Genomic DNA, 69498 nt, shown 5'->3' on the forward strand with positions numbered 1-69498 from the left:
GTTTCAGCTTCAGCATCAGTCCTTCCAATGAATATTCAGCATTGATTTCCTTTAGGATGGACTGGTTGGATCTCTTTGCATTCCAAGGGACTCTCAAGAATCTTCTCCAACTCCACAGTTCAAAAGTGTCAGTTCTTCGGTGCTCAGCTTTCTTTTTAGTTCAACTCTCACATCTATGCATGACTACTGGAAAAAACCATAGCTTTGACTAGATGGACCTTTGTTGGCAAAGTAATATCTCTGCTTTTCAATATGCTGTCTAGGTTGGTTATAGCTTTTCTTCCAAGGAGCAAGTGTCTTAATTTCATGGCTGCAGTCACTATCTGCAGTGATTTTGGAGCTACCAGAATTAAGTTTGTCACTGTTTCTGCATATAAGTTATATGTACTCTGCATGTAAGTTAAATAAGCAAGGTGACAATATACAGCCTTGATGTACTCCTTTCCCGATTTGGAACTAGTCTGTTGTTCCACGTCCAGTTCTAACTTTTGCTTCTTGACCTGCATACAGATTTCTCAGGAGGCAGGTCAGGTGGTCTGGTATTCCCATCTCTTTTAGAATTTTCTACAGTTTGTTGTGATCCACACAGTCAAAGGCTTTGGTGTAATCAATAAAGCAGAAATAGGTGTTTTTCTGGAACTCTCTTGCTTTTTCGATGATCCAACAAATGTTGGCAATTTGATCTCTGGTTCCTCTGCCTTTTCTAAATCCAGCTTGAACATCCAGAAGTGCACTGTTCACTTACTGTTGAAGCCTGGCTTGGAGAATTTTGAGCATTACTTTGCTAGCATGTGAGATGAGAGGGCTCCTGAGTTCCAGCCCAGGATTCCGTCTCAGGCATCTGACCCTTTAGCCGGTAACTTTCAGGTCTCACATGCCCTGTCTGGATCTCATCTTACAGGCCTCAGGTAAGATCCTCCTGGGCTGTATGTTATCCTGGAAAGAGAAACAGTGGTGCCCAATGTGTGAGTTCGTGGAAGTCCCTCACCATGGCTGAACCAGGCGCCCGTGTAGAGCGAGACGGAGTCGTGACCGTCAGGGGAGCCCGACTTGGGACGAGAAGCACACACAGGTGAGGAAACTGGACCAAGGGAGCCATTTCCGGGACAAGCCCGGAGATGTGGAGAGAGGGCTGCCATCTGCCCATCCCACGGAGGGTCATACACCTGTGGCCATCGCCAGCCTTCGGCTTTGTGTCCTCGGCACCAGCCCTGGGCTCCCCTCCTGAGCGAGAAGGCCAAGGTCCCCCGAGCCTGGCTGTTTGGCGCCTCCTTCTGCCTCTAAGAGCAAGGAGGTCCCACAATGGGACCCTGAGAGAGACTCCCTGGAGGTGGCTTCACTTCCAGCTGCCCATCCAAAGCGCAGAGATTTAGGAAGTCCAGAGGCGTGGGACAGGATGGGGACTCAGTGCTGGTGGCAGACACTGTGGGATCCCCAGTGAGTCTATGGGCTTGAAGGCAGAGGGTCCCCCATCAGAGGGGTTGGTCCCTTGGGCTGCATCAGTGGGGCAGGGCTTAGGTCACAAAGGGGCCACAGAGGTGACCACTGGCAGGGAGGGCAGCTGGGGGCAGAAGCACCCGACCTTGGTCCCAACAGACACCCCGAGCAGGCACATGGCTGTGAACTAAGAGTGCTGGAAACGAGACGGCCACAGGCGGGAGCCAGGTCCTGGGGAGGGGGAGAGGCTGCCTGCGGCCGGCAGCCAACTCAGGGCTCGGCCACCGCATTGTGGAAAGGGCCTTGGTGCTCAGGTGGGTCTGGGTGTAGCCCTGGTGGGCAGGAGACAGCCCTGGGCAGCCGCCCCATGTGCCCAGGCACATGGAGCAGGAGAGAGCCACTCCTGCCCTTCGTGTGTCACATTGAAGCTGCCGTGGAGCAGAGGCAGGGCGGGAAAGGATAGGTTACCACCGGCCGGGAGGGTGGGCCAGAGAATCCAGGGTCCATGTACGTCAGCCTCCCCACAGGTCAGTCTCTGGGAGGCACAGGTTTGGTTGGTGATTCCTGGCAGAGGGCACGTGGCGACCCCAGATGGGCAGCTGAATTAAGACCCTGGGAGTGTTTGGTGCTGGGTGTCTATATCTAGGCCCCAGGAGTCTCTTGGTTTAGACACCACATCCTCTGTTCAGCCCGGACACTCTGTCCTTACTTCTCTGGGCAAACGTACCCCATGGATCCTGCTTTGGCTCAGGCAGCTAGCTCCTGGTCAGCCCCCAACACCCGAACCACTGCCTCAGCCTCGAGAGCTACATCCTGGGGGTCCTCGTCGGCTGGGGGGCTTCCTCTAAAACAAAGGCTCTTCACAAGTGGCGGGCCATCCCTCGTACATGTGGGTGAGACTGAGCCGGACAGCCCTGGGCTAAAGCAGATGCTCAGTCCTGGGACTTTTGCCTCCTGAGTGTAAAGGGCATCTCCACGGGGCTCGGAAAGATGGGGACACAGCATGTGCGGGGCCTTCCACTGGCTGGCGAGACTCACCCCCACTCAGCTGACAGGTCCCAGCACAAACAGGTCCTAGGCAGCCATCAGGAAGATCAGGTGTGTGTGTGTGTGTGTGTGTGTGTGTGTGTGTGTGTGTACATGGAGGTGTGTGTCCTTCCAAAAAGGAAGGATCCGAGGTGGGCAAATGAACTGAATTACACAGTCTCGCAGGCGGCTTATTTTTGGGCAGATGATGTTAACCGTTGTTCACGTTCCACCTGCAGCAGTGCTGGGAGGGGCCATTGTGGAGGCAGCTGGGCCCGCTAAACCTCGGCAGAACAGGAGGGACTCGGCCTGAACCCCCGGTTGAGGAGTCATGGCCAGGATCTGCCCTGGCCTGCTGCTCTGGATGACCATGGCGGCCCTCGCCTCCAGAGGTGTCCAAGCCTGGGGTTCGAAGGTGATGAGGGAATTCCAAGACATCCCAGCATCCTATGTGTATGTGCAGCAGGCACTGTGGTTCGCCATGAAGGAGTACAACGAGGCCAGCAGGGACACGTATGTCTACAAGGTGACGAACATTCTGAGGTCCCAGGAGCAGGTTGGTTGCTCTTGCTTCTCATCCTTTGTCCCCACGCCCACCTTTGTGGGAGGGCTGTTGTCAGCTGAGAGCAGCTGAGAGATACCTGGAGCCAAAATTTATAAACTTTAATCTAGGGGTTTGGGGAAGAAAGTTAAGTAAGTTTTCTCTTTTATAATTCTGGGGTAAAATATAATATATCCATTCAAATTATCGTCACATCAGAAAACACAGGTAAGAGTACAAAGGGGCTCTTAAAGGGGCCACATTTGGGATGGTGTGAGCAGATATCATCCACCTGAATGTTGACAAGGGTGCGTTATAACACAGTGAACAAGTAAACAAACTCCACACTCAGCTTCATTGTAAATAGGAATCAGGGCAGAAGGGAAGATTCCTCTTTACAGAAAAATGCTTACTTAGAAATGTGAAAGAATATGAAACTAGAAAATCACCTTTTGCAACCACCAAGGTAATAACAAACTCAGGCAAAGATCAGCAATGAATCTGCCACCCAAGACGGAGAGAAGTAAGGGGAAGGGGCCATAGCTACAGGGATTGCTTGTTAATTAATCACAACCAGAACATGCTGGACAAACTGACACTATGTGCCTCTGATGTTACATCACTACAAGGACATGGCATCACTCATATACCGTGTTCCTGCCCCAAATGTGTGAGGGTGATCGTGAGGGACAATTAGACAAGTCCATGTTATGGGGCGCTGCTTCCCAGGTGGTGTTCATGGTAAAGAACCCCTCTGCTGATGCAGGAGACATAAGAGATGTGGGTTTAATCCCTGGGTTGGGAAGATGCCAATCCACTCCAGTATTCTTGCCTGGAGAATCCCATGGACAGAGGAGCCTGGCGGGCTACAGTCCACGGGGTCGCAAAGAGTTGGACACAACTGAACTGGCTGAGCACACACACAAGCATATTACGGGGCATACTCTAAGACCACTTCAAAATATCAGTGCTGTAGATTTCAAGGAAAATAATACCGATGAACCTATTTGCAGGGCAGGAATAGAGACACAGATGTCGAGAATGTACTTGTGGAGAGAGAGAGGGAAGGAGAGGGTGGGACAAATTGGGAGAGTAGCACTGATATATACGCACTGCCATGTGTAACATAGATGGCTAGCGGGAAGGTGTGTGTAGCACAGGCAGCTCAGCTGGGTGCTCTGTGATGACCTAGAGGGGTGGGGTGGGGGCGTCAGAGGGAGGTCCTAGAGGGAGGGGATACATGTATACATATAGCCAGTTCATGCTGTTGTGCATGTTGGTGTGCAGCAGAACCTAACACAACATTGCAAAGCAATTATACTCCAATTAAAAAATTGATAAAAATTTAAATATCAGTGCTGTGAAAGATGGGGTAAAGCAGGAAATGGTTCTCTTGAAAGGAAACTTAGGAAGCATGATGATAAAGGCAAGATGTGTTTCTGTGTTGTCTGTTGGATTTAAAATAATACCAAGGATTTCCCTGATGGTCCAGTGGCTAAGACTCCATACTCCCACTGCAGGGAACCTGGGTTCATATCCTGGTCAGGGTACTAGATTTCACATGCCACAACCAAGACCTGGTGCAGCTAAATAAACAAACAATAAAATAATGCCATAAAGGATGCTCTTAAGGCAGCTGGAGGAATTGGAATATGGACTGCGTCTTAGAGGAACCAGCACTGCGTTTCCTGAGAAAGAGTATTGTCCTGCTGTCTATGCAGGAGCCCAAGGTGGGGTTGTTGGGGTGCAGGAAGCAGTTGTGGCGGGGGCAGAAGGTGATGTGTTGTGGACGATGCTGGCCTGACCCACACCTCTCCTCCACTCACCCCACCTTCCCCCAAACTGTACTGCCCACCTCAAGCCACCGCCAACCTGCCTCCCTTTCCTGTTTCCTTATGCAGGCAGAAGTTTCACTCAGTGTCCTGACCCCTAAGAGGTGGGACACCTGGCACCTTGCCCGTCTGCACAGGCTGTGGGCCCTGGGCTCCCTCTGGTTCTCTCTGTGGCCCCAGTTGTGTGCTCTGTGTTTTTAGGAAGCATCACCGGGGCCAGGATGTCCATTCCCAAATGGGTGGCTGAATTACAACCCCACATCCCTGGGGGCTCAGATTTAATAGCTGTTCTTAATGAGGTTCCTGACTTTCCTGGGACTAGTCCATTTTTTGTAACCTGTGCTCTCTATTTATATAAACAGAAATAGATGGCTCTGCTTTATAGGCTGATATTTAATCTCTTGGGCTTCTCTGGTAGTTCAGTCAGTAAAGAATCCACCTGCAATGCAAGAGGCCAGGGTTGGATCCCTAGGTCGGGAAGATCGCCTGGAGGAGGGCATGGCAACCCACTCCATTATTCTTGTCTGGAGAATCCCCATGGACAGAAGAGCCTGGTGGACTACAGTCCATAGGGTGGCAAAGAGTCAGACACAACTTAGTGACTAAACCACCATTTAATAATAAAATAAACTAAAGACCCACATATCTCAAGACTTACATATCATTTCATATTGTTCGCTGGTTCTTTTCATGAGTGTCCATTTCATTTCTTAGTTCACTGTCAGCTCTAGAATTCAGGTAAGGATACAAAAGAAAGAGTGGAAACAGGTTAAAAGAGAGGCTAGGAGAGAGGTGTTTTAAATTCGCTTGAAAATATATTGAAGAAAGGGGTAAGGAAGAATACACCATCCCCAAACAAAAGCGAACAGAAAAATACTGGGTGACAATTCAGATAAAACTTAATAAAATACCCACAGGCCCTAAAGATGGAAAACTGCTCTATTCTACTGAATGACTTAAGTTAAAACTACAAAGATATTTATCAGCAGTTGTCACTCACAGCCTGCAGCCTAATCTGGCCCATGGCCCTTCTTAGTACATCACATGAGATATGAATGAATATAAGAAACCAAAGGAGACTATTTTGTGATATATGAAAATTATATTACACTGAAACTTATGTCCATAAATACAATTTTATTAGGACACTGCCAGGCACACTTTTTGAATGCCGTCTGGGCTGTGTCTGTGCTGCAAAGCCTGGAATATCTCCTCTCTGGCCCTTAAAGAAAAAGCATGTAGTTACCAGCTCCAGTTCACAGAGGAGGAAACAGGCACAGAGAAGTTTAGAAACCTGCCCAGGGTCACACAGCTACTAAGAGAAGAGCCAAGATTTAAACCCAGGCTCTCTATTCTTAATCCACCGATGCTACTGCTTCTGAATGATGCCAGCTGGGCCAAAGATACAATGGTGCAGCCAGCCAGGAGGGCACGGTGTCACAGGAGGCCAGCGGAATCAGAGAGGCCTGGCCATGGCAGGAGTGAGGGGCTGAATCCACAGCTGGACCCCCATCTGCCTCCCTTTCCTGGGCAATCAGGGGCGAAGGTGGGGCCGGGGGTCGGTCAGTGGTTGTTGAGGATGATTTAGGGCAGTCTGTTTTTTTGGCAAATTTCACTTGGAAATTTACTAAATACAAAGCACTCATTCTCAACTGGGCATAGATTTTGCTCTTCAGGGCATTTTTGGTCATGGCCTGAGATGTTTCTGGTCATCACAACTGAAAGGGCTGCTACTGAGATTTGAGGAATAGAGTCCAGGAATGTGGGTCATCACGCCTCAGGCATAGCACGGCCCCCACAGCCAAGAAATTCAAATGCCAACAGCCCCAAATGCCAACAGCACTGGAAAACTTGATATCCAGTCCTGAAAAATGTGCTTGGGGTACATTTGGAAGTAGATGAGGTAAAAAAAATGAAAGTGACCACTGATTTCTTTACATCCCCCACAGACATCAATCCTGGTGGGCACCCCTGCAAGTGTCCTTTCAGACACTTAGTGCATAGCTGAAAATTTTAAAGTATGTTTTATACTCATGAAACCATACTTAGATTTCTGCTTACAGCCATTTTGTTCAGTGCCCAGGCGACTTTTCAAGAACTTCCAAAATGTTTATTCTATTTTCTGAATTATCTCTTTTTCTACGCTCAGGTACAGAATCTAACTAACCTGGTCATTCTCTTTAAATATTCTCTCCCTAACGTCTTATAAACTTTGTTTTCCTGTTCAGGTTGTTTCTATGTCCTGGCTATTGTTAATAATGCTGCAGTGGAACATTGGGGTACATGTGTCTTTTTGAATGATGGTTTTCTCAGGGTATATGCCCAGGAGTAGCATTGCTGGATCATATGGGAACTCTATGCTTAGTGTTTTAAAGGAATCTCCATACTACTCCATAGTGGTTGTACCAACTTACATTCTCACCAATAGTGTAGAGGGGTTCCTTTTTCGCCACACCCTTTCTAGCATCTATTGTTTGTAGATTTTTTGATGACGGCTGTCTTGACCTGTGTGAGGTGACACTTCATTGTAGTTTTGATTTGCATTTCTCTAATGCATAGTAAGGTCGAGAATCTTTTCATTCTGCAATCATGAGAGTGGACATTTACCATTGCTCATGTGGGTTTCTTCATGAGGCCTGCGTGAGTACAGGGCTGTGGTGGGCTCTGGGCAGGGTGGGGAGGGGTGAGGGGAGATGCCTGGAAAGTCAGGGATTTGGGAGGGTGTGTGACATGAAATAAGGTGTAGATAACTAAAACTGCCAAAGGGAAGCAATATATTCTAAGTGGATTTCACTGAAAATGCTGATTCTTTTCCAAGCTCCAGTGAACAAACCAGTAGTTTTCCCAGGAAAATGGCCTTTAGGAAATAGCTTTCTTGATTTATCTCGGTGAGAGCTGTCATTGCTTTAAAATTAAATATCATAATGAAAAAGATCGAGAAACAGAGAGACAGAGAGAACAAGGTAAGGACCACTTCTGCGTTGCCCCAAAACTCTGTCAGAACAAACTCTAGGAGGGAGGGAGGCGGGGAGACATCCTTTGCCCTAAGCAGTCAATGACATGTTTGTTTGTCAGAAATGACAACTGATACCACATATTCTTTGATGATCTCTAACTTTAAATGATTCACGGACAGGTCACGGATAGTTTGGATTACCTTCTTGAAGTCAAAATTGAGCGGACAATGTGCAAGAAAATTTCAGGGATAACTGATAACTGTTTAATACAAGAGGATCCCCAAATGCAGAAGGTAGGTGCTGAGACAGCCTTCAGCAACCTTGAATTATCTTGCTTGAAATCACTCATTAGCCTCCAGGTAGTCTTTCCCATCTCTGTCCTTACAAGGCTTATGCAACTCTTATAGATTCCCCATTTCAGATCTCCTATAGGTTTTGAGCTTATTGTTTTCTTTATTGAGTCTTAGAAAGGAAGAAAGGCTAACTATCTGATCTCCTTGGGGAAAAGTTTTAAAACCTGGTATTATTTTAAATAGTTATAGGCCTGGTTCACAGAAGGTAGGAAATATGAAAATTTTCCAAAGTACTAAATAGCTGAAAATCAACTACAGAAGAAAAACACAAAATCAGCTATAACTACCCTTATGGAAAGTTTACTGCTGTCAACTTATTGTTATATATCCTAGTTTTTCCTCTATTTTATATTTGTGTTTTTGTGTAGTAGGGAATTGCACTGTACACTGTTCCATCATTTAGATTTTTAGTTAATAATAAAATCTAAGAATTTCTGAAACTGTACTGTTATTAGAGGGCAGTATCACTGCAGACAGAGACTGCAGCCATGAAATTAAAAGATGCTTTCTTCTTGGGAGAAAAGCGATGACAAACTTAGTGTATTAAAAAGCAGAGACATCTCTCTGCTGACAAAAGTCCATAAAGTCAAAGCTATGGTTTTTCCAGTAGTCATGTACAGATTTGAGAGTTGGATCATAAAGAAGTCCGAAAAAACTGATGCTTTCAAACTGTGGTGCTGGAGAAGACTCTTGAGAGTCCCTTGGACTACAAGGAAATCCAACCAGTCCATCTTAAAGGAAATCAATTCTGACTATTCATTGGAAGGACTGATGCTGAAGCTGAAGCTCCAATACTTTGACTGCCTAAAGTGAAGAGCCGATTTATTGGAAAAGACCTTTACACTGGGAAAGATTGAAGGCAGGAAGAGAAGGGGACGACAGAGGATGAGATGGTTGGATGGCATCACCGACTCAATGGACATGAGTCCGAGCAAGCTCTGGGAGATAGTGAAGGACAGGGAAGCCTGGGATGCTGCAGTCCATGGGGTCACAAAGAGTCGGGCACAAATTAGAGACTGAACAACTAGAACAACTAATATGTTCCCCAACACTGCCAGGAACCAGCTCAACTCATCCTGATCCCCTGCAACCCGGATGCCCCACCAGTCTGGACTCAGTTCCTCCATGGCCAGTTTGGGTTCCTGGTTGCTTGGTCCTTTGTCCCCCTCAACCTGACCCCTTAGTCTTTGTATCTTACACAACTTCAGTTGTACTGAGTGCCACATTGATATAATGGAGGTTTTCTCACTTTATATTTTTATTCTGATTGAATAAATATTTTAGGCCAGAAGAGGGACAGGGTGATCTCACCCAGGTCAGAAGCTGGGAGCACTGCTCCTTCTGCAGGCCCTGTGTCTCCTTCCAGCTCCCCAGCTGCAAGCTTTTCCTGGTGGGACCTGGCCAGATTCTGTTCCCCTTTCTAAAGCCTGTAGGACCCTGACTATTCTTGTGGTTCTGCCTCCCCTGGGAAGGACCCACTGGGCCCTCCATGCAGCATGGGGTCTCCAGGGGCTGCAGGAAGTCTGCGTGGGGCAGTGGCGGGGGAAGTCCAGAGTTGGACAGGAGACTTTCTCAAGACTAATTCATCCTAGGCTCCAATGCTTGCTCTCCTGGAGCAAATGGAGCCTTGACTGTGATGACCTCATATCACAGGGACATGAATCGAAGTGGCACTCAGTTGTGAAGCTGTCTCCTCAGCCATCAGGTCAACTGTTCGGGGGCCTGCAGGAGCTTGACTGGCCCCTCCTTAAGCCAAATCTAGACACCTGGAAATAGGAGCTTCTGGTTTTCTTTTTTTTGGAATTTCTTGCTTATGAGTTATTATTCTTTTTATCTCTTCAGATGTTTTATTGTACCTTTATTGTGGCATCCAAACCCTGGAAATTTGAACTCAAGATGCTGAAGAAAGAATGCAGTCCTATCTAATGGTCAGCTAGCCACTCTGCAACTCTCATGTGCATTTCAAGAAGTGAAGATACTTGTAAAACACTTAAATAGCACATCTGACCTCTCAACTTCCCTTTTGTAGCCCGCTTGCTTTTTGTGCATTCTCCAGGCGCGAAAGCTATGGATGCGGTGCTGGTAGGTAGCATCTTCTTCTTGGTCAGTGCATTTACCAGCGGGGACAGTCTGCTCCCAATGAATGGAAGAGAATGTGAACCTGTTACCATATTTCACCAAGCTCTGCACAAATTACTTTCCACTGACAGCTCTTTGTGTGGAACTAACAGGAAGCCCCATTCCTCCACTGCTTCAGGTGGGGAGTTTCTACAAGGCCCTGAGGATGCACTGAGAATGTGTCCATGGATTTCCATGGAAAGCTCCCTCCCAGGGCTCCAGAAGGCACAGCATCATGGCTTCAGACACAGTTTTAACCCCTCCCAATCCAACCTGGGAGGTCATTGGGTGATTGGGAGACTTGTGTTTTACTTTCGGTTTTGAATTGAGGCAGGAAAATGTGAGAGTGATGGTGCGGGAAGAGAAAGCTGCATTTGGGCATGTGCATGTGTGTGTGTACTTGTGTGTGCGCTCGAACAGAGTGGAGGTATGATCTAATGCTTTGTGACTGATCACCCTACCCTTGGTGCTTCAAGTAATTTATCTATTTCTCTATGGTGTCTGCATGTCAGGGGTCTGGGGTGGTCTGGCTGGTGTCACCTCTCCTGAGGTCACTCCCAGGCTCTCACGGCACTGTCCTGGTCTGAAGGTGAGCCTGGCTCCGGGAAGCCCACTCCTCAGGCGGCTTGCCCTTGTGGCTACTGGCTGGTGTTAGCTGTGAGCAGGTGGTCTCTGCTGTCCTCTGTGAGGGTCTGTCTGCACAGCCGCTGTGTACTGGGTGAGGCGGATGGCTTCCCCCAGACAGAGTGTCCGAAAGTCCGGGTTGGAAGCCATGGTGCTCTCGGTGGTCCAGCGTCAAAGGTAATGCACCATCACCTCTCTGGGTTGTTGATTAACTTCAGTTCAGTGTGGGAGAGAGGGCTGCGAGGTGTGGAGACCCGGAGACGCCAATCAGGGGAGGCTCCCGCCGTGTGTGTCTGTGTGTGTGTGTGTGTGTGTGTGTGTGTGTGTGTGTCTGTCTGTGTATCTGTGCATAGGGCTGGGCTGAGATGGTGAAGTGAATTAACAAATGAAAAAGAAGCACTTTCCAGAACATAGTGGTGAACATGGCAGCAGCCCTGGAGGGCAGGTCAGGACCAGCCAGGTAAGTGTGAGCAAGCACACAGGAGCAGGTGGGTACCTACCTGACTGCCGGGTGAATCTCCTGAGACTTCTCCTCCTGCAGAACCTGCAGTGGGCACCTGTGTGGGGCAGACTGGCCGGCGGGGGATCTGAACCTCCTGAGAGGAGCCTGCAGCCATTGCAGGACTTGGGAGAGAAACACCTCAGTTCTTTCTTTTAGTAAATTATAGTATAACTGACGTACAACACTGTTAGTTCCAAGTGTAGAACTTACAGTGATGCAATATTTCTCTACGTTACAAAGTGATGCCCACCATAACTCTAGTTACCATCTGTTATCCTCCAAAGGTATTGACAACATTATTGACTGTGTTTCCATGCTGGACGGTTCAGCTTCGTGACTCATTCATACCTAGTTTATCCCTCTTCATCTCTCATACCCATTTCACTGCTTGTCAGCATATGTCATCAAGGATTTGGGGGGAAAAAAAGAAAGACTCATAAATGCATTTCCCAGCAGAACATGTTGCTTCCCAGGGCTGACTACAGCAAGAGGAACCCAGAGTCCAAATCCCAGGGTGACTCTAGGCCCCTGGGGGTCTGGGGACCAGGAGGGGAGGTATAGCCTGGGGAGCAGACTGAGGCCAAGAAGACCCCACAGCTGGTCCCTCCATCATTTGACAGCCCTGCCCCCACCTCTGTTTCTATGGTGAGGTCCAGGGAATCTGCAGAGATAAGGTCTCCACTTGTTCCTTTTTGTTCAATCCTTATTTATTCAACCCTGAATATTCATTGGAAGGACTGGTGCTGAGGCTGACACGCCAATATTTTGGCCACCTGATGCTGAGAGCTGACTCATTGGAAAAGACCCTGATACTGGGAAAGATTGAGGGCAGGAAGAGAAGTGGGCAATAGAGGATGAGATGGTTGGATGGCATCACCGACTCAGTGCACATGAGTTTGAGCAAACTCCAGGAGGCAGGCCAAGGAAGCGTGGCGTGCTGCAGTCCATGGGGTCACAAAGATTCAGACATGACACTGAGCGACTGAACAACAGCAAGGTCTCTGCCTGGACCCTGACCCCTGGGAAAGCTGAGGAAAGTGTCAAAATGTTTCCTGGCAATTGAGAAAGTGGCCACAGAGCAAAGCACAGGATCTAGAGGTAGCGCATTTGCCATTGATGCTGTATTTTCTTTCATGGCCCACTCAGGGCCCAGCCGTAAGCCTTGGTGATGGTGCCTGGGCCCAGCAGGTTAGCATCTGGGAAGGCAGAGACCACTCTATTGTCTTGTTTCAGGAGAGGGTGCGCCTGCCTGAGCTGTGAATGAGGCTTGGGGCCTAGCCACCTCACCTCAACTGGGGGTATGGGGGTTGTTGCCCAGGGAGGGACAGCTGGGCCAGAAACCCAATCCCATGATTCCTCAGCACACAGATTCTGGAAGGAGGAAGGGGCCAGGGTGTGCCATCCCAGGTGAGGTGCACAGGGCCAGGGCGGGAGCTCCTCCCTCCACGACGGGTCCCTCCATCCACACCTGGGCTCACGAAGCCAAGCACCCCCAGGGGTCCTCCCTTCTGGACAAGCGGGGCCAGTGGAGCAAGACAAAGCCAGGCCCTGTAGCCCCCTGCAGAGGCAGGACCACTGACACAGCTCCACTCCTGTGGGCTGACCGCAGCAGCAGCATCCAGGCAGAAACACCGAGGCCCTCAGTACCTATAGGGCTTCTAATAGGAATTTCTAATAATGTACTTTCACAGGGTTGAGAAATTTCACAGAAATAGCACCTGGAAAAACAGCATATATCAAGAAACTGTGTTGATGATTTTTCATGTTTTTCTTAGAATAATAGCCTTGTTACAGACCCCAAGGCCAGACCCAGAAGGGAGTATGACTGGGATCATGAAAGCATGGACCTTGGAACACTGGGTCAGCGTCCGGCATGAACACTGCCTACGCACTTGCTAATTGCTCCCAAGAATTTCCCAGAAGGGAACAGCCTGGGGTAAAAACAAGAAGCTCTGGACTATGTCAGTGCCGTGTCTTAGGAAAGATAGATCAAAGAAAGTCTGCAATCAGGAATAAAAGCTGGACTCTGAGTGGACTCTGCACCTCAGTCCAATAGAGGCAGCAGGTCCCCTGATATTGCACCAGATTTCGTGTTCTGTTTTCATTCTCGTTGCTCGCTCCTGGAGCTTTAGGCAAGTACGCCTCTTGGTAGCCCTGCCACTGCCCCAGGAAAGGGGTGAGCTCATGAAGGGCCAGCGGCTTCCCCACTTTGGGGCGACCCCAGGGAGACCCTTCCCAGGAGCTGCTTGAGGGGAACAGTGGGGTCGATTCCTTGGAAACATGATGGGGATCACAGTGCCTAAAGGACCTTGAAAGCTTCCTTTGATGGAAGAGCCAGGAGTCAGGAAAGGCCTTGGAGGGAGCAGAAGGAGGGGTTGGGGAGGGTCATGGAAAAGAACCAGCAGGGTCTGTGACCAGGTGGCAGGGGGACAGGCACACAGCTGTGCCCACACTGAACGGTGCCTGCCAACAGTGAGGACGCCTGCGGCTGGGCTCCCCTCGGCCCTGCCCGAGTCCCGGGCCTGGGAAGCCAGCCAGCCCTGGGTGGAGGACACTCACATGCTGAAGAGTCCTCACACCACAAGACTGGCCCCCTCCCCCAGGAAAGCCTGCCGCACACACGGGAGCAGGTACTGATCTGAGAGGTGATTGCAGGCAACACCGGGCTTCCCCTGGGGCTCAGCGGGAAAGAATCCATCTGCCATGCCAGGAGCCATGGGTGACACGGGTTCGATCCCTGGGTCAGGAAGATCCCCGAAGGAGGGCATGGCAACCCACTCCAGGATTCTTACCTGGAGAATCCCAAGGACCGAGGAGCCTGGTGGGCTACAGTCCATGGGGTCACAAAGAGTTAGACACAACTGAAGTGACTGAGCATGCACGCTCGCTCAGGCCACACAGGGAGGAGGGGAAGGAGGGAGAAGGACCATACGACTGCTACCTAGAGTCCCAAGGCAATCATGGGCTTCTCCAGCAGACCTGCCTCTGAAGGGCTGCCCTGGGGCAGGGATGCTGAAGCCAGAGACACAGCCCAGATGCACCTGTGTGGGTTGTTCCACCTGTGGCGGCTCAGGTGTGTGAAGGGGAGAGACCCACCCCCCGGGCCCAGCCGGCTACCCTGCTGGGAGGACAGCCCCAGCTGCCCAGCCCCCACCCACTGGAACCAGGCTGCACAAGGCTGCTTGCAATGCTGACGTTTAATGACCAGTTCTACAGGGTGACATGGACAGGGAGGCGTGTCCTCATGGCCTGGGTGCGACAGACAGGTGCTCATCCAGAGAACAGAACCAGAGCCGCTCGGACACTGAAGGGACACGACAGGGTGGCGGGGTGCCCCCAGGCTGGGGTGTGGCCTCACTCGGCGGAGCCATCCAAGCAGGTGTCGTTCAGGAGTTTAAACTTTGTTCTCCATGGGTCAGTGGCAATCGTAAAGTAGCAGGCGTCAGTCTGTGGGAATAGCAGAGGGACAGAGTGTCCAGGGGCGGCCTCAGGAAGCTGGTGTCTCCAGCTCTAAAGCCACACCCACCCTACCTACCTACCCGGAGTGGCCCCCAGGAGCAGCCCCAAGCTCATCCTAGATGTTCCTGACCTGGGACCCTCTGCTGACCCCAGAGGCACCGGGTCACTCTGCCCTGCCAGGCCTGTGATCTCCAGGGACTCCTCCCCCTGACACCAGGATGTCCCACATGATCCATGCCCCCAGTGTCCCACTGGGTCCTCTGACCTGACCCGGGCTTGTCCAGGGGACGAAGCTCACCCTGCCTTGTCACCTGAAGCAGTAGCAGCAGGGCAGGGGGGCTCAACTTCCATCCGTCCAGCTCTGGGCAGGGGCAGGAGGACCACTCGGCCACAGAGATGCTGCCCCTCCCCCCCCCTACTCCTCTGGAAGGCAGGGCAGGGTGGTGGGTGATGACCAGGGAGGGGACATCTCGCCTTCCACCCAGGGGCCTGGACCACGTGGTCAGGAACAATCTAACCCTAGGGGGACCTGGGATGCAGCAGCTGAAATGGGATCAGTGAGCAGACAGGCCAGGGGCGAACGAGTGACCAGTGACCCCTGGGCTGGCCTGCCTGGCTGGCCTCCATCCTGCAGATGACCCCTCGGTGTCCTTTGGAATGGCGTCGTCATCACTCCCCACACTGCCCGCCCTGATGTAGTGTCCATTGCCCTGTAACCCGAGGGTGGCTGGTGTGTATCTTACATTGTTCACGTCTGGAGTTGCTTGAAAAGGACAGTTGTCGATGTCAAATTTCCCGCACCTGGTTCGGGCGAACTGCAGCTCCATGGAGAACACCAGGCCGATGTCCACCTGGGTTTGGACAGACACTGAAGTGGACATAGCCCTCCTCCCCTTCCTTATGTACCTGACAGGTAGATCCAAGCTGTGTGGGCAGGACAGGGGTCTTGGCAGGAGGGGCTTGACTGCCGATTTTCTGGATAAATCTGGGCTGAGAAATGGATATTCCCTTTTGCACCCTGTTGTCACTACTTTCACCCGTCCTACAGCAAGGAAGGAGCCGCATGGAGCTGCTGTACGTTCTCACACACACATGCACATTCAGGCACACACAGGACCGGGAGTGCTCCTTCTGCAGAATGTTCTCGGCATTTCTGTCTGCAGCCCATGTGAAAATCACACACCCCTGGTTACATTCTGTACAGATTCCATTGCTAGGACAACGTTTTAGGATGAAGAATACCATCTGGGATGAGTATAAATCACACTGGATCACTGAAACACACTCACCTTATGTAAATTAGATGACCAGGGCATGTTCGCTGCGTGCAGCAGGGCACCCAAAGCTGGGGCTCTGGGACCACCCAGAGAGAAGGATGGGGAGGGAGGTGGGAGTGGGGTTCAAAATGAGGGGAATACATGTATACCTGTGGCCAATTCATGTGGATATATGATAAAGACCATCACAATATTATAAAGCAACTATCCTCCAATTAAAATAAATATATTAATTAAAAAAAATCATACTGGATCCATGTAGATGGAGGCCCAGGAGCCCACAGCACGTGGACTCCAAGGAGAGGCCGTGAGCTCCTCGAGGCCCCTCAGAACCAGGGGGCTGTGGCTCCTGACCCTCCAGGCGCTTTCCCCCTCCTGCTATTTGTACGTCTCTGTGTCTCTCTCTCTCTCTATTTTGTAAATTAACCTCTTTTAATGTTATTTCCTTGAAATCTTTTCTGAATCTCTTTAGTCCAATATTTTCTGTCTGCCTCTTTAAAAAAAAAAAACCAAAAAGGTAAGTAGCTTTATCCCCTTACAGTCTATATTTTGGTCATTCTTCCTTAAACAACCTCAAATATAATGAAAACTGAAAATACATTTTACATGTGGGTAGACTAATGGAGATTTAAAACATTCGCAAGTTATTTCTTTTCTAAAAACTGAAACTAACCCAACAGGTTGTATTTCCCTCTATTTTACGGGCTTTGAATGATGATCGAGACCCCTTGTTAAGCACCTCCTACCCCTGCCAGACCCTCATTAACAGCAGGTGTGCACCAGCAGGGGAGGGTACCTACAGGATCCTTCCACGACCGCAGTACACGCACCTCTTCGTAGGCACTCCTGCCCTGGCTCGTCCGGTTGTACATGTGCAAGGCATACTCCACGGTGGCAGGGGGGTAGTTCTTCAAGAATCTCTGGTCATCATCTCCCTCTTTCTCTTCGGGACCCCAGCTGTGACTCACCAGGAGCCGGGGACCTAAGAGAAGCAAGAGCAGGGTCCAGGGCTGAGCCCACCTGCACCTCCGCTGCCAGTCCGTCATGGCTGCTGCCCCCAGGCACCCAGGCTTCACCCTTCCCGTCTCCGGCTCCCACCCGGCCTCCCTGGGCATGGGTCCAGTCTATCTGCTCCAGGACATACTCCTCCCCTGGTCTGCCCCTCCGGTCTGACAGCCTGTCCCTTCCCTCTCGTGACCCTGCCTCCTCCATCCCAAGCTGATAACATTGCCTCCCGTCCAGGAGAGAGAGCGAGACCCAGGCAGGGTGGGTTGGGAAGGACCAACCATCGAGGACGGTCCGCTGCTGCTGAACTCCAGTCACATGCCCACCTTAGCATCTCAGGGGGGTCAGAGGCTTATGGGGTACCCTAGACTTGGATGTTGAATCAAGGGCACAATTGCAAGGGGTGTGAGTGGAAGGCAGTCCTGGGACACAGCAGCAGGTGAGGGTTGGAGAGACCAGGACAGACAGAGCCAAAGAGGATGAGTGGCCTGGAGTCAGCTCTGTGGGTGACAGAAGGTGGTCTGCAATAGCTGGGAAGGATTCTAAAAGGCCTGCCTGAGAATCACTGGCCTGGAATGTGAGGGCTTTGGCTCTGTAGGGAACAGGCTTCCTTGGGCTTCCACTTCCTTGGTGCTCCTCCCCTGCTGCCAGACTGGCCTCGTGACAGAGACACGAGGAAGGAAGGAGGTGATGACGGCGGCGGTTGGCCACGGGCCAGGGAAGGGCACCCATGGTAGCAGCCTTGAAGGGGAGGTGGGGGGGGTTGGCAAAACTGGGCATTGGACTGGAAATCGAATGCCAGGGGAGTCAGTGACAGAGGAGGGAGCTAGGGGATCCAAAAGACACCACATCATCAGTGCCTGGTCATTTTATCATGAACACAGCCAGGTACGAGTGCTACCAGTGACGGAGCTCCGACAAAGGGGTAAGGAGGGGTGTGAAGCTGCCACGTCCAGGTCCTTGACACACCCATGGGCTCATCAGGACAGCCACGTGCAGACCCCAGGAGTGATTTCAGCCCCATAGTTATCAAGGATCCCTGAGTATCGGCCGGGGAGAAGGCCAGCAAGAGAGGGTGGGGCACAGGACTCAGGCAGGGGGTTGCCGGGAGCCACAGATGAAAGTGAAGGACAGATTCCTCCTCCCCCAGCCTGTCCACCTGGGTCACCCCAATGCCCTCCCCTCACTCCCTGGGTACAAGACGGACCCCCCCTGCCCTACACGGAGTGGACTCCCCCCATGCTGGAGCTGCTGCCATCGTCCCTTCTGGACCTCAGAACCATGGGGGTAGCCAAGCCAGGTTCCTGCTACGTTAGGACACAGCAGGCAGACTTGTCCCCACTAAGTGTAGAAATCCATAGAAACCTCTTCCTGTGGATCAGTTTCCCCACTTCCATCACTAGTCAAACGGCACCTTGAAGAAAGTCCACAGCACTGGTCCAGCTCATGACAGGATGGAGTGCTGTGGCTGCCATAGCAACTGAGCCTTGGGATGGGCAAAAGAGACCTCACCCATCACGAGCTCTAACGCTTCAAAGGAAAAAGGTAATGCAGTATGAATACACATGGAACAGTACTCAGCCTTAAAAAAGGACCCAATTCTTCTAATGCAGCAATGTCGATGGACATAGAGAATATTATGCTGAGAGACATAAGTCAGAGGGAAAGAAACATGCTCTGTGTCAACCTACATGTGGAAACCCCAATATTAATTCAAACAAATCTGTATGAAAAACAGAAACAGATTCACTGATACAAGAAGAAACTAGTACAGAGAAGGAGGAGGGGCAAATTAGAGGTAAGGGATTAAGACAGATGAAGTACACAGTATACAATAGATAAGCAACAAAGATTTATTGTATAACACAGGGAGATAAATTCATTTTCTTGTAATAACTTTGAGTGGAGTACTCTTGATGAGGGTGAAAGAATGGAATGGAAAAGCTGGCTTAAAATCCAACATTCAAAAAACTAAGATCATGGCATCTGGTGCCATTACTTTCTGGCAAATAGATGGGTAAAAAGTGGAAACAGTGTCAGATTTTATTTCCATGGGCTCCAAAATCACTGCAGACAATGACTGCAACCATGAAATTAAAAGATGCTTGCTTCTTGGAAGGAGAGCTTTGACAAATCCAGACAGCATACTAAGAAGCAGAGACATCGCTTTGCTGATGCAAATGTTCCATATTGACAAAGCTATGGTTTTTTCAGTAGTCATGTGCGGATGTGAGAGTTGGATCATAAAGAAGGCTGAGCACCAAAGAATTGATGCTTTCAAACTGTGGTGCTGGAGAAGAATCTTGAGAGTCCCTTGGACAGTAAGGAGATCAAACCAGCCAATCCTAAAGGAAATCAACCCTGAATATTCATTGGAAGGACTGATGCTGAAGCTGAAGCTCCAATACTTTGGCCACCTGATACAAAGATCCGACTCATTGGAAAAGACCCTGATGCTGGGGAAGATTGAGGGCAGGATGAGAAGGGGGTGACAGAGGATAAAATGATTGAATGGCATCTCCGACTCACTGGACATGAGTTTGAACAAATGTGAAGAACAGGTAAGCCTGGCTGGCTGAACTCCATGGGGTTGCAGAGTTGGACATGACTTAGTGAATGAACAACAATAGCAACAATGTATATACACCTCTGTGTGTGTGTGTTAGTTGCTCAGTCCTGTCCCACCACTAATATTAAATCAACTATAATTCATTTTTTTTTTTTTGAACAACAACAATTTTTATTTTAAATGCCCTGGGTGCTCAACAGTGAGTGCAGAAGTGGAATGACCAGGACCAGATGGATGTTCCAGGCTTTGAGTTTGATAGGAGAGGGTCTCAGCAGAGATCTGGATTCCCAATCAACCCTAGGGCTTAGCTGGGGCTCTTGGATAGGCCCAGGCTGAGAGCTAAGCCCTTGGATGGGGAAGGGCCCACAGAGCCCAGTGCTGGCTCTGGACCCGCAGAGTGAGTGCTGTCCAAAGTGCTGGCCCAGGAGGTGTTGGGCAGGGGTTGGGGTAAGAGGGTAGGGCTTTTCACCCTAAAATTCCTTGTAATAGCTGTAATTAGAAAAATTTCAATTCTTAGGCATTAACTAAATATGAAAAGGAGTTTTGAGTATTAGGAAGACACCAGCCCTGAGACTGTCTGTGCCAGGAGCAAGAAGGGGACAGGCTGGCAGGATCAAAGCCCCTCTTCTCCCCACCCAGGCACCACCTACTCATGGAGGCCGGGCTTCTGGAAACCCACTTTTTTCTCTGTCCCCAGGAATGGTAGTTTGACCCCTCCCTGATCAGTGCGGCCCCCAGAAACCAGTCTCAAGCCTGCAGCCCCTAGCCCACACAAGTGCCTGACAGTTCAATGTGACTCTGCCCCAACCACTCCCAGGGCACTCTGAACTGGGCTACCCAGTCAGGTCAGCACCGTCCCCTGGGAGCTGGCTAAGATGCACCTTCTCCAGGCCTGCCCAGACCTGCAGGGTCAGGATCCCGGGGACGGACAAGGCCCAGGGTCCCGGGCGTCCACAGACCTCCATGGGTGCTGGACCCCTCTGAAGTTCCCAAGTGGCTATGGACGGAGCCTAAATGTTGCAGAGGCACAGGGCCGAAGTCTTGTCTGGAAAGAGTGCGCTGTGTCGTGGTCCCAGGGCTCCTTTGTGCCCCAGCTGGAGGCAGTGAGGGTCTCTTCTGTGAAACGGGCCCTCCCTGCTCACAGGGAATTGTGTGTCCCTGAGCTGTGGCCACGAGGCCCCCAGAGGGCGCCAGCATCCCCCAGGACACAGCTCAGCTCCTGAGCACATGGGCTTCCCTGCTCTCTGCTTCCCCTTCACCCCTCCCCCTCCTCTGGTGACGGCATCCCCGACAAAGGAACAGTGACAAAGAGGACAGCGAGGGCCCACTGAGTGTCGTGGCCAGCCTGCCTAGGACACCTCAGAGGGGGCGTATCTATTAGCCGGCCAGGCCCCAGGCTGAGAATCCAGGAGCTGAGGGGTCCTGCCAAGGGAGACTCAGGGATTCTGCGGGAAGTTCCTGGGCCCACGACCTGCAAACCCTGCCCCCACCCCACCCCAGCACCCACCCAGGGGCCTGGGAGCCCATGTTCCAAAACTGAAGGGCGCTGGAGGCCACAGGGATGGGGGCACATCTGCACCTGAAAGACCTCAGCTCGGGGCTGCTTTCTTGGGGGGAAGACACTTCACCTCTGGGCAGGCCGCCTTCTCTCACCCACAGAGCTGACTTCGGGCCACTCATCCTCTTTGGTCCTGTCCCTCCTTGTCTCTCTGACCCTCACCAACTGCTGCGTCCCGGGACCTCCTTCCACTCACACTCCTTGCAACTGTGCCCTTGATTCATCATCCAAGTCTGGGGCACTCCATAAGTCTCTGATCCCCCTGAGATGCTGAGGGGTGCGTGTGGCTGGGCTTCCTCCACGGTTGCTCCTTCCCAACCCACCCTGCCTGGGTCTCGCTCTCTCTCCTAGACAGGAGGCAATATTATCAGCTAGGGATGGAGGAGGCAGGGTCATGAGAGGGAAGGGACAGGCTGTCACACCAGAGGGGTGGACCAGGGGAGGAGTATGTCCTGGAGCAGATAGACTGGACCCATGCCCAGGGAGGCCGGGTGGGAGCCGGAGACTGGAAGGATGAAGCCTGGGTGCCTGGGGGCAGCAGCCATGAAGGGCCGGCAGCGGAGGTGCAGGTGGGCTCAGCCCTGGGCCCTGCTCTTGCTTCTCTTAGGTCCACAGCTCCTGGTGACTTATGGCTGGCGTCCCCAAGTGGGTGAGAATAGTGAAAACAGAAATACCTTGGAGCTTTACTTTCCTTCCGTTGTGGAGTATGTCTTACACATGTACAACCTGAGGAGCCTGGACAGGAATGCTTACAAAGTGGTGCGTGTACTGAGGTCGTGGCAGGAATTGGTAAGTACCATATTTTCCCCACTGCAGGCTTCACAGGCTGTTACTAGGGTTGGGAGGGTGTGTCATCAAGGGATCTCGATCATCATTTGACAACCATAAAATAGAGGGAAATACAGCCTATTGGGTTAGTTTCAGTTTTTATTGGGGAAAAAAAAGGGAATTTTTTAAACTCTGGGAGGTGTTTTTTCAGTTTTGTCATTTTTCACCTTGTTTTATGAAGAATAAGCAAAATATGAACTATGAGGGGATGAAACTATTTATTTAAAAACAAAAAAGAGCCAGACAGAAAACCCCGGATTAGAGACTTAGAATCGATTTCATGGAAATAACATTAAACGAGGCTCATTTAGGAAAACCAGAGAGAGAGGGAAAAGGGAAAGCAGCTGGAGGCCCTTCATCCTGAGGAGCCTCTGGGCGTTCAGGGCCTCTGCTCTGACCCCATGTGCTCCGGGCTCCTTCTCCTCCATGGATCGAGCATGATTTACACTCTTCCCAGACCACGTTCTGAAACCTAAAATGTTCTCATGGCAATGAAATCTGCAGAACACGACCAGGGGTGCAATTTTCACATGCACTGCAGACAGAAATGCTGAGAGCATTCTGCAGAAGGAGCACTTCCGGTCCTGTGTGTGGCCTTATGTGGATGTGTACCTGTGCTTTGTGTGAGTGCCTGGAGGTGGGGGGACACGCTGGGGCAACAGCCCCCTGCACCTCTGGATCGAGTGACAGAAGGAAGGCAGAGGGCTCTCCACACGACTCCAGCTTCCATCCAGGGACAGGAGTGGGTCCCGCCTGGCCCTGCTCCCCGGCTGCCCCCAGCTGGGCCTCTGCCTGCAGTCTCCAGCCTGGAGTGCAAGACTGACTCTGGGTGTTGGGAATAAAGGCTGGGCTAGAATGGGGGGACCCTGCGAGGCCTGAAGTCCAGGCAGTGGAGAAGAAGACAGTGCACTTCGTGAGAGGGAGGGTGGCTCTTGTAGTCATTGTCCCAGTCCTGTGAATGTGCTGTGTGGCTGCGTCCTCGTGTCTGTGTGTGTTGATATGTGCATGTGTGTGTGTGTGTGAGTGTGTGTCTGTGTGTGTGACTGTGTGTGTGTGTGTATGTATGTGTGGATGTTTGTGGATATGTGTGTGTCTGTGTGTGTGGGTATGTATGTGTCTGTGTGTGGATGTGTGAGTATGGATGTGTGTGTGGACATGTGTGTATGGGAGGAGAAAGTATCCACTTTACTGTCTGAACAGAGAGAAATAGGCCTGGTGTTCTCCATGGAGCTGCAGTTCGCCCGAACCAGGTGCGGGAAATTTGACGAAGACATCGACAACTGTCCTTTTCAAGCAACTCCAGACGTGAACAATGTAAGACACACACCAGCCACCCTCAGGTTACAGGGCCATGGACACTGCATCAGGGCGGGCGGTATGGAGAGTGATGACGACGCCATTCCAAAGGACACCAAGGGGTCGTCTGCAGGACGGAGGCCAGCCAGGCAGGCCAGCCCAGGGGTCACTGGTCACTTGTTCACCCCTGTTCTGTCTGCTCACTGATCCCATTTCGGCTGCTGCTTCCCAGGTCCCTGTAGGGTTAGACTGTTCCTGACCACGTGGTCCAGGCCCCTGGGTGGAAGGCGAGATGTCCCCTCCCTGGTCGTCACCCACCGCCCCGCCCCGCCTTCTGGAGAAGGAGTGTGGGGGGGAGGGGCAGCATCTCCGTGGCCGAGTGGTCCTCCTGCCCCTGCCCAGAGCTGGACGGATGGAAGCTGAGCCCCCCTGCCCTCCCTCCCAGGCCCTACCCTGTTGCTCCTGATCCAGGTGAAAAGGGGGTGAGCCCCACCCCCGGATAAGACTGGGACAGGTCAGAGGCCCTGCTGGGACACTGGGGGCATGGGTCATATGGGACATCCTGATGTCAGGGGGAGGAGTCTCTGGAGATCACAGGCCTGGCAGGGCAGGGTGACCTGCCCAGCCAAGAAGGTCGGGTGTGCTGGATGCCAGCTTTAGAGCTGGAGACCCCAGCTTCACAAGTCCCTTCCGCCTAGTCTGTCACTGCGCTTGTTCCCACAGACCGTCACCTGCTTCTTCACGGTCGACTCTGAACCCTGGGTGACCAGGTTCCAACTCCTGAACGACACCTGCTTGGGGGGCTCTGCTGAGTGAGGCCACACCCCAGCCTGGGGGCACCCCGCCACCCTGTCGTGTGCCTTCAGTGTCCGAGCGGCTCTGGCTCTGTTCTCTGGATGAGCAGCTGTCTCGGGGTCACTCACAGGCCATGCGAACACGCCTCCCTGTCCATGTCACCCCGTAGAATTGGTCATTAAACGTCAGCATTGCAAGCAGCCTTGTGCAGCCTGGTTCCAGAGGGTGGGGGCTGGGCAGCTGGGGCCGTCCTCCCAGCAGGGCAGCCGGCTGGGCCCGGGGGCTGCACGTCTTCCCTTCAGACACATGAGCCAGCTGCCGGCGGCACAACCTAGGAGCGCAGGTGCCTCTGAGCTGTGCCTAGGTCTCACGGGATGAGCATGATCCTTAGAGGGACATTGGCATGGCTGGACAGGCAACGCTCAGTGCAGGGTGGACCCTGCACTTGGGCCCCTCAGCATATGCCCAGTGGCTTGCTCACACACATCCACTGATCTGGGAAGCTACGGGAGGGGGGAATATAGGAGGGGCTCCAGCCTCCACTCAGATGGGCCCACCCACCACAAGCTGCAGTGTCTCCTGGAACCTCTTAGAAACCTGCAGCTGCCCAGCGTCTCTGGACCTTTGGAGCGGCAGGCTGCGTTTCCTCTACACACAGGGCCCCTGGGACACTCAGAACTGAGAATGGCTGCTGATGCTGTGGAGACCCTGGGAGGGTCTCCCAGAACAGGACTGAGCAGGCCCGTCTCTCAGGGCAGAAGCAGGAGCAGGGCCCAGGGCTGAGCCCACCTGCATCTCACTGCTGGTCCATCGTGGCTGCTGCCCCCAGGCACCCAGGCTTCACCCTTCCCGTCTCCGGCTCCCACCCGGCCTCCCTGGGCATGGGACCAGTCTATCTGCTCCAGGACATACTCCTCCCCTGGTCCACCCCTCTGGTGTGACAGCCTGTCCCTTCCCTCTCGTGACACTGCCTCCTCCATCCCGAGCTGATAATATTGCCTCCTGTCCGGGAGAGAGAGCAAGACCCAGGCAGGGTGGGTTGGGAAGGAGCAACCGTGGAGGAAGCCCAGCCACACGCACCCCTCAGCATCTCAGGGGGATCAGAGACTTATGGAGTGCCCCAGACTTGGATGATGAATCAAGGGCACAGTTGCAAGGAGTGTGAGTGGAAGGAGGTCCCGGGACGCAGCAGTTGGTGAGGGTCAGAGAGACAAGGAGGGACAGGACCAAAGAGGATGAGTGGCCCGGAGTCAGCTCTGTGGGTGAGAGAAGGCGGCCTGCCCAGAGGTGAAGTGTCTTCCCCCCAAGAAAGCAGCCCCGAGCTGAGGTCTTTCAGGTGCAGATGTGCCCCCATCCCTGTGGCCTCCAGCGCCCTTCAGTTTTGGAACATGGGCTCCCAGGCCCCTGGGTGGGTGCTGGGGTGGGGTGGGGGCAGGGTTTGCAGGTCGTGGGCCCAGGAACTTCCCGCAGAATCCCTGAGTCTCCCTTGGCAGGACCCCTCAGCTCCTGGGTTCTCAGCCTGGGGCCTGGCCGGCTACTGTATACGCCCCCCTCAGAGGTGTCCCAGGCGGGGTGGCCATGACACTCAGCGGGCCCTCGCTGTCCCCTTTGTCACTGTCCCCTTTGTCCGGGGAGCTGTCACCAGAGGAGGGGAAGGGGTGAAGAGGAAGCAGAGAGCAGGGAAGCCCATGTGCTCAGGAGCTGAGCTGTGTCCTGGGGGACGCTGGCGCCCTCTGGGGGCCTCGAGGTGGTCAGAGCTCAATTTAGTTCAGTTCACTCCTATTGACTGACTCTGTGACCCCATGGACTTCCAGGACACGCCAGGCTTCCCTGTCCATCACCAACTCCAGGAGCTTACTCAAACTCATGTCCATCGAGTCAGTGATGCCATCCAACCATCTCATCCTCTGTCTTCCCCTTCTCCTCCTGCCTTCACTCTTTCCCAGCATCAGGATTTTTTTCCAGTGAGGTAGTTCTTCACGTCAGGTGGCCAAAGTATTGGAGTTTCAGCTTCAGCATCAGTCCTTCTGACGAATATTCAGGACTGATTTCCTTTAGGATGGACTGGTTGGATCTCCTTGCAGTCCAAGGGATTCTCAAGAGTCTTCTCCAACACCACAGTTCAAAAGCATCAATTCTTCAGTGCTCAGCTTTCTTTTTAGTCCAACTCTCACATCCATACATGACTACTAGAAAAACGATAGTTTTGACTAGATGAACCTTTGTTGCCAAAGTAATGTCTCTGCTTTTTAATATGCTGTCTAAGTTGGTCATAGCTTTTCTTCCAAGGAGCAAGCATCTTTTAATTTCATGGCTGCAGTCACCATCTGCAGTGATTTTGAAGCCCCCCAAAATAAAGTCTGTCACTGTTTCCATTGTTTCCCCACCTATTTGCCATGGAATGATGGGACCAGATGCCGTGATCTTCATTTTTTGAATGTTGACTTTTAAGCCATCTTTTTCACTCTCCTCTTTCACTTTCATCAAGAGGCTCTGTAGTTCTTCACTTTGTGCCATAAGGGTGGTGTCATCTGCATATCTGAGGTTAATGATATTTCTCCTGGCAGTCTTGATTCCAGTTTGTGCTTCGTCCAGCCCAGCGTTTCTCATGATGTACTCTGCATATAAATTAAATAACAGGGTGACAATATACAGCCTTGACATACTTCTTTCCCAGTTTGGAACCAGTCCATCTTTCTATGTCCAGTCTAACTGTTGTTTCTTGACCTGCATATAGATTTCTCAGGAGACAGGTAAGGTGGTCTGGTATTCCCATCTCTTGAAGAATTTTCCACAGTTTGTTGTGACCCACACAGTCCAAGGCTTTAGTGTAGTTGACAAAGCAGAAGTAGATGTTTTTCTGGAAATTTCTTGCTTTTTCTATGATCCAATGGATGTTGGCAATTTGATCTCTGGTTCCTGTGCCTTTTCTAAAACCAGCTTGAACATCTAGAAGTTCTCAGTTCATGTACTGTTGAAGCCTAGCTTGCAAAATTTTGAGCATTACTTTGCTAGCATGTGAGATGAGTGCAATTGTGTGGTAGTTTGAGCATTCTTTGGAATTGCATTTCTTTGGGATTAGAATAAAAACTGACCTTTTCCAGTCCTGTGGCCGCTGTTGAATTTGCTAGCATGTTGAATGCAGCACTTTCACAGCATCATCTTTTAGGATTTGAAATAGCTCAACTGGAATTTCATCATCTCCACTAGCTTTGTTCGTAGTGGTGCTTCCTAAAGCCCACTTGACTTTGCATTCCAGGATGTCTGGCTTTAGGTGAGTGATCACACCATCGTGGTTTTCTGGGTCATAAAGATCTTTTTTGTATAGTTCTGTGTATTGTTGCCACCTCTTCTTAATATCTTCTGCTCCTGTTAGGTCCATACCATCTCTGTCCTTTATTGTGCCCATTTTGGGTGAAATTTTCCTTTGGTGTCTCTAATTTTCTTAAAGAGATCTCTAGTCTTTCCCATTCTAATGTTTTCTTCTGTTTCTTTGCACTGATCTCTTAGAAGGCTTTCTTATCTCTCCTTGCTATTCTTTGGAGCTCTGCATTCAGATGAGCATATCTTTCCTTTTCTCCTTTGCCTTTTAGTTCTCTTCTTTTCTCAGCTATTTGTAAGGCCTTCTCAGACAACCATTTTGCTTTTTGCATTTCTTCTTCTTGGGGATAGCTTTGATCACTGCCTCCTGTACAATGCTACGAACCTCTGTCCATAGTTCTTCAGGCACGCTGTCAGATCTAATCCCTTGAATCTCTGCAGGTGGATTCTTTACCAGCTGAGACACCAGGGAAGCCAGACCTCAGCTCAGTGGCACACAACTCCGTGTGAGCGGGGAGGGGCCGTTTCACAGAAGAGACCCTCACTGCTTCCAGCTGGGACACAAAGCAGCCCTGGGACCACGACACGGTGCACTCTTTCCGGACAAGACTTCGGCCCTGTGCTCCCACAGAGGACATTTAGGTTCTGTCCACAGTTACTTGAGAACTTCAGAGGGGCCCAGCACCCATGGAGGCCTGTGGACACCCTGGACCCTCAGCCTTGCCCATCCCTGGGATCCTGACCCTGCAGGTCTGGGCAGGCCCGGAGAAGGTGCACCTTAGCCGGTTCTGAGGGGACTGTGCCGACTCTGCCTCTGGACCGCACTCTGGGTGGCCCACTTCAGAGTCCGCTGGGAGTAGACGGGGCAGAGTCACATTGAGCAGTCAGGCACTTGTGTGGGCTGGAGCTGCGGGCTTGAGACTGGTTTCTGAGGGCCACACTGATCAGGAAAGAGTCAGAGTACCATGCCTGGGGACAGAGAAAAAAGTGGGTTTCCAGAAGCCCTGCCTCCATGAGCAGATGGTGCCTGAGTGGAGAGAGGAAGAGTTGGGGTCTTTGCAGGGGGTGGGAGCCCTGAACCCCACTCAAGGCCTCTCTCTCCTCAGGGTGTCCACATTCACAAGACTGCTCACAGCTCAGCCCCCCGACCCTGAGATGTTGTTGCCTTGATTCTGTGCAGGTGAGCACCCCAGCCTCTTCAGAGAAAGAGAGTCCTTGTGATTATTCTGTTTACCTTTTGCTGGCTGCATGGCTTTCAGGATCTCAGTTCGTGGACCAATGATAGAATCTGAGCCCTTGGCAATGAAAGCAGAGTCCTAACCAGTGGACCAGCAGGAAATTCCCTGCGATTTTGCTTTTCAAGCAGATTCCATGGTCACTGCTCCCTGGTCTCCTATAGAGATGTCCTTTTGCCATTTAGTATTTGCAACAGTGAAGTAGGGCCATGTGATCAAGTATGAAAAGCAACCAGATGTGCAGGGAAAACTCCAAAGAGGTCATGTCACTGGACCATCATTCAACCTCAAAACAGAGGGAAGTTGCACAAAGACGGATGGACCAAGAGGAAATTATGGTGACAGAAGGTAGACAGAGGACAACACGAGGCATGCTTCTACTTTCGTGAGGAAGCCAAAGTAGTCAGACTCACAGAGGTGGGAAGTGGAGCGGGGGTTCCCAGGGCTGGAAGGAGGGGAGTGGAGGAGGCTGTCAGAGGACACACGTTTTAGTTAGAAGAAGGATAATTTCTGGACATGTGCTATTCGACTTAGGGCCTGGAGGCGCTGCCATGGACATGTATCTGGGCTGAAAGGGTAGAGGTAGAGTGCTTTCCATACCAGAAACGAACAACATTTAAAAAATGAAGGTACAGGAGGACGCTTTGGGAGCCAGTCATCTGTTTATGGCCTGGAATGTGCGAGCTTTCTCACGCGGATCCCAAACTCCAAACTCTTAAGTGTAGACATTGGATGTGTGTGGCTTCTGTCTCTCAATCATACTTTCACAAAGTCGTGAAATCAGAAACTCCACAACAGGCCCTCCCTTTTCTCAGATTGCTGTAAGTTCACTGAAACCGCGAAGGGAACGTCAGCGTTAACAGTGAGGCTTTTTCGCCAAAGAATGAGTGTTCAGGAATGGAATTAGGATGGATTTGGCAGCAATTTTAGCAACATCTCAGTGGATTTGAGGGGGAAGAGCCTGTGGAGACATGTATGAATAGAGTCCTAAAACACCTGGACAGGTAGAGTCCAGGAATGCCCAGAGCGGCCACTCAGAGTTTGTCATCGGAGAAGCCTGAAAAACCCGGGCCTGTCTTGTCACGTCCTGAAGGCAAGCAGCCGTGCACATTCAGAGCGGGTATCCACAGACACTCTCACCCTCACACGGCTTGGATCCCCATGCCCAGTGTGCGTCCTCACGATGCAGTCCAGGGGAGAACGGGTTGGGTGGGCCACAGCTGGCCCAGATCACGGCATGTGGACCCGACTGGACCTGACAAGTGGTGCAGAGCCCCTGGATCCATAGTGGTCTGGGGGAGGCCCCCTCCATAGCCTGAGAGCTACAGGTACCATCAAGACCAGAACCCAGAAAAAGAGGGTGAATGTGGACCTTAGACTGAGAGGACCTGAGACGTAGGCGCAGACAGGGCCGGGGCCTCAGAAACCCAGAAGGTGTGCCATCCTGGCGGGGCCCCTAGGTCTTCATTCACAGCTCTGCGCCCAGCCCCGCCTGCACCTGGACTGGACTGACTGCCTTTTCTCTCAAGACACCTACGCATCCTTCTTGTCCAGACAGGATGTCCCCTCTTCCACAAAGCTGCCCTGATGCCCTGTGGAAGAACTCTGTCTCCCCGGGTGGGATCGTGGGCACCAGGTGGCCCCGTTTCCCGGGAGACACAGGGCTTCTGTCGTGCCCATGTTCATGCTGCTGGCACCCAGCTCCCCCAGGGGTCTCACAGGGAACCCCCTGGAAGTGCTCCCTGCAGTGAGACTGAACCCATGAAGCCTACCCTCCTATCTCAGAGGCATTGATTTTAAGGGTCAGAGAGTGAGAGCAGAGGCCAGGACCAACCCCTAGCCCTTCTCTGGAGAGCTGGGTGAGCAGTCAGTCATCTCTACACAGGACAGAGGACATTCCTCCCCAGCACTACCCCCCCACCCCCACCCCATCCCCTGCCACCCACCTCACAACTCCACGCCTTCCTTCCAGGAAGGCCTGGTGCCCTGTCCTCACGGCCTAGCCTGACTGGCCGCTCCCTCCCCCATCTCGAGTCTCCTTGCTGGGGCCGCACACTGGGCTTCCAGAACACCTCCTGCTTGACACTCCCCTGGGGACCCCATCCAAATAGCCTGAGATCCCCCAGACTTCCCAGGAGCTGGGAAACAAGGATGTGCTTGGAGTCCCCAGTGGCAGAAAAGGAACAGGCAGAGAGTGCCTTAGGATGGACCTGTGTGACCATTGTTGGTCAGGGGAATCAGCTGGGCCAGAGCTGGGTCTGCGTCCCTGCAACCCCCCACCGCATCCCATCCCGGCCCTCCTCCTACCCGGAGGCCCCCTCATTTCTGTCTTCAGTGACTTTGAGTTTTGCTTACTTCAGGAATCCCCTTTAGATTTCCAGCAAATTTAAACTGAAAAAGAAGCCCTACAACAGAATCTGCAACTGACAAAAATACAAATGTTACCACCAAATAGGTGAGGCCTCAATCCATCTAAAGACACAGGTGCACCTTCTCGCCCTCCACGGGTCCACTGATGGGCCATGCCCAGGACCACCGGGGAGGCCCTCAGAGTGGACACCTCTGAGCTGGGGTCTGGTTTCCAGTTCTTCTTACTTGCAGCCCCAGGGACACATTTCTACTTCCGGTCAGCTTCTGTCTCCACAGCCATAGGGTGAGAATCACAGGTATCTGCCTGGAGGGTGGTGATAAGATGAACGAGGCAGTGTGTGGGTGGCATCGCGGAGACCTCGGCCCAGCTGGGCGCTGACAAGCCGTTCTCTGCTGTCCATGCCTCTCCCTTGTCACGGGGCAGAGTCCCTGAGGAGCAAGGCCTGGTCCGGACACCCTGGTCACCAGTGGTGAGACTGAGGTTCTGAGCTGCAGCACAGAGAGTGGGAACAGCAAAGGAGGGCCTCGTGGGCTCCGTCACTGCCTGGCAGGCCCCAGAGGTCAGGGCAGATGCAGGCACACAGTGGGCCTTGCTACCTGGCCTTGGTCTGATTCATGCCAGGACCAGAGCTCCAGAAAGCTCTTCCTGGAGAATCAAGTGGGGTGAAAGGCTCTGACAGCCAAACTCGCCTGCCCAGCTTCCAATTCCACGTGCTGGGGAGCCCGGGGTTCAGTCCCTGTGTTCTGACCCCACAGCAGCTGTGACCCCAGCAGGTACTCAGCCTTCCCAGCCTCTTCCCTCTTCCTGGACGTGGCCTGGGGTCCAGTTTGTGGAGCCCTACCCCAGGGCCACAGGTACAAGGCCTTGCACCAGGGCACAGACATGGAGTCCAGAAACAAGGTCGTGTCGGGAACTGAGACCCTTGGTGACCACTGCCAAAAGTCTCGCCCCTCCCCCATCATCATCAGCCTGACCCCAAATGAGGCAAAAATGCTCACCCTCTGCTCACGCTATAGCGCCCTACCCAGTCACCTAATGCCAGGCTGCCAGCAGGAATTTTCTTTGTGTTGAAAGTGCAAGTGCAAGTTGCTCAGTCGTGTCCAACTCTTTGTGATCCCATGAACTATACAGTCCATGGAATTCTCCAGGCCAGAATACTGAAGTGGGTAGCCTTTCCCTTCTCCAGGGGATCTTCCTAACCCAGGGATCGAACCCAGGTCTCCTGCATGGCAGGCCGATTCTTTACCAGCTGAGCCACCAGGGAACCCCAAGAAAACTGGAGGGGGGAGCCCGTCCTTTCTCCAGGGGATCTTCCCAACCCAGGAATCAAACTGGGGTCTCCTGCATTACAGACAGATTCTTTACCAACTGAGTTTCTTTGTCTTGAGATAGTAAAAATTGGCCAGAAAATCGCCGGCTCTCCCTGGCCTGTCAGGAGGTTGGCCCGTTGCATTTGCAGCGCCTTTATTATCTCTACTCTTTGCTTTTAATAAACTCACACCCTTCTGAAATGCTCCATCTGTAAATTCTTTTCCAACCTGAGCTCGGATTGCCATGACAAAGTTCACAAAGGGCGTGGGCAGCTAGGCTGGGATCTCTCAGCCTGGCTGAACCCTGCCGTCCCCGCCCCCACTGCTGCTGGCCAAAATCTTGGCCTTCTCTGCCCACTGAAGCCGAATTTTCAGAGTTTGAATTTTCAGAGACAGAGTTTTGAGGAACTAGAATGGTGGCTGAGAGGGGGACAGAGTAGGCTCAAACCTCAAGAACTGTGACCCCCTCCTTGAGGATTCTGGGGGCTTATATAAGACGAGGGGCTCGCAGTCATCGGTGATGGGGAACAGAGGTGATAGGATCTTGATTTCTCCCTCTTGCACTGTTTTGAGGACAGTCATGGACTTGTGTCAGTAATCAGTAATTGAGTCTGGCAGCTGGGTGGCTCTGCGGCCTGCTTTCTGATATGTAACTACAAGGGGAAGGGTGTTGTAAGGGTGAACGGCAGATAGGGGATGTATTTAGCATAGAATGAAAGGGGAAAATGTGAACTATAGCTCCTGCAGAGTTCAGGGGCAGAAAACCAAGCCTAGTTACAGACATGCAGAGTTAAAGTAAAAAAAACTAGGAATGTTCAGGCCTGCTCACTATTCTTTTTATCGTCTTTATTCTCAGGAAAGGCAAAAAGAAAAACTCATTCCTCTTTTTTCTCCTTTTCACTGCAACACCACCCCCAAGTCAGCCGTGTAGGACTCTTGTTCTCTCCTGGGATGAAATCAGGCAAGGGATCGCACGACCTCCCTCCAGTCAAGTGCCTCCCTCCACCCCTCCTGGCTGGAGCTCCTCCCGAGGTGCCTTTGGGGCTGTCCTGGCAGAGCCACTTTCTCACGCCATGTGGAGCCCTCCAGACGTTTCATTCTGACAACTCTGGGCAGCGTTTACCAATGCTCTTTTCAAAACGGTTCTTTAGATCCTGCCAATCTGACAAGCTTGTCCCTGTCGCCGTCACGGCTACTCCTACGCGGATGCTGGCTGCTTTCCCTTGAAACGACTTCATTCAGAGTTGGTTTGGGGTCTCCTGCCACAGTCTCCATCAATTCGGCCAAATTTCCACTTCTTCAATTCACATTGTCTGGGAATCAGGCCCTATGGTGGTGCTTATTTTAGGAACATCACACATCAAACGTGGTGTGGAGATGACTCTCCCTTTCGGGGCTCCAAAGACTGATCCATCCATGTTCTACCTTCTTTACTTTTTCAGGCACCTCAGCTGTTCTCCACCAAGCAAACCTTTCTGAAGCCTGCCACCACCCACATGAACTCAGGCTAAAGAGTGAGACTTGATCGACCTCCACAGTGCCCACACACAGAGGCTCCAGTCAAAGGTGACCCTTAGCAGTACCGATACGTGAGCACTAGACACTGAAGGAGGGGCCATCCTGTGTGGGTCCACCACCGCTTCCATATCAGAGATCACACAGGTAGTCTGATACCTGCCAGTTCAGGGCTGCAGCAAAAGTCTGCAACCAGACCAGCCACAGGGAGGCCCTGGGGGAACTGGGACGTAGCGACTTGCTCCCGGGGCCTGGTCTGCAGCTTGGAGCCACAAAGGGGCTGCTCATCTGTACTTTTGTCATGTGTTGATTTGAATTTGAGAACAAAGGAGATAATGGTTCCCAGCTTTTTGCATCCCTGTAAATGCAAAGAGAAGCTGTGAGCCCCCTCAGAGTGACGTGGGGGGGGGGCGGGCACGAGTAGGAGGACTGGATGGGGGAGGCCTTCTTCTTTGGGGGTGTCCTTCACAGGGTGTCCAGGTGAGAAGCGGGACAGGAAGAAAGGATGGTGCTGGTGATAGCCAGGGCTCACTCGAGGAGTGGTTTGTGGTGCTTATTCTATAGGCTTTCTATATAAAAGTTTAAGATACCCAAGGGGGCAGGGCTCCACTCGCTACCGCCTGCCCCAGAGCCCAAATCTTAAGAGGGCTACTCTGCCCTCAGGGTCCCCACCTCCCTGGGTCTCTAGGTTTGCTTCAGAAAAAAACTGAATTCACAGCAATGTTGACTTATTCTGGCACTAGCAAACCCAACCAACCAAACAAAAAACCAGAAGCAATCAAAGGACTCCTTAATGAAAGGGCAGGAGACCAGCAAAACCTTACCTGATCCTGCTGAAGGGCAATGGGAGGAGTGAGAAACCTGATTCAGTTGGAGACTGACCGTTTCAGCAGTGAAGCCACGGTTCTCAACATTAGCCTGCATCACAATCCCCTAAGGAGCGGGGAATTCCTTTTCCACTGTGTGGGACTTAGTCACTCAGTCATATCTGACTCTTTTGCCACTCCATGGACTGTAGTCCGCCAGGCTCCTCTGGAGTGGGTTGCCATTTCCTACTCCAGAGTACCTTCCCGGCCTAGGGATCGAACCCTCATCTGCTGTATTGCAGGCAGATTCTCTACTGCTGAGTCACCGGGGAAGCCCAGTTACCCATTGCTGTGAAACAAATTAGGCTTCCCAGGAGGCTCAGTGGTAAAGAATCCACCTGCAATGCAGGAGACACGAGTTCTATCCCTGGGTTGGGAAGATCCCCTGGAGGAGGGCATGGCAACCCACTCCAGTATTCTTGCCTGGAGAATCCCATGGACAGAGGAGCCTGATGGGCTGCAGTCCAAAGGGTTGCAAAGAGTTGGACCTGTGTGAGCTTGCAGGCACGTGAAATAAACTAACAACTTCAAACAGTGAGCACTGATTATCTCACAGTTTCTGTGCCCCAGGAATTCAGGTACAGCCAAACTGAGTGCCTCCAACTCAATGCCTCTTGAGGTTACAGTCATGCTCTCAGCAGAGATGGGTCTCAGATGAAGGCTTGATGGCGCTGACTGGTGGGGGACTGCTTCCAAGTGGCTTCCCTGTGGCTACTGGCATGCCTTGGTTCCTCATCTGTGCATCTCTCCAGGGGCTACCTAAGCGTCCTTGTGGTCACACTGAGCCAGCCAGTGTCTGAGGCGGAAGCCGCAGTCCACAAACATTTTGGGTGAATTGGGCAGTGATGGTCATCACTTCTGCTGTGGTCCTTTCATTTAAAACTAGTCACCAACTGTAAAAATTCTGAATTGAAACTTATGAAAAAAATATTTCTTTCACACAATAACAAGAGACAGGTCAGGAATATTGGGACCAAGATTTAAGTTTTAAAATTCAAAAGGTTGTTATGTGGGGTGTTTTCACTGGAGTACCAGACAACCTAAACATAAGAGAAAAATACTTTCTGTTCTAAAAACTAAATGGCATTTAAAAAAGACACCTTTATTCTCCAAGAAATCAGATGCAGTTGTAGTGATGATCTGTTTTCTCTAAAATTTGATACTGCCGTCCTGTAAATTGTTGTTATTGTTGATTAGTCACTAAGTTGTGCCTGACTCTTTTGCGACTCCATGGACTGCAGTCCTCCAGGCTCCTCTGTCCATGAACTCTCCCAGGCCAGGATACTTCAGTGGGTTGCCATTTCCTCCTCCAGCAGATCTTCCCTACCCAGGGATAGAACCTGAGTCTCCTGCACTGGCAGGCAGATTCTTTACCACTGAGCCACCGAGGTACATTGTTGTAAATATTCTGATGGAAATCAGTGATTTGTCCTAACTTTGCAGACTGCTCTTCCTGTTTTCTGAAGCTTAGACCGTCTTTGTCTATTTCTCCATTTGTTTATAAAGGTTGGTTCTGGTTCCACTGAATGCATTATCCTGTGTAATGTGGTGATTTTATGTCTTTTTAAAACTAACTTGATGAAATAAATTATCTTTTAAACCGGAAAAACAAAAATTAGTCACCAAGTCCAGCCCATACTCAGGGGAAAGGCATTACATAAAGGCAAAGAATCTCAGGAGATGGAGGTCAGGGAGACCTGCCAGTTAATTAGAATGGATTATGGAGCTCCACCCAGACTTTATCATTCAGCAGGCAAGGGCCGGAGCCAGAGAATGTTCACTCCTAAATAATTCCTGCCATGCGTTGCTGCTGCTGGTCCAAAGACCACATTTTGGGAATTGCTGCTTTAAAACCCCTTCGTCCAATCACAGTGGGAAATAAAACCCCTTCATCCAATCACAGTGGGAAATAAAACCCCTTCGTCCAATCACAGTGGGAAACAGCCTCGAGCTGCTACAGGAGATTGGACTTCACCCAGGCAGCACTCAGCCTCAGGCCTCCAGTGCTGAGATTTTGGCTGAGCCTGAGCTGAATAAGAATTTAGGGAGGATTGTGAACTTTAAGACTTTGGATTTTTAACTCACAGGAGAACAAGAGCACTGTATTTGGGGTTTAATTCCTTTGGACTTCAATTTCTTAGGACTTCATTTCGCAAGAGGAGTTAACCTTGAAATCTTAAATTTGATTTTTTCCTGGAAATGAGATAATAGGGGTCCAGTTAGGGTGGAAATTTCTAGGTTGACTTGTCATTAGAGTACAATTGTTTGACTGTACTTGTTTAATTTTGTTGAGGCTTGGAAATGTGGCGGGAAGTTATTTGGGATGAGAAAGAGAACACACAGTAAACATTTGGTTTGGGTAAATTGTAACTTCAGGGTGAATTTTTTAAAAAGCCACTTTATTCAGATATAATTCACAAACAGCACAATTCAACCATTTCATGTGTACAATTCAGTGGTTCTTAGTATAGTCATAAAATTGTCAAACTATCCCCACTATCTAATTTTAGAACATTTTCATTATCCTCCAAGACAACCCCCTACCCATTACAGTCACTTCCTGCCTCTCTGCCACCCCCAGCCCTGGGCAACCACTAGTTTCCATTCTGTCTCCGTAAGTTTGCCTCTTTTGGCCATTTAACATAAACAGAATTATACAATATTGTGGTGGTTTTGTTGTTGACTTTTTTCAAAGCATAATCTTTTCAGGGTTCACCCACATGGTAGCATGGATCAATATGTCATTCTTTTTATTGTCTGATTATATGTCATTGTGTAGACATACTACATTTTGTTTACTTGTTCATCAATTGACAGACATTTGGAGTTTTTTCCCCTATTTTTTGATACTATGAATAATATTGCTATAAGAATTCATGTTTTTTTTATGGTCACATTTTCATTTATATCACCATTTACATAGGAGTAGATTTGCTGGATAATGTGGTATCTCTATCTTTAACCTTTTGCAGCTGTACCTTTTTATATCCCCACAAGCAATATAAGAGGATTCTAATTTATTGTCTGTCTTTCTTATTATAATCATGTAGTGGGTGTGAAGTGGTACCTCAGTTTGATTTTGATTTGCGTTTCCCTAGTGGCTAATGATGAGCACTCTTCATGTGCCTATTGGTCATTTGCATGTCATTTTTGGAAACATGTCTGTTCATATTCTTTGGTATCTTTAAATTGAGTTATTTTTCTATTTAAAAATTTAATTGGGTTATTTTTAAATTTTTTAAATTGGAGCTTATTTATTTATTTAAATGGATTAGTTGTCTTCTTACTGGTTGTAAGAATTCTTTATAAATTCTGGCTACATGTTCCACATCAGATATATGATTTCCTGATGTTTTCTTCCATTCTGTGGGTTTTTTTCCCTCTTCCTTGACAGGATTGTCAAATGACAAAATCAAAACAATTTAAGAGCAAGTTTATACCCTTTATTCAAAGGGAAGCTATCCTTGGGTTGGGGATTACAGTGGTACAGCCTCTCAAGGGATTTTGGTCAAGAGCGAGTTTCTGGAGCATTAGAAGCAGCAGTGTAGAGACAGGGCAAAACTGATTGGGCTTGCATATCTAACTTTATTTAGGAAGATCAAGGAACAAGGAAATAAGCATGGAGCCAGAGGTGGTTTAGTGCTTAGGGTTGGGCTGACTGGATATTGCATTCCTGGTCCAAGGAAGTATTTATGAGAATGTGAAAGATCAGTTTGCAGCACCTTCAACAGAGCAGTCCCATCTTGGGCCTAGACATTTATTTCCACAGTCCACCCTTTTGGTCATCCTCTTGGCCACTCTAGTGGTTTGATGAAAACCATTGGCCTTAGCCTGAGTCAGTTATCATTGCATCTTTGGATCCCAGTGTGGTGTTCACAGGAGAAAACATCAAGTTCAAATTCTAGGAGCTGGCTATGTCCTCTGGTCTCTTTCATCATCCTAGGCCATAAGAGACCAACCATTGCCTAGTCAATGGCTGCCCACAGGCATTTAAAGCTTTTGAGAGAATGCATGTATTATGAAGACAACAATTTTTAACAAGAAGACAATGTCCATGGCTTGAATGCTCCTGAGTGGGGGTCCCCATGAACCAGCTAAAGTCAAATAAATCAAGAAATGATCCACAAGAAGGAAATACTGATCTTCTCAACTTACAATGTACTTACAGCCTGGTAAACCCATTATAAGCTGAAAATATCACAAGTCAAACATGCATCTAATACACCTAACCCACCAAACATTGAAACTCAGCCTGAAAAGAAAGTGAAAATGATTTGCTCAGTCGTGTCCACCTCTTTGCGAGTCCGTGGACTACAGCCCACCAGGCTACTCTGTCCATGGAATTCTCCAAGCAAGAATATTGGAGCAGATTACCATTCCCTGCTCCAGGGGATCTTCTCCACCCAGGGATCAAACCTGGGTCTCCCGCACTGCAGGCAGATTCTTTACCATCTGAGCCACCAGGGAAACCACCTCAAGTGTGTTCAGAACACTTACATTATCCTGCAGTTGGGCAAAACCATCTAACGCAAAGGGCCTGTTTTATAATAAAGTGTTGACTTTCTCATGTAATTTATTGAATACTGTACTGAAAGTGAAACGGAGTGGTTGTGTGGGTCCAGAACAGTTGGAGTCTGTCAGTGTTCACCCTTGTGTTGAGTGCTAATAGGGAGTGTCAGCTGCTGCCTGGAGCCTCAAGACAGGATCAGAATATCTGATTGGACATGAAAAGGAATTTCATCCAGAAGAATAAATATAACATATTTAAAAATAAAATTTAGGAAAGAATAGAGAGGATGGCTCTTACCTAACAGATATGAAAACATTATATTTCAAATGGAGTAGCTGGCACAGAAAAATGAACCCACCTAGATTCATCACTGACATGCAGAAAGCAACCCCTGATGCTGTGGGAACGATAAGCTTTGTCTTTTGAAGCAGTTCTTGGAAGATCCACAGGAAAAACACACAAAAAAACCTAATCACCTCATTTGAAAAAATTACGTTAGACTCTTTGAAGACACCATCTAAAACTAAAACCTGTTGACATTCTAACTGGAGACGTGAGATGCTTATGTGACAAACTTCAGTGGCTTCATGTGTTGTGTGCTGTTCTAAGTGTTTACAGACATGAACACACAGGATTCCCGGGACCCCAACCAGGATTCCCTGGTTGTTGGGGTCCTTTAATGGACCGGAACCTGGTGGTACAGAGTCGACGATAAGAAAGTAAAAGAGAGAAAGGGAGAGAGAGACAAAAAAGACCCAGGGACCTAAGCTCTGATGGAGCAAAGGTGCTTTAATGATTTTTCTATGAGTATATATAGGCTGTGGTACAAGAAACTTCTTTCGGGAATGATAGAGATCAGAAAACCAAACGTACAGCAACCGTTACCACGGGAACAAGGGGTAATGTTAGTCACAGGTCAGGAGACAATCCATATCTCAAGAAAGGGGAACGAGACTAAGCAGTTTTGTCCTAAAGAGAATGTTTACTAAAGGAGACCCAAGCCTGCCTCACACAATGACCTCAGTCCCTGGGAGCAGCATGCTGTTCCGCTTGAAGAGGGATAAAGGACTCATGAGAGACAGCACGTAGGAATCCTCCCGTCAAACATTCCCTGACACCTGGTCCCTCCCCACCACCCCGAACACCTTCAGCTCAGCACAGCAGGGAGCTGGGAGGTCACATGGCCAGTGGAACATTCACCCAGCTTCCCTGGGCATCACCCCTTCTGTGCCAGTGCCCACAGGCACCAGCCCCAGACCCACTGCATGTGACAAATCGCTCAAACACTGGGAGGTGCAGTCCAGCCATTTTCTCTTGCTTGGGGCTCTTGTGGGACTGCAGTCAGGTGACAGTCAGAGCTGCAGTCCCTGGTGAGTCCAGACGGGCTGGACATCCATGGTGACCCAGGTACCTGGCAGCAGGTGATGTCAGCTTTGGCTGCAAGCCCCTCTGAGAATCTTCTCATGGCTCTCCCCAGGGCAAGTGTCTAAGGGAACTCAGGGAAGAAAGTTTCTCTGCAGCCCAGAGGTCATAGGGCCACTTCCTCTGCAGTTTTTGGTGGAAGGAATAACAAGCCCATCCAGAGTCAAGAGATGGATTCCAGATCCCACTTCTCAACGCAAAGAGTATCAGCATGTCAAAAGACTGCAAAATATAGACAAATCAATGAGCGTTCGTCCAGAGCCAGGCACTGGGCTAAATCTATTTATATGAAGACTTTCACTTAAATTACACACAAAGAGAAAACCCACAGTCCCCAAATGGCGTCACGTGTGCTAAACCCCAGGATACAAAATTTAGATTTAACATCTCACGTAATTGTAGTCTCACCTTCCTCAGAAATGTCACTTTAATCAACAACATGGGATTTTCTGCTCAGCACCATGAGGTCACCTGTTGCGTGGGAGGTCCAGAGGAAGAAGAGGCAACCCACACGGTAAAACCTATGTCCTCCCTGCTCCCTTTCCTGGCATCTGGGCCCAAAATACTGCCCCCCCCCCCCACACACACTATTTTTTGCTGAGTTCCTTGCCCATTCTCCTCTCTATAGAAGCTTCTGTGTTCTAGGACTCCTCTGCATGCCCTTAGGTCTCTCCATGAGATGCTACCACATTCATGAGCCCTTGGGTGAAATCAAGACCTTCAAATTCACTCAGTTGAATCCTGCTTTTTAACCACACTTTTAATTATGTTTAAAATAAATAAGCCTAAAAGTACAACCATGCAGATGAATGTTGCAGGAGCTGCATTTCCTCGCCAGACACAGTGGTCTGGGTGGCCTCCTGATCAGCAAGCCTTCTCGGTCACCCCACCGACAGTCCCGCCTGCTCCCTGGGGACTTGGAGTGGTGCTAACCTGAACCCTGAGGTGTGGGTTGCACAACAGGGGACTGGGTGAAGACAGGTGAGCCAAGCGAAGCACACCCCGACCCAACCGCCCTGACTTCCACAGGAACAGGGCATTGGAAGCATCACAAAGGGATGACTTTATGGGAAGTCAGCCTGGATGCTGGCTGACTTGTGGAAAGTCAAGATTTTCCGCCCAGGAGAGCCTCTGCAGGGAGACTGCCCCAGCCTTCCCTTCCATGTCCACAAGTCCCTTGACTCCCTGTAGGGGCCAGCCCCAAGTCCAGATCTGGCCAGTGCAAGGCCTGTGGGCAACCTTTCACTCCTCGAATTCCAAAGCCCTTTTGTTAGGTCCCATCTGGGGTGAGAAAGCTCTGCTATGCACTACATGAAGATAGAGACAGGGGAGGCCCTCGGGGCCCTGTGAGTCAGGAAGCGGCAGGTGGGAGGGAACAGTCCCCACCCTCTTCCTGACATCCCAGTTCTAGTTCAGTAGGTGCACCATGGCACCTAGGGTGCTGGCCTTAGAGCCATCTGTGTGAGTCCTGTTTGTCACTTTGCCTTCTGGGGATAGCATGGCACAACAGGAGGGCTGCCCTGAGTGTGGCGGGCATCTGGGAACAGCCTCTGCAAGGGCAGCTTGTGAAGAAGCATCACCCTTGGGGTGAACGGTCAACATAAGGGCGGGGAGCAGGACTGGACCATTCCCAGCTGGGGGCACTAAATATCCACTCTGCCACCCAGTGATGGTGACACTGACAGATGACATCTCCTATCGATTAAACATTCCTTAGGAAAAGAAGAAAGTCCACTGTGTGTCTTAAGTTCTACATGCCTTCCGTGGCAAGCTGTGCTAAGACTCGTTTCACCTGGGAGCCCAGAGAAGGGCGGGAGGGGTGTGAATGAGTAAAATCCCTATAGATTCCACAGCTCCTGAAACGTACCCAGGAACCTCTCCTAGTTCACTCCCAATTCTGACCTTGACTGACCTTGATTCTGATGGGTACTCCCCCCGCCCCATTTCCATCAGTTACACATATTTTTAGTCTTTGTCTTTTGGTAGGTGCCCAGAGTTGTTTGTGGAAAGAGGATGACATAAGCCATTTCTTATTTTGCTTCCAGGGAACATGACCAGTGAGTCATCCCAGCCATCTGATCAGCTCAGCACACACGCAGCTCCTCAGAGGGTGGCCCACGCCTCGGGCTCCATCACACTCCCCGGCCCTCCTGTCCAGCCCCAGCGCATGGTCCGACATTTTACAAACAAAGCAGCCAAGTCTCTGGGGTCAGCAGCTCAGGTCCCCTGCTCTCCCCTGTCTGACCATCAGGAGTCACCAAAGCTGAAGGTCCAGCTCCCAGCCATGCCCACTCCCCGTCCCCTGCCTGCCCTCAAAGCCAGTGAGAGGGGGAAAGTAATAGCATCAACCCTTGCTTCTCAACCTTCTGAGACAGTAAGCAACTCAATGAGTAGCTGCTGTTACTTTTTTATTGAGTAAAATAGCAGAGCACCGTGCATTTGGAAAGCAATTAGGAGAAAGACATGAATTAGAGCCCCCGGCAGATCAGACAATGCCCAAGGAGCCTGTGTCTGCGGGGGCAGTATGGGGCGGGCACGGTTTCAGTAGGCAGTCACCCACCGCAGGTGTGGGCACTCTGCAGGGGCGTGAGTGAGAGGCGGTCAGTGGCCTGCCTGACACCCAATCCCCTATTAATCCTGGCAGCTAAACTTCACCAGGTTGATGGTGTTCATCCATGGGACGACATAAACCTGGAAGGAGCACAGCTTTTCCTGTGAAAGAAAAGAGGGGAACAGTGGGTCAGGGTTACAGTTAAAGACTGAGGTGCACCCCCCAACCCCTCTCCCCCAGAGCACTGGCACTGAGACAGGTCCAGAGGGAGGACCCAGGGGCTGGGATACAGGTCCAGGAAACCCCCGCAGAGGTGGGGGCTAGGAAGGGTAACCAAAGAGTGCAGCTCTCCTTGAGGCCAAGACCCCCGAGAACCAGCCAAGCCCCCGGTAGCGCCTGGGCTTTGGTGAGTGGGTAGCATCTCAGGTTTCAGCATGGTTCAGGTCTCTGCGTAAGTACGTGTTAAGTCACTTCAGTTGTGTCCAACTCGTTGCGACCCTATGGATTGTAGCCCGCCAGGCTCTCCTGTCCTGGGATTCTCCGGGCAAGAATACTGGAGTGGGCTGCCATGTTCTTCTCGAGGGCATCTTCTGACCCATGGACCAAACCCCCGTCTCTTATGTCTCCTGCATTGGCAGGTGGGTTCTTTTCCACTGGTGCCACCTGGGAGACCCTTACAAGCCTCTAAAGCCTTCTAATCTGTCTGGGGTAGTGGTGGGGGACATGGATGGGATTAAAGGGCTCCTTCTTGCTCCCTAGCAAACACCCGCAGCTGTGTCCTCCATCCAGCAGGCAACAACCCCCAAAGCACATGGTGCCCCAATTCCCCAGTGGAAACCCCCTATAGACACACAGCCGTCATGTGCATACATGCATCCTTCCCCATCACACCCCCAGCCGCAGCTGTGACATATCCCCAAGGGCACCCCCATCCCTGCCCCCAGCAGGCACATACCCTCTTCAGGTGCGGCTGGTCATGGAAGGGACAGTTGTCTAAGTTGGCCTGGGACTTGGTACATGTAGTCCGGCCAAGTTCCACGTCCAAGAAGTAGTTCATTCCCGACACGACCTGGACATGGGGAGAGCAGACACACTTAGCACACCCTGTGACCGCAAACATGCACATGCACACACACACACACACACACGTGGTTACCTTCCTCCCACCACACCCCAAGTCCATGGTCACAAGTTGCCAGGGCCACGCCCTGGAAGCACAGTGGCCTCCCGACAGCCCCTGTATCCCAGGCCCTCCCTGGAACTTCTTTACCAGCTGCTCCAACCAGGCGTCTCCCACAGGGACCCAGAAAGGGGAATCCACAGGCCAACATGCTAACCAGGTCCAGGAACAAAAGGCACAGCTTTGAGGAGCTAGCCAGGGTGCCGACAAGCAACCAGCCAGCGCCCCGGGCCAGGGCGGGGACTGAGCACAAGGTGCGGCCATAGCCCACACCGCACCCACAGGAAGGCTGCTGCCTGGTGATGCCACTTTAGTGGAACTTCAGTCCCCAGTGTGGAGCCCATGGCATCCCATTCCTTGTATGTAGTCCAGGTTTATTCACTCCCCCTCAAAGAGGGAGAACCAAGAGCTTCACATTCACGGATGTTCAGACTGCCTGGCATGCCTTCCTCTCAAGTGTGACTTCTGACAGCATGTCACGTCCTCTGCATCTTTTACACTTGAGGTTACAGGAGAGATGTGAACTCCAACCTCACATGGGCACTCGAGACATGCCTGATTAGAACTTGCAGAAGCAAGCTGGCAGGGACCCAGCTTCAATCCCACCTGGTGGAACCATGATCCCTTTCTGCTGTCACTTTCCCATATGGCCAAGGAGCTAGTATCACCCTGGAGAGGAGCAGGCTGGAGGGGACCCGACAAGTGGGGAGAGCAGCCCCATTCAAAGGGAACGGCACCAGCCCACTGCCATGGGAGAAGAGATGGCTGTGGCCCTGACCCATCTCCTGTGGTTTCAGGAGAAGGTAGCAGGAAGCCCTGAGGCTGGCAGGCAGGACCACACTTCCGCTGCTTGTGTGACTGCATCCCGCTCTCCAAGGGGACGTAGGCCAGAAGGTCTCACCTCTAGCCTTCTTTCAAGGACCAGTGCAAAGCCCTGTAGCCCTTCCTAATTCTCCCTTGTGCCCTCTTCCCAACTCTGACAATAGGCTCCTCTCTGGCCAGAACCCCAGGTAGAGGTCAGGCTGTCAGCAACGGTGTGCCCATCTCAGGGTGGGGGTGTGACGTCACAGCCCAGAGGCTGATCCTATGGATATGATGTGTGGATGAGCCACAGTCCACGAGCTTGTTTTCTTAGGCCAGGCCCCCTGCCGTGGGACACACCTGAGACCACAGGGCCCACTCATGAACTCATCTGTTTGCTGATAATCTCCGGCTTCTCTGGAAAGCAGCCATGCCCCCTGCAAGGAGGGTGTTTGGCGTGTCTGACCGCCAGGTTACTGAGCAATGATGAGAGCACCACAGGGAGGCCAGGTGTGTTCAGTGGCACCTGCGGAGAGGAAGCTCAGAGGAACTCGCCTCTTCTGTGTGACTCAAGGCTCAGTTCGAGGAAACATCAGGCCAAACCTAGACCTGGTGACTGTTTCAGCCATGGCTGGCCAGACACTTCAGAACCAATGCCAAGGTCATGAGACAGACAGGTGGCTGCCCCAGAGTAAAGGAGACCAGTGGCTGAGGTGGGGGGCCCGGGAATATTCTTGGCTGTAATGGACACAGTGGGACTGGAAGTGACATCTGAATAAGACCTGTGTATCAAAGCATCAGGGTTGATACCTGATTTTCAAAATTGTGGTTATGGAAAGAAAATGCCTGTTTTTACGAAATATACACATAAGTGTTCACCTTCAAAAATTTCAGAAAACAAATGCATATATGTACATCCCTACACACAGGTACGTGGGGAAGAAGTGGATCAAGCAAATACCGCAACTTTTCAACACTTAAGGCATCTGGGCGAAGAATCTACAGTGATTCTATGCTAGGTACTGTTTCTGAAACTGCTCTGTAAGTCTGAAATTGTGTCAAAATAAAAAGCTAAAAGGAAAAGGTGCTTAAAGAATCACTCACTGGGCAGCAGGAGGGCAATCAGGTGTGAGTTTTCCTTCCTCTGTGGTCATTTAGTTGACAGCTCACGATGAGCCTCGGGACCCAGTGACCCCTGCGCCTACCTAACAAGCTGGCCAGTCCCGCGAAGGGCTGCAGGCGCCGGGAAAGTCCCGGGCCGCGCCCGGGTGAGAAGCGCAACTGCATCCTTGGCGATTCCCGGGGCCTCTGGGGACTGGGGGCTGCCCTCCCGCGCGAGCTCGGGGGCCCCCGGGCAGGGCTGGGGACTGTGCGCAGGCCTCGCCCTCCCGGGGGCCGGGCTCTGGTGTTGCTGGGCGGCAGAGTCCCCGCGCCCCTACCCTGCGGCCTGACTTGGGGCCCCTGGTCTCCGCACCCTGCCCCGCCGGACGCACCTGCTTGCGGGCGCGCACCACGCGCATCGCGCGGCTCTGGTAAGCGTCGTTGCTCCGCTTGTTGAACTCGCTGACCGCAAAGGACAGTGCCTCCTGCACGCCCTCCTCGTTGACGTCCGCCTCCATCAGGCCGCCCAGCAGGCGACCCTTTCTAGGGCCCTGCGCGGCCGCGGGGCTCACGGCCAGGGCCAGGGCGACGATCAGGGCGGCCAGCAGGAGCAGCGGGGAGCGCGGGGAGCCCACCATGGTCTCTTGGATGCAAACAGACTGCAGCCGAGTGGCGATCCGCGGGTCCAAGCACCGCATCGCGGCCCGCGCCGCCTTTATGGCCGGGCCGTGGTGGACCGCGCCCGCCCCTCCCACTTGGCCCCGCCTCTTCCGCCCAGTTGCCCCGCCCACGTCCTCCGCCCTAGCCCCAGCGCTCCGGGACTCTCCATCTGCGCTACCCTGCCCGCTCCTTGCTAGCCCAGAGCTCTTTCCCAGCCCAGCGCTCCGGCCCAGCCCAGTCCTCCTCCCGTGGTCCCCATCCGCCCCCAGCCTGTCCCGGTCCAGATCTTGTGCCCCGGCGCTCCTCGAGCCGGCTCACCGCGGTCTTTCAGAGGGTGTCCCCGCTCCGGGCCAGCGAAACCTGTGCGCCGAGCTCTGTCTCCTGGTCTGAGAAGGCGTCTCGGCCTCCTGGCCGTCCGGGCGCCTGCTCCGCCTCTAGGAGTCCACTGAGAGCACTGCTGAGGTTTCCGAGGCAGAGGGAGGAAAACCTCGGATGCGCCCTGTCCCGGGGAAGTTCTTCGCCACAGAAGCTCATCGGGTTCTCTTTCTCACAACTCGTTTACTTATTCAGTCGCACGCCTTGCTGGGGCTTCTCCCTGGCCAGGGTGTCTGGGGCCTGTAGAGAGCCCCTGCTTGACCGAGAGGTAATGAGAACCTGTGCATAACTACATTTTCTAGGAGACACATTAAAAAGTGTAAGATGGTAATGACGACCCTATATGCGAGACAGCAAAAGAGACACAGATATAAAACACAGACTTTTGGACTCGTAGGAGGAGAAGGAGATGGTGGGATGATTTGAGAGAATAGCACTGAAACATGTACATTACCATATGTGAAATAGATCGCCAGTCCAAGTCTGATGCATGAAACAGGGCACTCAAAGCCGGTGCACTGGGACAACCCTAAGAGATGGGATGGGGAGGGAGGTGGAAGGGGTGTTCAGGCTGGGGGACACATGTACACCCATGGCTGATTCGTGTCAGTGTATGGCAAAAACCACCACAATATTGTAAAGTAATTAGCCTCCAATTAAAATAAATGAACAAATTTTTTAAATGTAAAAAGAAAAAATGTATAATAACAACGCTTTTGATTTAACTCAGTATATCCAAAATGTTATTTCAACATATACAAGCAGTTGTGAATGACAACTTTTACACTCTTCTGTGTGTGTACATTTTACCCTTGGAGCAGGTGTCAAGGCCAGTAGGCCCTGTCTCCCAGAGGAACTGTGGTCTTGCCTGGCCCAGCTTTGGAGGGGTGGGGTGGGGTCAGTGATCAGTGATTAAGATCAAGGGGTGATGGGGGGGTGTGTTGGAAGTGAAGGGTGAAATAGACATGGGTACCTCTGGACACTGGTCAGGGAGGCCTCTGAGAGGACAGACATTTGGGCTGAAACCTACCTAAAGGGCAAGAAGTCTTGCTGACACAGAGGAAGAGCACTTCAGGCAGAGGAAGAGCCAGTGCAAAGGCCCTGGGGTGAGACTGGGCCATCCTGCTCTAGAGACAAGAGACTGCTGGTGTTTAAGCAAGGAAGGGATGTGACTCAGAATCTCACCCTGACAACTGGGTGCACCCTAAACCATGGGTGGGGGGACCCCTACCTCGTGGGTGTGGGAAGAACAGCCCCTGAGGGAATGGATAAAAGCCTGGGGGCTGCTCTCACATCTCTCCGCAGAGAGGCACATCTGTGGCTCTGGTCCTCTGTCCACTGCTTGGAAAACTTGCTTGATTCTTAAAAATCAACTTGAATGAGGTATGACGCACGCACAATAAATGCCTTATATTATGTGTCCAGACAGGAACTTTAGCAAATGCATACATTGATATTACCGCCCCTCCAAGCTCTAGAACACTCCCATTAGCCTGAATGTTTCCTCCTGCCTCTCTGTGGTCAATCTCTTGCTCACCCCTGGGCTTGGATGATGTACACCCCTGTCTCTGTGGACTGAGGCCTTGCCTGTTCTTGAACTTTTCACAAATGACCTCATACAGTGTGTTCCTCTGGGTTTTGAGTATACAGACTTATAAAAACAATACTTTAAATTTAACCCAATATATCCAAATTATCTCAACATATACAAGCAATTTTTGAGCCTCCTCTACTGTGTTAACCTAATGGTTGGTTCTGTTTCTCCCCAGACTGAGAGGATGTGGTCAGTTGGGTATTGACTGGGCTGCCAGATCCTTTTGTCCAGGACCGTGCAGATCCAGGCTGGAGAATGGCCCTGGGAGTGGAGGGGAAGGCTGTTCTCTTACCTGTACCCTGTGTGTCTGAAGCTGACCCAGTGACCAATGACCTAAAGAGATAGTGGCAGAAATACTAGGTGGCCTCTGGGCCCCTGGCACACATCCAGAGGAGGACTCTCCCAGGAGTGGTCAAGGCAATGGTCAGTGAGTATCAGCCCACAGCCACTGTGGCCTTAGGGCTGGACCAGCAGGAATCTGGCATGAAATCCAGAGCGATGTCAACAGTGAATATTTGTGTTCAGTATTTCTGAGACCCTGTTGCCTTGAGGCCCAGTTATAACTGTAGGCAGCGGGAAATTTTTCCTTATACCTTTCTAGGTTCTTTGGCTGGTCTAATAATTAAATTGCCATAAGACAGATTAACAAGAGAAAAATACATTTAACTGTATACATTTAGAAACCCCATAAAGGAAAGACACAAAGGCAGTCAGGCAGTTGAAGCTTATAAGCCACCCTGACCTAAGGAAAGGAATGGGGGGCTGGGACTTCAAGCAGAGCAGGGGTGACTCATGGAAAGATGAGATGAGCAGGTGCTTGGGGATCAGATGTCAGCCCTACGGCACAGATTGCTCTTTCAAATAAATATGTCTCTCTGGTAGTGTCTCTCTGGTATCTAAATTCCTTTTGGCAATTCAGAGGAGGTAACAGCTTTTCCTGAGGCTGCTGGATCTTGATTCCTTCAGTTCAAAATACTCCACCTGTCATGGCGGCACGTTTAGGGGTGGTGTCTTCTGCCCCCTCCCCATCGCTCTGTGCTCTGACTCAGGTGTATGTGTATGTATGCTCAGTTGTGTCTGACTCTTTGCAACTCCATGGACTATAGTCCGCCAGGCTCCTCTGTCCATGGAATTTTCCAGGCAAGAATACCAGAGCCAGTTGCAGTTCCCTTCTCCAGGGGATCTTCCCGACCCAGGATCGAACCCAGATCTCCCGCACTGCAGGCAGATTCTTTATCCCTGCACCACCTGGGAAGCCCAGGAGCCTCTGGAAAAGTTATGGCGCCCACTAAGTGAAGAAGGGTTGCCTTTGCAGTGCAGTAAGAGAGAGGAGGTGCTTTCTCAGTGAACTAGATGATAGGGGAGCTCCACCAAGCGGAGAGTGGGCCGCCATGGCCCACGCTTCTAAGCAGGGTGACTGTCTTTGAAGGGCAGGAACTGGTCCTCACCAGGGTTTCCCACCTTGCAGGCAGCTGGGCCTGCAGCCTCAGGAGGTGTGCTGGGTAGAGACGGGCAGGGTCCTCCATCTGTGTCGTCAGGGAGGAGGTGTGGGGCAGTAGAGAATAGGGGAGCACGATGGTGGGTGTGAATGTGTTGGGGCAGCCTGAATGCTGACCTGTGTGGCTGGAGGTCAGTTACATTGGTGATAGGCATTTTGATACAGAGACATCTCTTATCCCAGGAAGGGGTGCCCACAGAACTGCCAGAGTGGCCTTCAGGACAGTCTGATGAGGCAGGGAAGACTGGGCTTCTCCTCTAGCTGTAAGGGTGACCTTGGAAAATGTCAGAAGTCTGGCGAGGCCGGCCACTTTGTTAACCATAGGGACTGGGGGTCAGGAACACAGACATAGGCAGGCTTTGGTGGGATGTATAAGCATGAGTAAAGATGACAGAGCACCCATCGCTCTTACACTGTCAGTGGGAATGTAAATTGAAATGACCAATGTGAAGAACAGTATGAAGGTTCCTTAAAAAACTAAAATTAGAACTGCAGTATGACCCAACAATCCCACTACTGGGCATATATCCTGAGAAAACTATAATTAAAAGGACAGGTGGATCCCAATCCCAATGTTCCTTGCAGCGCTATTTACAATAGCTGGGACATGGAAATAAACTAAGCATCCAACAGATGAGTGGATAAAGAAGATGTGGTACATATATTCAATGGAATACTACTCAGTCATAAAAAGGAAAGAAATTGGGTCATTTGTAGAGTCATAGATGGACCTAGGGTCTGTCACACAGAGTGAAGTAAGTCAGAAAGAGAAAAGCAAATATACTAACTCATGCATATAGAATCTAGGTCTTCCCTGGTGGCGCTGATGTAAAGAATCTGCCTGCAATGCAGGAGACCTGGGCTTGATCCCTGGGTCAGGAAGATCCTCTGGAGAAGGGACTGGTTACCCACTCCAATATTCTTGCCTGGAGAATCCCATGGACAGAAGAGCCTGGCAGTCCATGGTATTACAAAGAGTCAGACACGACTGAGCAACCAACATACTTATGGAATCTAGAAAAATGGTACAGATGAACCTAGTTCCAGGGCAAGAATAGAGACCCAGATGTAGAAAATGGACTTGTGGACACAGAGGCCAAAGGGGAGGGTGGGATGAGTTGAGAGTAGCATTGAGATATATACACTACCAAGTGTAAATTAGATAGCTAGTGGGAAGCTGCTATATAGCACAGGGAGGTCAGCTCAGTGCTCTGGATGACCGAGAGGAGTGGGACAGGAGGAGTGGAGGGAAGTCCAAGAGAGAGGGGACATATGTATGCATATAGAAGGTTCAATTTGTTGTACAGCAGAAACTTATACAACATTGTAAAGCAATAATCCTCCAAAAATTTTTTTAAAAAATGAGCAGTCCATGGCTTGGGTTCTGTGACCTGTGGCTCCTGGGATAAAGCAGGAACCCAGAGAGAAAGAGTGAACTGAAGTTGAGGTAGGGAGTTCTGGCACCCAACCAGAAAGTGCAGCGTGGAGGGACGCATGTCTGCACAGGAGATGAGTGTGTGTCCTTCTGTTGGGTGAAGAACAAACCAATCGTGTTTCCACAAAGCTGTGTGTGTGACTGCTGATCTCATGATCTGAGTTAGCAGCGAGGAATTAAGGCGAGAGAGTGACAGAAGTTCTCTGAAATTAGTAAGCAATCATAAGTGGATACGAAGTAATACTTTAACAAATAAATGACCAAGTGCATAAAACATTTCCCCAAAGTGTAAGTGGCCACATCAAGTAGCTAAGAGTTGAAATTCTCAGCACTGGGGCTTTGAATAATTAAAACTTGGTGTCCAAAGAGTGGGCTTGCCAGGTGGTAAAGAATCTGCCTGCCAAATAGGAAACCCGGGTTGGACTCCTGGGTTGGTTAGATCCCCTGGAGGAGGAAATGACAACCCACTCCAGTATTCTTGCCTGAAAAACTCCATGGACAGAGAAGGCTGGCGGGCTACAGTTCATGGGGTCAAAAAAAGTCAGACACGACTTAGCGGCTAAAACCACCACCACCACAGAGGTAGCTTGGACTGAGCAAGCCCTGGGTTTTGTGGCATCTTATCATGGAAAGATTGGGAACCTCTCTTATGGGAGGCACAGGGTTCTCTGGGGTGGAGCTCTGGCGTCCCTTACACACACCTCCCCACAGTGCCCCCTTCCCACCCTAACACTCCGGGAGACTCAGGGATGCTTCTAGACATGTGCCAATGTGGGCAAAGTATTTAGGACTCTGCTAGGGGTTGATGCCACAGCAACAGGTCACCAGGATGCTCAGGATGACGGCTGCCAACAGCCCCCATAGAAGAGGCCAGAGCAAGCCCAGCAGCCTGAGGCTGACCTGTCCTTAATGTGGGAGAAGAGAGTCCTCTCAAAACTTGTGCTCAGGTCCACATATAAATGGCCCTCCTCGCCTTGTGTTGTCAGTTACCATTTATCCTTTCAAGCTGCACATTTACCAGGGCTGCTCCTGAGCGTGTGTGTGTGTGTGTGTGTGTGTGTGTGTGTGTGTGTGTGTGTGTGTGTGAAGCAGCACAGCCAGGGTGTTAGGGGCAGGGAGAGGATGTCCGGGGTGGGGGAGGGGCAGCTTGTGCATCATCTGCCCCCCTCCCCGCTTCTCCTCCATCTCTCTGGGCCTCAGTCCAACCATGAGGAAAACAGCATGGCTCCGAGCCTGATTGAGCAATCCCCTTAGCACCTCCGAGTGGTAAGCATTTCCTTTCCAGATCCACAATGTGATCACTGCTCGACTTCCTCTGGGTGTTTGTGCAGCCTTGAAATCTCATTCCTTCAGCCATCTGCAGTGGGGTGGCCCTGTTAAAGCTGGCTCCCTGAATGCTGGGCCTGGCACTCCCTGCCCCAGAGGACAAGTGTTAGAATAATTTCTTTCACACTAGAAACCAGACAGGCTGCTGCTCTGTCCAACCCCAGGTCTTGCCTGGAACATGGTGAAAATACTCTTGCCAAGTTGGGGCTTGTGAGATGAGGGAGAACCAGAAAAGGGAGATGAAGAAAGAGAGAAGCAGAGAAGAAGGGTGGGTGCAGGAAGGAGGAGGGGGATGCATTTCCCCTGACATTTCATTGTGGAAATTTTCAAACAGGCAACCAAGTTAGAAGGATCTTATCAAAACACCTATACACTCACCACCTAGATTCTGCCACTCATACTGTACTTTAGTTATTTTATCACGTGTCTGTCTACCTGTCCCTCTTTCTCTTCAGCCATCAACCCATCTTTTTAAATGCATTTCAAAAGGAGTTGTCGACATCCGTGCATTTCACAGCCAAATACTTACACATGCAGAGCATTAACTAGACCTTGATGTTTGCTTATAACTTCTTCATTTGTTGTAAAATTTACCGATTGTGAAATGTACAAATCCGAAGTGAACATTCACTTGATTTTGAAAGGTGCCTGTAACGCTCACCCCTAGCAGCTAAGAAAAATGACCATTACCCCAGAAAGTCATCTCACCCCGCTTCCCAGTCACTTTGGGCCCCCACCCCCAGAGACAACGCTTCACTGATTTTTTTTAAGGTATATAGATTAATTTTATGTAGAAACTAAGTATATAAAAATTAAGGGCTTCCCTGGTGACTCAGATGGTAAAGAATCCGCCTGCAATGCAAGAGGCCCAGGTTAGATCCCTGGATCGGAAGATCCCCTGGAGAAGTGAATGGCTACCCACTCCAGTATTCTTGCCTGGAGAATCCCATGGACAGAGAAGCCTGGTGGGCTACAGTCCATAGCATTGCAAAGAGTCAGACATGACTGAGCAACTAACACTTAACTGTAGGTTAATTTTATCTATTCTGGCAATTCATTGACTGGACTTCTACAATATGTGAACTTATCGATGTGGCTTTTTTCCACTCAGTTTCTGAGATCATCCCTTGCTGTTTAAGTTGTATATTTATAAGTCACCACTTGACTGCCACCAGAACCCTCCAGAAGAGTCTCAGGAGCATCTCGGGCCCCTGATTGCAGGCACAGCTACAGTGACCAGGACATCAGCTTTTGGTTACCCAGAATGTTTGCTGCAGCTTCTCTTTGCAACCTGAGACAACTTCCTTCCCCTTTCCTCCCTTCCTGCTCCCCGCTTCCCTTTCTTGCCCTAGCCCCAAAACTGATTTTAATTTTTGAAAAAAAAAAAAAGATGCCACCACCACTAAAGGAAAACCTGATTTTAAAAGACCAAGAGTAGATGTTCCCAATGCTTCCCTGTATCTGAAAATAAAATTTCTTGTTCTTTTTTAAAAAATCAAATTAGTAAAATATGTTTTTTATAAAAACAAAGAAAAGTGTAGAGGGAAAAGAATGGGAAAAGGTACCCATGGTTGTACCTGTGTGGACATGCATACAGATGGTGGTTCTTTACCTCACTAAGGTCATGCAGTGACTTATTCCTGCCACGTTTCTGCCTGTCATTATGTCATGATTCTTTTTCATGAAGTTACTCATCTTCAAAAGCTCTGTTATGCTCCCTATTCAACTTGCCTTTCCATAGTTTAATTTTTTTCTCTAATTCGAGATGTTTAAGTTGTTCCCACCTTTTTTTTTTCTGTCATGAATAATACTGTGATACAGATTGTGATAGGAAAAAGTCTTAGTGTGTATTTTGTTTTTTTGCTTGTTTGTTTAAAGTCTTTATTGAATTTCTTACAATACTGCTTCTGTTTCATGTTTTTCTTTTGGGGCCATGAAACATGTGGAATCTTAGCTCCCTAACCAGGGATTGAACCTGCATCTGATGCATTGGAAGGCGAAGTCTTAGCCACTGGACTGCCAGGGAAGTCCCTTGGTGTGGATTGTTTTCTTCCTGGAATTGGAATTATTGGGTCAAAAGCTACAAAGATTTTTTTTGGCTACAGATTGCCAAGGAGTTCTCCGGAAAGCTGTGCCTGACTCAGTTAGGTCAAAGTAACAAAGAGAAAGTCAGTGGTCAAGTCAGATCAGAAGCAGCGTTCTGTGTTTTACTTGGTTTGGGACTATTTACAAGCCCAGGTGGCCTCGATGCCACTTTGCTGGGCTGAGACCCTCGGTGGTACCACCTTTCCGGCAATTCTGTCCCCAGACTACAGCCTTTCTACCTGGATCGCATTGTGGTGGTCCGGTCTTGGATTTAGTTATCTTCCAAGAAAAATATGACCAGTCCCATATCTATGCTGTTTATTCACTCTTCGACTTAGAGAACATTGGTAGAACACAAGATGTCAGAGACTGACTTAAAGATGGAAAAGCTCGGCTCCTGCCCTCCAGATGTCCTGGCCTGAGGAGAAAAGCTTGTAAACAGGAATTTCAACACCGAGTGATGCAAACCATCACGGTTTCGGGAAGGCCCAGAGGCCGGTGCTCTGGGTTCTGCCTGGGCCTCTCACCAGGCACGTGGCCACGGCTGCAGAAGGAGCAGTGTGGTCTTGATTCGCTTGTGAACCCCAAGAAAGCTGGAGGGTGCCCTGTTTTTCCTGGTCTAAGTCTGGAGAATTCCCTGGTCCAGCCTTTCCGCCAGCCTCAGTCAGGGCCCTATGCCTCCAGCCCCACTGAGTGCACCTTCCCTCGAGGCCCCCGTTGTTCTTGGCTGTAATATCCTCCACGCCCAAGACTCTCACGCCATGTCTCCTACACAGATCCGCCATCTCAACCCCTGATGGTTGAAGGAAAGTTACATGGCTCAAAATTGCCTGGAGTTAAAACTCCCCTCCAGGTCCTTCCCACGATTCTATGGAAAACAAAGAACTCTCTCACTGACCCGCCCCCCCCCCCCCCCAAGAAAAAAAAAAGGACATTAAGATTGATTACGCTCAGCTCCCAGCCAGTCCAGCCTCTGGCCCATCTCCAAAATTCCTTGCCCCAGCCATTTAAGAGATTACTCCAAACAACCTTGGAGAAGGACAGGCCCCCTTAAGACAGTAGCTTTCCATATATATGCCTATATATACTTACTCTTTTCTTTAGTCAACTCACTAATCTGACTGCTGCCCCTTCTCGCCTCACTAAAAGTGATCTGTTCCTGTAAAGTGCAGGTCTCATTCTTTTTCTGACCCTCACCTTCTCTAACTCCCTTACCCTACAATGGTGTGATTTGCATGGTGATACCCACCTTCCAAAGTTTCCTTAACGCCACCTCGCTTTTAGGAAAGACCTGTTTTCACTAACGGAAGGGAATCTACAGAGGATTTTCATTTTTACAAAATAAAGGGGCAAGAAGTGAAAATTGCATTCAGCCTCTGTTCCCCTCCCCGAGCCTTTACAGGGTCAGCGCAGCCCAGGAGAGGGAATGGCCCCACCAGCTCCTTTCCTGGAACTACGATCACTGTCTCAGCTTCAGTCATCAGAGCTGTGAGCCATGTCTGTGAGCATCTGGGCCTGATCTCCATGTGTCTTGTGCATCTGTCAGCAAGATGTGTCTCAAGGTAGCTACTTCTTCACCCTAGGCCATTTCTTCCATGAAAGTTTTCCTAGGATGCTCTCCTTTCGGATATTGGAGGGAACTTCTAATAAAAACATATATTTGATCTCCATCCTGTTCCTGGCACAGAGCTTCTAAAACTCTTGCAGTTTCCTAAGGAAAGAAACATAAAGGTGTCTTTCGTTATGCAACTGAGGGGACGTTTGGACCCCCACCCAAGGCTGGGTGCTGTTTTCCAGGGAATCCAACCATCTGGTTAGAGGGTGGGAACTTTCAGATTCACCCCTCACCCTCGACCCTGGGGGTGGGCAGGAAGAGGGACTGGAGGCCGAATCAATCTTGGGACTGGCTTCTGAAGTGGGTGGGGGGAGTCAGTTGGTAGGAGTTTACACTTCACGTAGACAGTGTCAGGATTGAGTTGAATTAAAGGACACGCAGCTGGTGTCAGAACACTGATAACTGTGGGCAAAGCTCACACCTCTGAGCTGGTGACCAGCATCAGTCACTGGTACCAGAAGCCTACCTCCAAATCCATCCGATTGCCTTTCCACTTGGTGACCCTAGACCCCTCAACACTGCCCATCCCCAAACTGCGAGGAGCTTTGCCCCTCTCTTTCCTGCCCTCACAGAGTTCCCCACTGTGGTCGGGGCTGTGACTTCAGGATCAGCTCCTCGGGGACACCTTCCCCGACCACACAGTTTAAAATTGTGACCCCCTCCCACTTCTTCACCCTCCTAGCTTCCTTCCCTACTTTATTTTTCTGATTGTACCTTCTGAATGTGTGGGTATATAGTTTCCTTCTTTTCTGTCTCTACTCATAGGAATGCAAGCTTGGTTTTCCTGTTTTGTTCAGTGCCTTTCCCCTTGCCTGGCCCATTACCATAATAATAGGAGTGCTACCTAAAATAATGAATGAACTGCATTAGTTGTCTTAAAAAAAAACTGATTTGTTTTTGTGAAAATGATGTCACCGTTTCCTCCCACTATAGCTTGTCTTTTTTTCCAATGTTTATTTCTATTTATTTATTTGGCTGTGCCTGGCCTTAGTTGTGCCATTTGGGATCTTCAGTCTTTGTTTCAGCATGCCAGCTCTTAGTTGTGGCATGTGGGATCTAGTTCCCTGACCAGGGGTTGAACCCAGGCCCCCTGCATTAAGACTCCATCAGCATGGAGTCTTAATCACTGGATCACCAGGGGAGTCCCTATAGCTTAAGTCTTATAGAACTGAAGTTAATTCTTTTCAATGAGACAGTGAAAGGAAAAACCTTCAGGGACTTGGAAAAAAGAGAAGTAAAACTGAAAACAGTCCCTGGTATCACTTGTTTTTCATGTCTCAGGAATTTGGGGAAATGAAGCCTACAGCGAGGTCAGATTCTGTGGTTGAGGCACAAGGAAGGCTGCCGAGGAGTTCAGGTCTAGACACACTCATCTGAAAACAGCTGATGGTTAAAGCATAATCCCATCCCCCTCTGCTTCTTATTGGCCCTCCAGAAGCACGCTTTCTGCACCCAAGGGCCTTCACAGAATAAAGCTGCTTCTCCCTGAGCTGGTCTTGGTCAGTGCAAGAGGGAGGCTCCTGGTGGGTAGAAACTGACAGAGACAGTGACATGAAGAGGGACCAGGGGGTGCCCTCCCTCCTCCCCACACGGCTTCCAAGGCCAGGGGCGCTGATGGAGCACGTCCAACTTGTCCAAGAAGAGGGAGTTTTTGCAAAGACGGACAAGTGTTAGCCAGCCACCTGCCATATGAGACTCTGCTTGACTGTGAGAGTCACGGGGTGGAGGCAGGGAGGCGGGTGTTCCAAGCTCCCTGGGCCAGTACAGTGGGGGCACCAGCTCATTCACCATGACCACAAAGACCAGAACAATGGCCACTGTGGTCTTATGCCTGTGTGTGAAAGACTCAGGTCAGCTTGCAAGATGCAGAAGAAATACAGAGAAAACAGGGCTATTTGGGAAGTTCGGGATACGGGCCCCAAACACGACAAAACAGCAGTCTAAAAGTGAAGCACAGAGTTTTACTTTGGGAGGAGACTGTATCATAATTTGTTTGTCCAGTGTGCTCCTCTGGTTCAGGTTAGTGTGTGGAAGATGAGAGAGAAATAAAATAAAAAGAAAAATGGGAAAAAAGTTTTATTTTTCCCTTGGTGACTCCTTCACTTCCCTTCTTTTTATGTGGACCTGAGCTTCTGCCTGCACTGTTTTCCTTCTCCCCAAAGAAAGAGTGAATCATTTTTCAGTTGTGAAAAGCTCCGTGGCTGAGGCCTGGCGCCCCATCAGAGAGACCGTGCATGCAGATTTGCTCAGGGGTCAGCAGGTCGGGTCCTCCAGGGGCCACGAGGGACTCAGGAGCACTCGGGAATGGAATTGTGCAGCCAGGCCAGCAGTCTGGGTGCTTGGACCCTCCGGTCTGGGTGAGGAATTCAAAGCTCAGCATGTGAGACTTTTTATTTAGAAAGATTTCAGAATTAGGGGAAAGTTTGTAAAGATAGATGGTGGGTCTTCTCTGTGACCTTCTGTGCATCCCCAGTTAATCAAGTCCTAATTTGAAGTTGTTGTGAAGGTTCTTTAGGGTGTGATAACAGTCCCAGTAGGTTTGCTTGAAGGAGGGGGCAAGTATTCCGGGTGACCTAGGTGAGCTTCCTGCAACAGGTCCAAAGACATGAGAGCAGAACTGAGCTTCCTTGAGTAGGAAGGAACTGCCTGGGGGTGGGTGGGGGGTTCTGGGCCACAGCTCCAGCCCAGCCATCCCAATAGGCCTTTCTCCCCTGGTCTTGTAGCCGCCAGAGTCTCACCCCAAACTTGTGGCCATCTCCTTCTGGATCTGCTTCTCCACCTGGGCCCTGCCAATGCATACACCTGTATCACTTGTGAGCTTTTGCCTGATTTATATGCACACATAAACACACACCTGTGAAATTAAAAGTTCAAGTTTGTCCAAGTTGGCAAATGCCCTTAGTCCCAAAACACCTCTAAGGGCACCACTTAACTTTCAGAGAGCTCATCTCCTCTTCAATTTTGGGCTTTTGTTTCTTGTTATCTTGCCAAATCTTTGATGCTTTAAGAAATTAAGATTTTGAGTCAGTAGTTTTTGTTGTTTCTAGTGGGAGGTTGGTCCCACCCCCGTCCTGCCTTCTTCCTGGAAACGGAGTCCTTCTCTGACCTTCCTAGACTTGGTTGAACTGCACACTTAGAAACTAAAATCCAATATGATTGTCTAAGCAAGTTAACATGTGGAAAAGCAGGTGTAAGGTTTTCAAGTCTTCTGTTCTTTGGGCAAAGAATCACTGTAAGTTTCCCTCAAATAGACTGTAAAAATGGAATTGCATAAAACTACCAAAATTGAATTGATTAAAAAAAATTCTGAAATTTTCTAAGAAATGTTTTGAAATACTTAATTTTCTAATCACTACTAAATCATTTTAAAATTACAATACTTTATCCAGAAAGTACTGCTCCAGCAAACCTGACCCCTAAGAATGCAAGAGTAGGGTAGAATGGCTCTGTGTAGGCCTATTAATATTATTAGTTTTTAAAATTTTTTGTGGAGTATAATTGGTTTACAATGCTGTGTTACTTTCAGCAAAGTGAATCAGTTATGCATACACATATATCTACTCTTTTTTAGATTCTTTTCCCATATAGGTCACTACAAATTAATCACTAAAGGGATGTTGCCTATAGCTTGAAGTATACCCAACAGTCCATCTCCTGGAACCCTGCATCCCAGGCCTGAACATTAAGCTAAAACACCCATTTTTTTTTTTTAGCTCCCAGGAAACCTCCTGACCAGATCCACAACTGGACCAGGAAACATTTGCAACAACTTATGGTCTTTTTTCAGAGAAGGAAATGGCAACCCACTCCAGTATTCTTGCTTGGGAAATCCCATGGACAGGGGAACCTGGCAGACTACAGTCTATGGGGTCACAAAGAGTCGAACACGACTGAGCAACAAATACATATGGCCTTTTTTATGGTCTTCCCCGGTGACTCAGTGGTAAAAGAATCTGCCTGCATCTCAGGAGCTGCAGGGGATGCAGATTTGATCCCTGGGTGGGGAAGATTCCCCTGGAGGAGGAAATGGCAACCCACTCCAGTGTTCTTGCCTGGAGATTCCGATGGACAGAGGAGCCTGGCAGGCTACAGTCCGTAGGAACTGAGCACGCGCACACACATGGTCTTTTTTATTTACCTCCTCACCTGCCCCTTTCTTTGTTCTATAGAAGAAACCAGCATCCAGACCCAAAGTAGTTCTTTGGAACATTCATCCACCCTCGTCTCAGTCTGCTGGCTTTCCTATTCCTTTTGGTTCACTATTCCATCCCCAACCACTCGGATCTCAACTGATCATTCTGTTGTACGGTAAGCAGTAGAGTCTGGACTTGGTATGTTACTAGTTGGAGTCCTATTCTGGTCCTTGGGCATGCTGACCCCAATCCCCTTGGCTGGGTAGGGGTCCAGGAGGTGTATGGTGATGCTAGGCTGAGAAGCCGTGGCAGAAAGGGCCATCCTACGCATGTGTGGGTTTCTTCCTCAAATCCCCACCACAGTTCTTAGGAAATGTCACTCCCTCTCACCCCGAGGCTGTCAGGATGGTGATGGGAAATGGGGACGACCTGGAGGGGGCAAGCATGGGAAAGGGGGCAGCGGCAGTAACAGGGTGAAGGCAGGAAAATGAAGGAGCTACCAGGTCCTTTTCTATGTGCTTCCTGTTAGGTAATTAGAATAGGAAACAGGAGTCCAAAATGATGGTGGGTAAAAGACAAGGAAGGGAAAAGCCTTCGAAAATAGAACAAAGGAAGGTCAAAAGAAGGTCCCAGGACCTGAGTGAGGACCTCAGGTAGAACAAACAGCACACCTGGCTAGCCCAATTTACATAGGGCGGGCCCAGGGGGAGGAAAAACATATAAAAAGAGGCACCAAAGGACTCTCTCTCTCCCCCTCCCTCCTGCACGCTGGTTTGTGTCTTTGGGTCGGCATGCCCTCACGCCTGAAGGATGGATTCTCCTGCTATTTTCTAAATAAAATAAAGCTGTAACACGGAGCTGTAACACTGATTTGTCTAACAGCTATAACACGGTCTGTTCGAGACCTGAGAGCTGCGACGCGCCGAGGGCTTTAACGTCCGTCACTTCAAATCTTTGTTGTGAGGAGACAGACCCAAGGAGAATACACTCGCCTGACGCTTCCTCACTTTCCACCAATCCGAGAGGCCCTTCCCGTGATTTGTAGATATTGAAATCCACAAAGAATTGATGCTTAGCACATCCTCACACTTACACAGTCAGAAAGGGGACAGGAACCAAGTGTGCTTCTTCCCGATGGACGTGGAAGCAGGCTGGTGTGCGACAGCAGGGCGTGGAAAGTGATGGATCGGCCAGGCAGGGGCCAGAAGGGAGTGAGGGGGTGACGCTGGCGCCCCACAGGCGTAGCCCCAGAGCTGGAGCTGGGAGAGTGAGGCAGGTTGCTCTGCCAACCTGGGTGCAGATTCCCTGAACACCGTGGGGTTGTGCTATTGGTTGGCACCCAAAGGGTCTCCTGGTGCTTATGTTACCAAGGCTTTACCCTTGCTTCTTAGTCAGATTCAGTCAAGCCCCAAAGATCCGCAGACCTAAATACACCACCAGCCACACACAGGGGGTCTTGGTGGTGATGGTTTAAGAAGGGAGAAGTGAGTGCCAAGAATATGTCTGTTAAGGGTAAAATCACTGGTCGGCATGCATAGCTGAAGGGGTTTGTAACAATCAAGAAGTGATTGATGGGAAAAAAAGGCTCTTTCCGGTCTCAATCGTGGATCCTTTGGGTTCAAGGCTGACTTCCTAAGCAGTGTGAATTCTCAGCATTTGGTCTGGCATTCCCTCATTAGCTGGTCTGGATAAATGCGAGCTTTGTCCTTTCCGGAATTTGAATTTCCCCTTGTGAGAATAGAGTGGATAGAATAAAGGAGTACTGTCAGCCAACACTCTGCGCTCAGACTGAGAGGCCACCGTCTCAGGCTGGCTGGACTCGCCTGGATGGGGTGGGAGCAGCGTCTGGACCGTGTGGGAAAGAGCCTTCCTGTGTTGGGGAGCCTGGGACCCGGCTAAACCCACAGCCTCTGGCACAGCCGTGTCAGGACATGGGCCGTTGTATCTCTGCTGCTTTGAGTAGACTCCCTGTGTTGTCAGCTTTCAACAAATGCACAATGTGAGAGCCGTGATTGGGTTTTATTTGAGGCAAAATGAGGAATACAGCCCAGGAGACAGCAACTCAGCTCCGAGAAACTGCTCCAAAGAGGCAGGGGTCAGTATATATGTGATTTTGGTGAAGGGGGAGAACTTGCAATCAAGCACATATTTTTTTGCAAAATGTTTCTGTAGTCATGAGGAGCAGTCGTCAGCTTGCAGGATTTTAATGAGGAGATACAAGAATTGAGCTCATAAAATCAGCCCCTGAATGTATCTATTTGGAGACCTGTTATGCCACTTTTCCCCCCAGAGCATAGAGTGCCTCATTTCTGCTCTCCACCCTGATTTCCTTGCAGTAATGTGTGTTAAGTCACTTCAGTCATGTCTGACTCTTTGCGACCCCGTGGACTGTAGCCTGTCAGCTTCCTCTGTCCATGGAATTCTCCAGGCAAGAATGCTGGAGTGGGTTGCCATGCCCTCCTCCAGGGGATCTTCCCAAACCAGAGATCGAACCCAGGTCTCTCAAGTCTTCTGAATTGGCAGATTCTTTACCACTAGTACCACCTGGGACACCAATCTCCTTTCAGGCTGTTGTTGAAATTCAGCAGCTACAGCAACACATGGTTTAATCCTTGTAGAGGTGGATGGCAATGGCAAGGGCAAATTTGTAGTTGACAGAGTGCACTTGTTTGCCTGCTGGCTCTGCCCTCTCTCTGCGGGTGATCCAGAGGAGTGAGGCAGGGGCTCCCACTGAAGAGGGGGTTTCCTTAGCTCCCTCACTTCGGGCCACGCACAGCGACCTGCTTCCCACTTCCTCTTTCACTTCCTCCCCAAAGGTCTGGAATAAAGAGTGGAATCTCTCCCCAGCATAGAAGGAACTCTGTCCTTCTCCATCCCGCTTTCACTTCCTGCTGAGCTGAGCTCCCTGCAAAGGACTGACCTGAGGCCCCACCCCACCCCGCTACCCTCCTCCTGTTGTTGTTTACCAAGTGGGTAGGTGGAGGGGGTGGGCAGCTGCCTGGGGTCTGCAACTCACCAGAAAGACCTCCCACAAGGTGCAGGAGCTGCTCTGACCTCATGGCTGTTCTCCCCTGCACCTCTGGGGACAGAAGAGGAGGGATGGTGTGAGTCCCTAATACTCACCATCTCCCCGGTGGACACAGGCTTGAATGTCGAAAGGTGATAGACAACCAGATGTCCTAGGTCAGAGGCTATCTGTCATGCAGGGCATGGGCCTGAGACGGGGAGCCCAGTGGGAAAGCATTCCTGGACTGGGTCCGCCTGCTGATGACAGGACAGTAATTCTGGAAACAAGCTGGGCAGAACAGGTGGTCCAGAGGCCAGGCAGACCATCCCTGTCTGCACTTGAATGTGCACTTGAAACACCAGTTCTGACTCATCTGTTCTGGGATGGACCTGAGACCCTGCGTTTCTGTCCTGCTCCTGGGTGACACGGGGAACCTCAGAGCAGGAGGTGCAGACCCGGGGCTGAGCTGCAAGCATGGTCCAGGGGGTGTCCGGTCAGCTCTTGCCCTCCATCCTTGCTTCCTGTCAGATGATTCGCTGGCTGGTTTGTTTGGATAACCTCCCGCTGGGGGTAGAGGTAAGCAGGACCACGTGGCTGCAGGTCAACACACATGTCCAGCTTAGTTAAGCCCGTGTCCTCACGAGCAGTCACCCAGCCTGAAGCACATGAACATATGTTTCGTATCACACTGTAAAAGCCGTGACTTTAATTACTTATGACTCTGAAGGCTCCCGTCACTCTAGTTCCAGTTACCCTGGTTCTCTCTCAGAAGCGCTGTCAGGATAAAACCCTCGCAGAGCAGCCTGTGAAACTCGGGCTGACGGATGCTGCTGAAGCCATCTTAATGATTTAGCTGCCTAGTCAAATCTAAGATTTTAGGTTTCTGTGCTGGACGTTTGCAGCTTTAACGTTTTATTTGGGGGGGCTGCTGAGTGTCTGAACTGGCTTTGTCTCTGGGGCGCCCACTTGTGTGGCTCCTAGGGGATGTCAGAGTTCCAACCTCAATACATGACCCTCCTCCCACACCCTGGGCCGGGGAACGCAGGGCCCATTAGATGCTGCCATTCTGGATTTTAATTTGAGAATGGGGACAGGCAGCTCAGTGGTGAAGAATCCAATGCAGGAGACACAGGTTCAATTCCTATGTAGAGGGAACTGGAGGAGGAAATGGCAACTCACTCCAGTATTCTCGGCTGGAGAATCCCATGGACAGAGGAGCCTGGCGGGCTACAGTCCATAGGGGTCACACAGAATGGGACACAACTGAACGACTCAGCACCCACACGTACAGAGAGACAGGAACCTTTGATGAGGAAGTGACGTGTCCCCTGTGGCAGTGCTGGTGGGCTGCACGCTGCCCATCAGCCCACGATGCTGATGGCCGCATCCATTGCTGAGCGAGGGCGGGAGCTGCAGCCGTGACCAGTGTGACCATGACGGTGACCAGGCCATCCAACACCCCTCAGTCTGTGCTGGTCTCTGAGCCAGGCTCTCCAGCCACGCCCCAACCCTTCCTTTGTGAACCATCTTATTTCCTCTCAAATGAGCCTTTCTCTCTGAAGTCCTTAGGCTTGGTTTCGGTTCCTTGCACTGCACTGTGCTCCTTTTCTTCAGAGAATCCCGGTGTTGGTATAAAAGATGATATTCACTAATTTCCTCACTTTTTCCACCACTCGCTGCTGATTCTGGATCTTCTGGGATTTCCCATACTTTTCAGTTAAAAGGCAGTGTAGCCATTTTAAGCTAAATTAGAACACAGCTATGTGTCATTGGTTGTGGTTTCCAGAGAACTATTTGTAAGCATGTTAAGTAATTTAATAAGTATCTCCTCTGGAACGGCCCAGGAGGTCCAGTGGTTAAGACTTCATCTTTCAATGTAGGAGGTGTGGGTTCAATCCCTGGTTGGAGGCCAAAAAAAAAAAAAAAAAAAAAAAACCTGTAAAACAAAAGCAATACAGGTCTTCCCTGGTGGCTCAGATGGTAAAGAATCTGCCCACAAGGCAGGAGATCTGGGTTCAATTTCTGGGTCAGGAAGATCCCCTGGAGAAAGAAATGGCAACGCACTCCAGTACTCTTGCCTGGAGAATCCTATGGACAGAGGAGCATGATGGGCTACAGTCCATGGAGTTGCAGAGAGTAGGACACGACTGAGCGGCTAACACTTCGCTTGTAACAAATTCAATAAAGACTTTATAAACAGTCCACATCAAAACAATCTTTTAAAAATTAAGTATCTCCTCCAACTACTAAGTGTTGATGTGCTGGCAGTGTGCGGAGGCATTGCTCCGTCTGACTGAGATCCAGATGCACTGAGTCTAAGACGGTGACATCGAGGGACCAGCCCCAATGTCCTTGAGGTGTGGTCCCAGTGTCCTTTCAGTCCTTGGGCTGCTTTCCAATGCCGACTAAGAGAAGATAAAGCTCCCCAGGCTAGCCACTGGGTGTTCAGAATTCCACTGGTCAACAGTGGTGAGCACGTGACTTCAGACCACTACGATATTCTCTGAGGTGTGATCAGAGTTTCACCCTCCAGTGAAACTCAATTAGCAGTGACATTCTCAAAGAACTGCCATGAAAATGTCCAGGGATATCAGTGCTAACAAATGAAAGGGGGTGTAGGAAATCATCGTGTATCTTCTATTTCCAGACACTCACCTTGGTACAAGGGAGGAAGTAACAGTATAAGCAGCCTGGCTGCAACGCCAAGGTCAGGGGGAAGGCCCACCTTCTCCTTGCTCTCTCTGGTGCCTCTGAGGACAAGGGGAAGTGTAACCTGTTCTCTTCAGCTTTCAGGCATGCAATCCAAGACAAACCACCTTGAATCGGAACTGTTGAATCACAAATGTCATGTTATTCCTCCAAGCATGAAGGTGAACAGCTAACCTCCACGAATGGGACTTACTTGAGTGAAAATAAAGATTAAGAGGCTAACGTGTTGAAAGCCAGAATCCATCACTGAATTCCTCCATTCCTGGATGAGGGTACTGAAGCAAGTGCAAGTTAGGCACCAAGTAAAAGTTACGTGAACACACACACTCTCACACCCACCCCCCCCCGCCCCCGCCACACACACAGATGGCAAGCTGGGACTTCTCGGCAGAGGGTGAGCCCCCATCCAGGAGGTGTGCCACTTTACATGGCCTTTTCCATGTGGCCTGTCCACTTTACTTCCCTGGCATCTGGCTTCCCACCTGGTAGCCACCTTCCCATCTGGCTACATGATGAATTTGAGGCTTGGGCAATCCTGGCACCTTCTGTTAGCTCAAGCAGAAATCCGGCAAGATAGGGGCTTAGAAAAATTACAGAAGCCTTGAGATTTGTCCCTGACAAAAGCTGGGTTTCACACAGTGTCTGTACTTCAGGGCTTGCTATAGCCGGCTTCCTCTAATTTCTAACCCAGACCTTGAACTTGATGCTTACCTGCTGCCTAGTTGGACCCCAGCGGTGGCTCAGCCCCTCCTAACTCAGGTGAGTGAGGAAAACAGCTCCTGGGGTAGAAGCAGAGACAGAAGGTCAAAAACTCAGGCCTTCAGATTCGCCGGGACATGGGAGTGTGTCAGATATTGATCCCATGAGAAGGTAAACCCATCAGTCAGACTCCTGGCCCACCTGCCTCTTTCTTCATCCCAGCAAGCTGCTGTTATCAGGGGGACCACTTCAGAAACCATGGCAATGGGGGTCTAGAGGAAGGAGTGCAGGTGAAGCTTGTGACCTGGGACCTGGCCCCCTGCCCTTGGTCAGTGACCATCTGGATCCTGGATGCCATGAGGTTTGAAATGGTGACTTTACACTCGTCACAGCCCTGCGGTCATCTCGCTCTTTGGTCTCGGGGCAAAAGTAACCTTATGTTCTGGGTTTCATTTCTCTGAACTCACCTTGCTTCCCTTTTACTTCTCTTTCCTGGATGCTCGTTCATCCAAGGAGGAGAGATAACAGGGCCATTTTGGGGGGCAGGGCAGCAAAGCTGGGGGTCACACAGACGACGAGGACCAGAAGAGTGGGAACTCGGCTCAGTCCTGGGAGAAGAGTGGAAACGGCTTCCTCTCCTGGAATGAGCAAGCTGTGAGATGCTTAGGAAATAAGGTACTGCGGGCTGAGTCTCTGAATTCAAGGAGACGGTCACAGGCGGGGGAAGCTGTCAGGGTTTTTGAAGCCCCTGCCCACGTGGTCAGTGACGCAGCTGCAGGTTAAGGGGACAGGGGACCTGTGATGTCAACGCCAGTCCAGGAGGCTATTCTCCTTGCCTTTGGAATGCTGTCCCGCCTTGTAGCCACACTCCCTCCCCAGGCCTCACCTGGGACCTTGTATCAATGCTCAGGATACTGGGACCCCAGCCCCACATGTGACATTTCTGAGTGGAGCCCAGGACACCCTCTGTGGCAGGGCAGCCCCCCAGCACCCCACCAGGCTGATTCATCCCTATCCCCTACAAATTATTCTCCAGACAGGTGTCCTTGGCTGAGGGCCTGGGCAACTCGCCCCCTGCCCTTGGTCAGTGACCATCTGGATCCTGGATGCCATGTCTCTAGAGGGACAATGCTGTGGTGCCACTTAAGCTCCAGGGACCCTGGGGTCCCTGCGAGGCTGGAGCTCACCTGAAACCCACCTCTGTTCATGGCTTTCTCTGCCCTCCAGGCTCTGTAAGTTTCCCCCGGGAATCCTCTTTCAGGAAACCAGCGTCCTGGGATCCCATCTCAGTTCCAGCTCTAGAGACGCAGATTCAGGACCATTATAAACCAGGCAAGGGAGGGCACAGCACCCCGCAATTCCTCCCTAGGAGGACAGGTGGCCACCCCGCGATTCCTCCCTAGGAGGACAGATGGCGCAGGCCTCGGTGAAGACGGGGTGCAGCCAGATGCCAGAATCACCAGGTTTACCAAGAGCACCTGGGGCTAAGAGCTGTGTCCCAGCTGCTGTTTGTCAAACACCAAGAATAAATGAAGAAAGTATGTGTTGGAACTCTACTTACATTGGGAAAGAGGAAACTGTGCTAAATCCACGCATTCTTGTTTAGCCGTTAGTAGCACACCTGCCGACATTACATCATGTGAAGCAAGTGGCGGGGCCCGGCCCACAGTGAAGTGCTGGAGGGTGACAGGCCATGCCCTGGCCGGGGGTGGGGAGTGGGGTGGTTGTGGTGCTGAATACTTTTGAACAATCATCCAATCGTCACAGTAGTGTTGCTTCCTCCCTCTTGGCGTGTTGGCAGCATTAGATGGGACAGGATTTGTAAAGTGCTTAGACCTGTACCTGGCCTTTCTCTTTTACTCTCTCTCCTCTCTTTCTTTCTTCTTTCCTTCCTACTTTCTGTTTCTCCCCTCCTGCTTCCTATTGCCTATCTATCTAGCCATCTCTAATATTTCCATTTTTTTCTTCATCCATCTACAACCAGTTAAAAAAAAAAAAAAAG

At 50.6% G+C, this 69498-nt stretch overlaps 4 protein-coding genes across 5 annotated transcripts; 2 read left to right on the forward strand and 2 right to left on the reverse strand.

Annotated features, from left to right (window-relative positions):
- The first annotated feature begins 2833 nt into the window (after positions 1-2833).
- LOC122681078 (cystatin-13-like) lies at positions 2834-10072 on the forward strand. Its single transcript, XM_043882800.1, has 3 exons — positions 2834-3019; positions 7973-8086; positions 9989-10072. The coding sequence occupies exons 1-3, from the start codon at positions 2834-2836 to the stop codon at positions 10070-10072; spliced, it is 384 nt and encodes a 127-aa protein (XP_043738735.1).
- A 4497-nt stretch (positions 10073-14569) lies between these two features.
- LOC122681904 (cystatin-9-like) lies at positions 14570-17282 on the reverse strand. 2 transcript variants are annotated; one of them, XM_043884481.1, is made up of 3 exons: positions 16927-17282; positions 15593-15700; positions 14570-14837 (listed from the first exon to the last, which is right to left on the reverse strand). In XM_043884481.1, the coding sequence occupies exons 1-3, from the start codon at positions 17239-17241 to the stop codon at positions 14745-14747; spliced, it is 516 nt and encodes a 171-aa protein (XP_043740416.1). In that variant the 5' UTR covers positions 17242-17282; the 3' UTR covers positions 14570-14744. The 2 variants fall into 2 exon arrangements, with proteins under 2 accessions (XP_043740416.1, XP_043740417.1); XM_043884482.1 differs by having other exon boundaries at positions 16957-17274.
- Positions 17283-21727: 4445 nt separating this feature from the next.
- On the forward strand, positions 21728-24377 carry LOC122681824 (cystatin-9-like). The gene is made up of 3 exons (XM_043884305.1): positions 21728-22047; positions 23287-23400; positions 24106-24377. The coding sequence occupies exons 1-3, from the start codon at positions 21733-21735 to the stop codon at positions 24196-24198; spliced, it is 522 nt and encodes a 173-aa protein (XP_043740240.1). The 5' UTR covers positions 21728-21732; the 3' UTR covers positions 24199-24377.
- Positions 24378-43118: 18741 nt separating this feature from the next.
- On the reverse strand, positions 43119-47103 carry LOC122681502 (cystatin-C). Its single transcript, XM_043883666.1, has 3 exons — positions 46753-47103; positions 44234-44347; positions 43119-43439 (listed from the first exon to the last, which is right to left on the reverse strand). Exons 1-3 carry the CDS (start codon positions 47056-47058, stop codon positions 43359-43361), a joined length of 501 nt encoding a protein of 166 aa, XP_043739601.1. The 5' UTR covers positions 47059-47103; the 3' UTR covers positions 43119-43358.
- Positions 47104-69498: the final 22395 nt, after the last annotated feature.

Source organism: Cervus elaphus, chromosome 23 (assembly GCF_910594005.1).
Source record: "Cervus elaphus chromosome 23, mCerEla1.1, whole genome shotgun sequence".
NCBI lineage: Eukaryota > Metazoa > Chordata > Mammalia > Artiodactyla > Cervidae > Cervus > Cervus elaphus.

Coding starts and splice junctions, on each gene's coding strand:
- LOC122681824 (XM_043884305.1), top strand. CDS start 21,733: ATGCCCAGGGAGGCCGGGTGGGAGCCGGAGACTGGAAGGATGAAGCCT. Junction 22,048..23,286: donor TGAGGTCGTGGCAGGAATTG/GTAAGTACCATA, acceptor CTGTCTGAACAG/AGAGAAATAGGCCTGGTGTT. Junction 23,401..24,105: donor CAACTCCAGACGTGAACAAT/GTAAGACACACA, acceptor TTGTTCCCACAG/ACCGTCACCTGCTTCTTCAC.
- LOC122681904 (XM_043884481.1), bottom strand. CDS start 17,241: ATGCCCAGGGAGGCCGGGTGGGAGCCGGAGACGGGAAGGGTGAAGCCT. Junction 15,701..16,926: donor TGCGGTCGTGGAAGGATCCT/GTAGGTACCCTC, acceptor GTCCAAACCCAG/GTGGACATCGGCCTGGTGTT. Junction 14,838..15,592: donor CAACTCCAGACGTGAACAAT/GTAAGATACACA, acceptor CTATTCCCACAG/ACTGACGCCTGCTACTTTAC.
- LOC122681078 (XM_043882800.1), top strand. CDS start 2,834: ATGGCGGCCCTCGCCTCCAGAGGTGTCCAAGCCTGGGGTTCGAAGGTG. Junction 3,020..7,972: donor TTCTGAGGTCCCAGGAGCAG/GTTGGTTGCTCT, acceptor ATTCACGGACAG/GTCACGGATAGTTTGGATTA. Junction 8,087..9,988: donor AGGATCCCCAAATGCAGAAG/GTAGGTGCTGAG, acceptor TTATCTCTTCAG/ATGTTTTATTGTACCTTTAT.
- LOC122681502 (XM_043883666.1), bottom strand. CDS start 47,058: ATGCGGTGCTTGGACCCGCGGATCGCCACTCGGCTGCAGTCTGTTTGC. Junction 44,348..46,752: donor TGGTGCGCGCCCGCAAGCAG/GTGCGTCCGGCG, acceptor CCCCATGTCCAG/GTCGTGTCGGGAATGAACTA. Junction 43,440..44,233: donor ACCAGCCGCACCTGAAGAGG/GTATGTGCCTGC, acceptor TTTCTTTCACAG/GAAAAGCTGTGCTCCTTCCA.